The sequence below is a fragment of the Quercus suber genome, unplaced genomic scaffold, assembly GCF_002906115.3.
Source record: "Quercus suber isolate HL8 unplaced genomic scaffold, Cork oak 2.0 scaffold_18, whole genome shotgun sequence".
Classification (NCBI taxonomy): domain Eukaryota; kingdom Viridiplantae; phylum Streptophyta; class Magnoliopsida; order Fagales; family Fagaceae; genus Quercus; species Quercus suber.
In genome coordinates, this window is record NW_027069483.1 from 2336312 (window position 1) to 2407944 (window position 71633).

At 34.0% G+C, this 71633-nt stretch overlaps 7 protein-coding genes and 1 pseudogene across 7 annotated transcripts; 6 read left to right on the forward strand and 2 right to left on the reverse strand.

The window, feature by feature from the left end:
- The first annotated feature begins 1213 nt into the window (after positions 1 to 1213).
- On the forward strand, positions 1214 to 1651 carry LOC136062330 (F-box protein At3g07870-like). The gene has a single exon (XM_065761254.1). The coding sequence runs from the start codon at positions 1214 to 1216 to the stop codon at positions 1649 to 1651; it is 438 nt and encodes a 145-aa protein (XP_065617326.1).
- An 8346-nt stretch (positions 1652 to 9997) lies between these two features.
- LOC111997812 (putative F-box protein At5g62060) lies at positions 9998 to 11045 on the forward strand. The gene is made up of 2 exons (XM_065761257.1): positions 9998 to 10254; positions 10358 to 11045. The coding sequence occupies exons 1-2, from the start codon at positions 9998 to 10000 to the stop codon at positions 11043 to 11045; spliced, it is 945 nt and encodes a 314-aa protein (XP_065617329.1).
- Positions 11046 to 13075: 2030 nt separating this feature from the next.
- On the reverse strand, positions 13076 to 16798 carry LOC111997817 (protein TIC 62, chloroplastic). Its single transcript, XM_065761260.1, has 10 exons — positions 16773 to 16798; positions 16469 to 16590; positions 15762 to 15874; positions 15558 to 15611; positions 15331 to 15415; positions 14967 to 15072; positions 14434 to 14520; positions 14202 to 14299; positions 13908 to 14017; positions 13076 to 13286 (listed from the first exon to the last, which is right to left on the reverse strand). Exons 1-10 carry the CDS (start codon positions 16796 to 16798, stop codon positions 13221 to 13223), a joined length of 867 nt encoding a protein of 288 aa, XP_065617332.1. The 3' UTR covers positions 13076 to 13220.
- LOC112023402 (uncharacterized protein At2g37660, chloroplastic-like) lies at positions 16732 to 20304 on the reverse strand (annotated as a pseudogene).
- A 3253-nt stretch (positions 20305 to 23557) lies between these two features.
- On the forward strand, positions 23558 to 27383 carry LOC112023406 (small ribosomal subunit protein bS16m/bS16c). Its single transcript, XM_024056014.2, has 5 exons — positions 23558 to 23705; positions 23806 to 23943; positions 24847 to 24892; positions 26596 to 26795; positions 26895 to 27383. The coding sequence occupies exons 2-5, from the start codon at positions 23811 to 23813 to the stop codon at positions 26972 to 26974; spliced, it is 459 nt and encodes a 152-aa protein (XP_023911782.1). The 5' UTR covers positions 23558 to 23705; positions 23806 to 23810; the 3' UTR covers positions 26975 to 27383.
- Positions 27384 to 27783: 400 nt separating this feature from the next.
- LOC112023404 (vacuolar protein sorting-associated protein 24 homolog 1) lies at positions 27784 to 32102 on the forward strand. The gene is made up of 6 exons (XM_024056011.2): positions 27784 to 28167; positions 28291 to 28367; positions 29534 to 29636; positions 30736 to 30857; positions 31406 to 31600; positions 31742 to 32102. The coding sequence occupies exons 1-6, from the start codon at positions 28056 to 28058 to the stop codon at positions 31820 to 31822; spliced, it is 690 nt and encodes a 229-aa protein (XP_023911779.1). The 5' UTR covers positions 27784 to 28055; the 3' UTR covers positions 31823 to 32102.
- Positions 32103 to 37815: 5713 nt separating this feature from the next.
- Positions 37816 to 42151, forward strand: LOC112023425 (serine carboxypeptidase-like). Its single transcript, XM_024056033.2, has 9 exons — positions 37816 to 38351; positions 38494 to 38662; positions 40072 to 40191; positions 40335 to 40478; positions 40550 to 40700; positions 40918 to 41006; positions 41123 to 41381; positions 41484 to 41617; positions 41721 to 42151. Exons 1-9 carry the CDS (start codon positions 38026 to 38028, stop codon positions 41841 to 41843), a joined length of 1515 nt encoding a protein of 504 aa, XP_023911801.1. The 5' UTR covers positions 37816 to 38025; the 3' UTR covers positions 41844 to 42151.
- A 3616-nt stretch (positions 42152 to 45767) lies between these two features.
- LOC112023427 (serine carboxypeptidase-like) lies at positions 45768 to 58999 on the forward strand. The gene is made up of 8 exons (XM_065761267.1): positions 45768 to 45962; positions 57305 to 57421; positions 57567 to 57710; positions 57790 to 57940; positions 58124 to 58212; positions 58316 to 58574; positions 58683 to 58816; positions 58892 to 58999. The coding sequence occupies exons 1-8, from the start codon at positions 45768 to 45770 to the stop codon at positions 58997 to 58999; spliced, it is 1197 nt and encodes a 398-aa protein (XP_065617339.1).
- The last annotated feature ends 12634 nt before the right edge of the window (positions 59000 to 71633 follow it).

Consider the following 71633-nt stretch of genomic DNA (forward strand, 5'->3'; position numbering starts at 1 on the left):
GTTGTGTTTTTATTGCCGGAATTTGTTGTTGAATTGGTTGTGATGTTGAAATTTTTTGTAATAAAATTTGTTTGGATGCTGAGAAAATGTGAAAAAATTTCCGGAAAATAGCATTTTTAGAATACATCCAAACACATGAAAATATTTTCCACAACAATTTTCATAATTCAACCAAACACTTAAAAATATTTTCCTTTTCCGGAAAATAACATTTCCGGAAAATATGTATTTTCCGGAAAACGTTTTACACGAAACAAACACAGCCTCAATTTTCCTAAGTTGTAAGGCAAAGCCTGCTGTTTTTAATTTCCTAAGTTATAAGGCAGAGCCTACTTTTGCTAGAGATGATATATCTCTTTTTCATTGACCCTATGCTTATGTTAGAATTGAGATTATTCAATGAAATTTACATTCAGTTTTTTTTGTGCATTAGTTATATTTTGAGATTATTCAATAAAAAATTGTAGTTTCTAATTATTTTTTTTTTTAAATGTTGTTAATGCCAACCCGCCTAACCCGCCGAGTTGAAACCACCAATATTTGTAACCAATCCGCCGGATTTAAACTTTGGTGGGTTGGTAGCGGATTGGAATTTTCCCAACCCGTCAGTGGCGAATTGTATAGAAATATTGGCGTTTACCCGCCCAATCCGACCTGCGCACACCCGTAGATGCACTAAACCGAAATCAAGTCTAATATTATAATTATACATACATGTTATATCATTATATTGTTTAAAATTGATCTATCAATTTCCTTTCAAAAATTTTTTTTTCTGATCTATCAATTTTAATTAAGTTTATACTTAGTCAAGTTCAAAAACTATGATAAATATATATTTATAATATGTAGTGGACATAGAATAAATGATACCTCTTAATTTGTACTAGACTTCTCTAGTGATTTCTATAGTCGAATCCGAGTCGTACTCTCCAATTCCGAGTATTTTTTGTGGTATGTTACGTGTATATATATATATATATATATATTTACTTGGACCGATGCTCAATTAATAGTTTTGTATTACATATATTTATTTTTCTCTCTCTCCTAAAGATTTAGGTTAGCGGAGTTTGTTCTTCAATTATTTGGTATCAAATCCCAGCAAGCTAGCATGGTGCACTTCCCTTCAGATCTCCACTTTGACATCGTTTCACGACTACCCGTCAAGTCACTTTTATGATTCAAGTGTGTCTCTCAACTATGGTGCAATATGATTGATGATCCATCTCTTGCTTACATGCACTTAACTCGATCTGTTGAAGAACCCAAGATGTTAATTCTTGATCATCAAACTAAAAACCCCGATACATCAAGGTTTACAGAAGTTGCTGGGGGCTTCTTGAAGGCTGACATGAAATTAGTTACAAAGTTTGCAAAGTCAAAAGCATGTTTCTTAGAGAGTTGTTGCAATGGTTTGCTTTGCTTTGCAAAAAATTATGATGATAGAGTTTTGGTTTTGTTTAATCCTCTTAGACAAGAAGTTATAGCACTGCCACCACATAGAGCTTCATATACAAGCAAGAGCAAATATGGATTAGGTTTTGATTCTTCAACAAACACATACAAGGTTGTTAGGGTTTTCTCCCGTGGAGGCTCATTCAATATGCGTGCTGAAGTTCAAGGCCGGCTCAATGGTATAAGCCATTGATGCGGCCGCCTAAGGCCCCAAATGAAAAAAAAGCCCCTAAATTTTAACCAATAGTATTAATTAAGCCAAAATATTAACCATTAAATAAAATAATATTTTCTTATCAAATGAAAAACAAATAAAAAAGAGAAAGAAATGCTATGTCCACAACATTTTTCACAATATTTTTACAAAAAATCTTAAAAACAAATTGTTAAAGGTTGTTATTGACAACAAAAAAATAATTTTAGTCGTAGGTTCAACTAGAAAACAAGAAGCAACTTAACACCTAAGATTTGTCATGAAAAATATTCTGAATGTTGCATTTCTAAAAGAAAAAAGAACAGGAAGAAAGCAATTTATAAAAAAATTCACAACATTTTTCACAATAGTCAAGTTAGCAAACTTTTATTAGTTTTCAACTAGAAAAACGCAGCACGGCACTGACGGCAGCAAAAAAAAAAAAAAAAAAAAAGGGCAGTCAGCGGAGGAAAGGAAGCTTGAGCCAGGCAGCCAAGCCCAACAACATTGGAGAGAAAGAATGAGAGAGGCGGAGAGCAAGAGTTGAGAGAAAAAAATGAGAAAGAGACGGTAAAAATTTTAGGGATTTGAGGTTTTTTATTTGTTTTGATTATTGATTGTTTTTTGGTTAATTTCTTAGACCGGACTTGTAGTTTATCTGATTGGATTTTGGTTTGTCTAGAGGATAATGACATTATTTTCGGGACAATTAATTTTATTTAGACCAAAAAATTTTGTTGTGCTACCAATGTTTAACTGGGTATAAGTGTATAACAGAAATTTTGTTTTTTTGGTCAAAAGGATGTTCTAAATTTTTTTAGATTCATCTGAAACCATTTTTTTTTTTCCTCCTACCCTTTTTTTCTAAAATTTTGGGGTCTCCCTTCCACTTGGGGGCCTTAGGCAATTGCCTAACTCGCCTAGTGGAAGGGCCGGCCCTGAATGGAAGGAGTAGATATAGAACATAACAAAATACACCTAATATTCAACCAAATCAATGCAATGATTCCCTTGCACATGCGGAAAAAGATATATGTGTAAGGATATTTTTGTAATACCCCAATTTTGTTTTTATGATTATCACCGTATATTGTCATTATTATTATGGGTACTATATGTGTGTGCATAGTAAGATGAGATTAGACAATTTTGTGGTGCTACAAAATAGGTGAGAACATACAATTTAGTGCAGCAGTTAAAAAAATAAATAAATATATAAAAGAGAGAGATGTTTTATGGGTTTCTTGAAGACTAAAGAGATAAGTTCTAGTGGATTTTAAACTCCAGCCCATTACCCCACTAAGCCCACATCCCTGCATTAAATATAGGGTGAGGAAGAGATAAATTAGAGTTTCTTCACTAAGGAGGCTAGGAGGTGTATTTTTCCCTTGGAGTTTAGAACACATACAATTGAAGAGACAAACAATTTGTGCAAGGTATGATTTCTCACTGATAGAGACAAAAATTAAAAAGGTTTACATGATTATTCCATATGAACGCATGAATTGGTGATAAGCCCTTAGAAGTTTTGTGTCTTACAATTTTAGTAACGTCGTTTGGATAGGGCCAGTATATAGATTCAAAAATTCTTGTTTTTATGTTATTAAGTGATTTTTTTTCACGAAATCCCTGAACGCTCATAGCAGTGCAATGAATAGAGAATTTTTTATATAGAAATATATAAAAGGATTGTCTCAAAAGTTCCTGGAGTTAACACAACCTTGTAGTAGTGCTGAATTCTTGACTCTTATTGTAATCTATAATATTGTTTCAAGTTTCAAAAATTTTAGTCAATACACGCTATAGGTTGCTAAGTCCTACGGGTAGAGATTTTCTATGGATACTATAAATATACATTTGCATCTTATAGAGGATTTCAGGGTGGCCTAGAATATCAATTGTGGTTATAGAAATTTGTTTGAACTCTAGTGGTACAGATTAGCTCTGGGGAAACATTGTTGCGGTAGGACTTTGATAAGGAATATTAAATTTCTTAATTCAATGGTATATACGAAAGTAGTTTTCATACCTGATTTTTGTAGGACAGTAGGAAAGAAAGGGTTTGTAAGGATTAGATTCCATGCTTACTGATTAAAGCATTCTTTTGTTCAGTATTTAAAGTTAATCAATTCACTTAAATTTTTTTTACAACTAATCAATAATCAATTCCCTAAACAGAACTACCCTTCAAAAAACTCCTCAAACAAAATCTAAAAAGTCAACATTGAAACCCTAAACACCTCTTCCTATTGCCCATCCCATTTACTTCAGCCGTATGTATAGCATACACTTTGTGGCTCTAGGTCTCACTTTTTCTTCTCACCTTTCACTTTTGGCTTTCACCTTCAGCCACTGTCTTTCCCTTTCTCTTTCTTCTTTAACCTTTTTGTAGCCTATTTCTTATCATTTCAATTCTTCACCGACAATCACAAAGGTATGTAATTGCATTATTGTTTTCTATTGTTTAAATATTTTTTGTCTTTTTTATTTCGGTTTATGTCATTTGATCCGTTTATATATTATAAAATGTGATATAATATTACAAGTAAAGCCATTCTTGCAAGCAAGTTCATTTTATGTTCAAGTTAAATATGTTATATATTACATAAGAATACAATTCATCTAATTCTTTGTCTTTGTCTAATTTTTTTTTTTTTTAATCCTTGATGTGACTTTGGAGATGTTAAAATTTTGAGTTTGTTGATTTAATTTTCCTAAGTTGTAAGGCAGAGCCTATTGTTTTTAATTTCCTAAGTTGTAAGGCAGAGCCTACTTTTGCTAGAGATGATATATCTCTTTTTCATTGACCTGATGCTTATGTTAGAATTGAGATTATTCAATGAAATCTACCTTTAGTTTTTTTTGTGCATTAGTTATATTTTGAGATTATTCAATAAAAAATTGTAGTTTCTAATAATTTTTTTAAAAAAAAATGTTGTTAATGCCAACCCGCCTAACCCGCCGAGTTGAAACCACCAATATTTGTAACCAATCCGCTGGATTTAAACTTTAGTGGGTTGGTAGTGGATTGGAATTTTCCTAACCCGGTAGTGGCGGATTGTATAGAAATATTGGCATTTACCCGCCAAATCTGACCTGTGCACACCCCTAGATGCACTGAACCAAAATCAAGTCCAATATTATAATTATACATACATGTTATATCATTATATTGTTTAAAATTGATCTATCAATTTCCTTTCAATTTTTTTTTTTTTTTGATCTATCAATTTTAATTAAGTTTATACTTAGTCAAGTTCAAAAACTATGATAAATATATATTTAGAATAAGTAGTGGACAAATAATAAATGATACCTCTTAATTTGTACTAGACTTCTCTAATCTATATATCTATATATATATATTATATATATAAAACCGAAGCCTCTGAAGCTCTCACAATTTTCCACATCATCACTATTTTCTTTTTCTTTTTATTTTAGATTCTTTTTATTTTAGGTTTTATATCTTATATAGAATCCACCAGAAAAACAATAGACAAAAGTTTGAATTTTTATTATATCAATAATATTGAAAAACGTATAACAAACTTGGAGGCCTATTTAGGGCTCCATAAAACTTGATGGACAAGAAATATTATTCTAAAATAAGCCCTAATTAATACCTAACTATAATAGGAACCAAATTTGACCTAAAAAACATTAAAGAACCTAAAAACAAAATTTTATTAATATCAATAATATTGGAAAAACGTATACAAACTTGGAGGCCTATTTAAGGGCTCCATAAACTTGATGGACAAGAAAATATATTCTAAAATAAGCCCTAATTAATACCTAACCATAATAGGAACCAAATTTGACCTAAAAAACATTAAAAGAACCTAAAAACAGGAAATAAATCACTTAGACCTAAAATAACGTTTTTTTGCATAAAAAATACCAAATTTAAATAATTACAAAAAATTTTTCAATTTTTAAGAGTATCCCACGTTAGAATTAACCGAAGCCTCTGCTAGCTTCACAATTTTCCACGTCACCTTTTCTTTTTCTTTTTATTTTAATTCTTTTTAATTTAGAGACACACGGTACAGTATTTATTTCTTATTTTCTGCCCTGCTTATATTAGTGAAAGCTTTCTTCTCTCTAGCCTCACGATAAAACCCTAAGCCTCTTCTTCAAGAACTGACCACCACCGGCTCTAGACACCGTTACAATTTGCACACCCAATAATATGTGCAGAGTGCAAGAGACATTCTCTACCCAAAAGTAAGTATCGTTATACAGTTATAACGCTCCCAATCAAACTCACAAACGCACTCCATCTCCTTTTTCTTCTTCTTCATGCAGTCCTATCTCCCATCTTAGTACTTAAGCCATCATGCCGCCAGTTGCCTTGCCGTGAATCTGTGGTTGTCCATCGACTCTAGGCTTCATCGCAGTACCAGCAGTATCTCTCTCTCTCTATCTGTCGGTTTAACCTGTGAACACTTAAGAGTTACACTAAATACTAAACTATGAACTTTGTTTACTGCTTTTGTTAAACTGCATGTTATACAACTGTATTGCTGATTTTCTGTACTTTAGTAATTTAAACAAGGTTGAGTTTTATTTGTGGGTCTGCCGATTTTAAATAAAAGAGAGTAAATCTTGTGGCTGTAATTTCTTTACCGTGTAGTGTTGTGTTGTTGAGTAATGGGTGAATCATGGGCTGTTTGGTTTTATCTTAATCTATGTTTCGTGCAAAGTAAATATTATATAAGATTATCAAAAAAAGTAAATATTATATAATATAAAATCTATAATAGTGTTCTGTATTATATGTTAATATATTTATATTTGGTTTTGAAATTTGCTTAATTGTTTGGCTGTTCATACTTGACTGTTCATACTAAATTTTATATTATTATTTTAAAGTGTGAATAATTTATAGAAAAACCATTCACAATTTAGGCATATTTTAAAGGAAGAAATGTTCTAGATTCAAAAGATACACTTTAGCCCTCTATTTCAAAGGTTAGTTTTATTACTTTCATAGTTTTGCTTAAACTAAGTGATATTTGAATGCCAGTGGAATTTTCTTAGTAAGGTTGTGTTTGAAGTTGTAACTTTTAAATCAGGATGCTAGATTATGATACATTTTCAGTTATAATATTGTTTGGCTCCTTAGCATAATAGTTAGAACTTAGAAGCTATATGGGCATGGTTATAAGAATATGTTTGCTCTAATCTTTGCCACATACAACAATGCAATATATAAGGTTGGTTACACATTTTTGGATTGAAAATTCACTTTAGGATGTTGATTATAATGAGAAGAATTTTGTGTAACAAGTCGCCATCTTTGTACTCTACCATTGAGCCCAAATATTGGAAAAAATGTTTCTTATAGGACCTTTAATCCTTCCTTAACAATTGTACTTGCTCTTGCCTATACTAAAATTTCCGAATTTTTAAATCATATTATTTTCTTCTAAAGGCCCATGCTATTACCCAATCCATTAAATATCGTTATCTAAGTTTTCATACTAAAACTTTAATGAAAAGTTTAATGAAAAGTTTTTAAAATTTCATATTTGATAGCTTTCTCGTGCATCGCACGGGTTAACGACTAGTGATTTCTATAGCCGAATCCGAGTCGTACTCTCTAATTCCGAGTATTGTTTGTAGTATGTTACATATATATATATATATATTTTGAAAAGTAGTATGTTTCGTGTATATATATATATATTTACTTGGACCGATGCTCAATTAATAGTTTTGTATTACATATATTTATTTTTCTCTCTCTCCTGAAGATTTAGGTAAGCGGAGTTTGTTCTTCAATTATTTGGTATCAAATTCCAGCAAGCTAGCATGGTGCACTTCCCTTCAGATCTCCACTTTGACATCGTTTCACGACTACCCGTCAAGTCACTTTTACGATTCAAGTGTGTCTCTCAACTATGGTGCAATATGATTGATGATCCATCTCTTGCTTACATGCACTTAACTCGATCTGTTGAAGAACCCAAGATGTTAATTCTTGATCATCAAACTAAAAACCCAGATACATCAAGGTTTACAGAAGTTGCTGGGGGCTTCTTGAAGGCTGACATGAAATTAGTTACAAAGTTTGCAACGGGCAGCGCTTTCGCGAGGGCCTTGCCCCTCTTCGCGGTCAATATAGATGGGAAGGGGCCCTAGTACACACTGCCTCAATGAGTACATTAATTTCCAAAAAGTAAACATTTACAATTACAAAAATGATCACTAGTCACCACAATAACTATTATTATTTAAAAATACATGACACATGATGTCAGAATGAGAGCAAAAATAGACAATGACAAGGTCTTGGACAAATTTTCTGGTGGCACATTTGCACGAGCAGCCAACTAATAATTTTATTTCAAGAGAAGATGAGGTACGTAATGTGAGCATGTACATGGACCAACACACCAGTAGAGTAGCTGGTGGCAGCTTGGTGGCGACGACTGACGATGAGAGCCACTGAGCGTCTGAGCTAGCCAAGAGGCAAGAGATGGACCGAGAGAGTTAAGGCTACGGGTGAGAGAAAAGAAAGTATTTATACTTAGGGTAGGGGTGAGAAAACCTAGCACAAAACGATGCCATTTAAAAAAAGAAAAAAAAAGAAAAGAAGAAACTCTGTTAGGTTCTAAAGATTTAGGATTTTATGTATTTAGAACTCTAATGTGTAATGTTGGCAAACCATGATCAAAACAATATGTTTAGTCTTGTTTAGGCTTGCTCAAAGTATGTTTATTTGTAAAACTGGAGTGATTGCAGATTTATTGGACTAAATCTGTAAGGCTCGATTGATCAAAAATTAGACTCGATCGATCGAACCACGTACAGATTTATTTTTCTGCAGAGTTCCAGTTCAGCCCAAACTCTATTTAAACGTCTTGGGGTTCAAGTAAAACACTCCTATATATAAGGAAAACCCTAGAACGTTTTTGGGGCTTTTAGAGAGAGAGAGATTAGAGTGCCTCTTATGCCTCCTTTTATTTTTAGGGTTTTGTACCAAAACCTCTCTAAGTCTTTGTTGCTCATATTGCTGTTTTGTGTAAATCTCTTGTGAGATCTTTGAGGGGCTTTCCTTTACACAAAGCTTAGGGTTTTCAAGGTGGAGATATTATCAAAACCTTTGAATGATGATCATTCAGTTGCAGATTCAAGAACTTAAAGAATATCAAGCGTGGGTGCTTGTAGCTGATTGAAGAATTCAAGAAAGAAGGAGTCCGTGGATTCGGAGTGTCAGTAAGTTCTACTGGTGGATAGCATTAGGAAGTCGAGCGGGGAGCTTGTAGTCCTTTTGTATGAACTTCGATTCTTTCGCATAGTGGATTCAAGTTTACCTTGAGGATAGTTAGGTCAAATCCTCCCCAGGTTTTTACTGTGTGGTTTCCTGGGTGATCATATCATTGTGTCTTTTACTATTCCGCTACTTTATTATTTTGATATGATTATTTGATTGCTTTAACCTAGAATTGCATAATTTGACTAAGTAACAACTTGGCTAATTAATCTAGGCTAACCAATCTGATTGTTTTAAGGGGTCTAAAACCGTTCAAACTCTACCTAAATGATGTCGTATTAATCCATTTAAATCATATTATATATATAATGTTTATATCGGTCGGTTTGGCTCCTGTATCGGACTGCTGCTCTGGTGGTTGCACTGCATTGGAATTAGAATGGGCATCACCCTCCATTTGCTGGCCTTAGCTTAGTCGGTCGACCCCAATGACGATACGGTATTGTCGGTGCTGGTCGGTTGGGTCGGCTACGGTTTGGTTGTGCACAATTCAATTGAATGCACTGAACAAAAACCAAGTCTAATATTATAATTATACATGCATGTTATATCGTTATATTGTTTAAAATTGATCTATCAATTTCTTCTCAAAAAAAAAAAAAAAAGATCTATCAATTTTAATTAACTTTTTAGAATATTTTTGTAAAATATTTTCATTTTTATTAAAATATTAATTGAACTTGCAATTCAACTGATTGTTGAAAAGAGTGACCTAGTGAGTCGTGACCTGGAGTTTATACTTAGTCAAGTTCAAAAACTATGATAAATATATATTTATAATAAGTAGTGGCCGGACATAGAATAAATGATACCTCTTAATTTGTACCAGACTTCTCTAGCGATTTCTATAGTCGAATCCGAGTCATACCGGTACTCTCCAATTCCGAGTATTGTTTGTAGTATGTTACGTGTATATATATATATATATATATTTACTTGGACCGATGCTCAATTAATAGTTTTGTATTACATATATAATATATTTATTTTTCTCTCTCCTGAAGATTTAGGTTAGCGGAGTTTGTTCTTCAATATTTGGTATCAAATTCCAGCAAGCTAGCATGGTGCACTTCCCTTCAGATCTCCACTTTGACATCGTTTCACGACTACCCGTCAAGTCACTTTTACGATTCAAGTGTGTCTCTCAACTATGGTGCAATATGATTGATGATCCATCTCTTGCTTACATGCACTTAACTCGATCTGTTGAAGAACCCAAGATGTTAATTCTTGATCATCAAACTAAAAACCCAGATACATCAAGGTTTACAGAAGTTGCTGGGGGCTTCTTGAAGGCTGACATGAAATTAGTTACAAAGTTTGCAAGTCAAAAGCATGTTTCTTAGAGAGTTGTTGCAATGGTTTGCTTTGCTTTGCAAAAATTTTGATGATAGAGTCTTGGTTTTGTTTAATCCTCTTAGACAAGAAGTTATAGCACTGCCACCACATAGAGCTTCGTATACAAGCATGAGCAAATATGGATTAGGTTTTGATTCTTCAACAAACACATACAAGGTTGTTAGGGTTTTCTCCCGTGGAGGCTCATTCAATATGGGTGCTGATGTTTACACTCTTGGTACAAGTTCATGGAGACCTATTAGCAAAGGTCCTCTCTGCCGTCTTGCTGGAAGACCTATATTTGCATGTGGAGCACTTCATTGGTTTGTTCACCATTATGTTGATAGGGATGCTCTAAAAGGCAAGTATATTGTTTCATTTGATGTTGGGAAGGAGGAGTTTGGCTGGATTTCTCCTCCCAAATTTTATAGCTCAAGTCATTTGCTTGATCTTGGAGGAAACTTGGCTATGGTTGATCGCTCATTTGATAGCCACATTGAGATATGGGTAATGAAGGAATATAAAAAGAAAGAGTGGGTCAAAGAATACAAGATTGATATATACCCCCCACTTGGGATATCAGATTCTTCTTTGGTTGAAGTTATAGGGCTATGGGAATTTGGTGAAATACTATTGAGGAACCGTGAAAGTTTTATTTCCTATAATCTAAAGACTGGTGTGAAAAGGTACATTGAAATTTTAGGCCATGATGTGGAAGTCCTATATCACATGGGGAGCCTACTATCAATTTCTAAATTTCAGACAAAGTAATAGTGTTTGTTATTACTTTCTAGAGTAAATTTTTTGATCAATTAATTAGCATTATCTTGAATAAAATGTAAGATACTTGATTTCATATGCTTAGTCCACAGATGATTGGGATTTTGCTTCTTTGTTTGGTAACCAATTCCTTGGTCAATTTTGATTTATTTTCAATGTTCTAATCCATCATTAAATCTTCTTTTGTTATTCCATTTATCTATATTGTTAAGGGTTTATGAATTATTTATTCACATTATTTGGTGACAAGTATGTGAGGTAGCATATTTTAGCTTGAAGGAAATTTATCAAGTTTGCTTATGTTCTGTTTGAGCTTAAGTTATTTCATTTACAACTAATATGACACTGGCAAATATTGATATGCTCAATAGTGGATGTGTACTTAGCAAGAACATATGAAGCAAACCACCTTTCTATGTGTGTCAAAATCTTTAAATTAATAAGATCTTTGATGTGCTTGAGGTACAAATGCCATGCATATTGGTTAACTCTGGGTGCTAGCTAGGCTTTTCCTTAAGCTCCCTAAAATCCAAAACAGATAATATAACAACTGAAAATTTATTTCTTTCAACATAAAAAATAATATGAGTCATTACTCGCGCTGCAGATAAAGATTCTGCATATGACTTGCAATGCAAACCTCACAGTTACCATTATCACAACGCTTTTGTTAAACTGGCCTTGGTGGGTACAAATTTTGCCTCACATGTTGTTCAAGGAAATAGAAGCACTGCTATAGTTGGTGAGCTTAGTGCTAGATTGTGACATAGCTATGATACCAACTATCATGTCCACCTACCTCTTTTGCAGTTGAGGATGGACCCTGAAACACCCCCATTCCTCTGCCGGTAATTAACAAGATAATCATGATGCTTTTATAAGGCAACAATGCACCTATGCAAACAACCAAGTAGTAAGAAATTAAAGGCGACATTATATAAATGATATTATTTTAGTAAGCATATGTTTGTATACTGTAATTAGGCAAGGATGTGAAACCACACTCGCTTTCTCTTATACTAGTAAGCAATCCAGTGTTTTTTTCCACCAGCGAGGGTGGGCAGCACTTTCGCGAGGGCCTCGCCCCTCTTCCCGGTCAATATAGATGGGAAGGGGGCCTAGTACACCCTGCCTCAAAGAGTATATTAATTTCCAAAAAGTAAACATTTACAATTACAAAAATGATCACTAGTCACCACAATAACTATTATTATTTAAAAATGCATGACACATGATGTCACAATGAGAGCAAAAATAGACAATGACATGGTCTTGGACAAATTTTCTGGTGGCACATTTGCACGTGCTGCCAACTAAAAATTTTATTTCAAGAGAAGATGAGGTATGTGAGCATGTACATGGACCAACACTAACTGGGTCCAGAAATAACCAATTTTTCTAAATTTTCAGCCAGAACCTTTCTAAGAAATTAGATCATAACTTTCTTTGGTAGCATACTACCTGTTATGACCTTTTCCCCCCCATAACAGAGAACATGTACAGGCAATGATCACAAATTCACAAACTTTCAAAAGCTTAAGCCCTCAAACTACTTGACCCAACCATGCAAAAAGATCAGATCATCTATTTATAAAAAGAAAGCTATATTTGTGTGATAATGCTATAACATATTAGATTTAAGCATCTGTATGGACAATGGCCTGCAGATCCAATAGCATGTTCTGTCTCCCTTTATGGAAATGATCATAATTTTAACCTTAGAAGGGATGTTGCTTGTGAATTGTGCTGAGGACATCTGTATGGTTAAGGATATATAGGTTCAATGGCACGTTCTATGTTCCTTCATGGCAATAGGGCTCAAACCCCAAAAGGTGCATTATTTGTAATATAGAGGGAATTTAGGACTCCTAGCTTATGTGTTGGGACTTGGTATACCTAAGTTATAAAGCATGTCAATACCTTAGTTACCAAGCTAAAGCCAAAAAAAAAAAAAAAAAGGGTAAACTTGGGAAGGCAACTGTGGGGGAGAGAAGGGAAAAAGAAAAGGAAGATGCAATATCTGCCATAATTAACTATATTACTTACATAAAATAAAAAAAAACTATATTACATAATATAATTACTTACATCACACATTTCTCAATTTCAAACAATATCTCTAATGGTACACATAGATGACGAACCAAATTGAATGTAGGAGTTCAATTATTGGGCTTGGGCAGCTTTAAATAGCTCTTGCCACTTCTGCGGATCACTTCCTGGTCCTTCCCCCTACATATAAATTTCAGTTTGGCAAGTAATTTCATAAGCATAGTAGAATATGGTAAATTTAACTGAAAGTCATCCAAACAGTTGACACAGATTAAGTCCAATTGAATACTGAATGAAAATGCAAAGACTCTGATTAACAAGGACTAAGAAATCTGTACCACACAATATTGGATCTCACAAGCATTTGAAAGAAACATTGAATATTATACAAGTTACAAATATACATGATGTGGTCATGTATGTTTCTTTCTTATCATATATTCACATACCTGGTCAAAACCCGATATGGAAGATCAAGAAGATGATGCATTTGCTTAGATAAAATAATTGATGAATGTTGAATGTCAGAAAATAAGTGCATGTTGTTCCTCATCGACCAAATATTATAATTAAAACAAAACTTGTGTCAAAATTTGTCTTTAGCCTTTAAAATTTCTCTGATGTTTCAAAGTCCATATTGCTGTTTGTATGTATTCAGCCTGTTGTTTAACAATCAAAACCAATAAAAGATTTTCAATTTGTGATGCAAGTCAAAAACATTCCAGAAGGAAGTGGAATGATAACATTTGCATTTAATGTCCATATGCCCCACATTTACCATAATCATTACTTGAAGATTACCTCAACTGAGTTGATTTCATAAGCTTTGCCTTCAGTGAATTCCATGTCCAGTGCCTGTATACAAGCTTCTGCAACTACAATTCTGCTAGCTTCTCCAACAAGTTTATCTCCTGAGACCAATATACAAATCCATCAGACAAAAGACATACGAATAAAAGGAAAAAGAAGAGGTTTTCACAATACACGTATAGATTAGATGATCTGTTATTTGATTAGTAGCTATGGATCTGTAATTTATTTGACATGATGACGTATGTTGCAACTCGTCTGAGAAACAAATTATTTATGCCATACCTTGACCTATAAGAACTGCACGTCTTTGCCCAGCTGTAGCTTTGAGCAAAGTATTTAGATCATATGATGTGTAAGGTCCATCAGTCAATCTACCAGGTCTGGTATAAGAAAAAATTACAAAAAACAAATTAAAATATGACTGCAAGTTCTCTCTCTCACTCTCTCTAGTTACTAAGCATTCCTTTCTCAGCATTGAGTTAACAAAAAAAAGGGCAGTAATTATACCATATACCTGATTATGGTAAATGGAAGACCAGAATTGCGAAGAAAATCCTCCCCCATCCTTTTAAATTTGAGGACACCAAAGAGGTTCATAATGCTATAGAAATAATACAAAGTGATTATATTAGCCCATAGTACTAGTAATATTATGGAATGAATCTCTAATCAAAACTTAACACACCAAACACTTGAGAAAGCTGTAGCCACAACAAGAAGAGAATATAAAGATCCCCAATTTTATACCACTGACAAATATGCACAACTTCTGCAAAACATGAATTTACTACGCCAATTTCTAACACAAAGCCTGATAGAATCACTAAAGAAAATGTACATAGTGTACAGGATATGTAAATTCCTATAGAATCCTACAGAAACCTTTTAATGGGAGTGTCTATTTTAAAATCATTTGAATTGAGTATTAGGCATCATATTAACATGTAGGGTCCAAACACTCACACGTATATATTTATATCAGCGGATAGAAATTTCCTTATAATTGCTTATTTTCTAATTATCCATTCATTTAAGAAGTAGTCTTACCTCCACGGTAGTTCACTGAACTTTGTTACTCCGATTGACGAAACAAGAACAATTCTCTTCAGTGACGAAGGCAGTGCAGATACAAGATTTCTCACACCCTCCCAATCTTCAATTAATAACTTACAGTCAAAAGCACTGAAAGCATACGTACATGTGCACATGGTCTATTGGTCTGGTGTTTGTGTATGCATAAACAGAAATTTGAAGGTACAAGAATGATTAATTTTATTCACTATGTGGGGCTGCTCTTCAATGCACAGGCAATAGTACATAAAACACGTAGATTCTTCTCCATATTTTTACCTGCATAGTCTTGTTTACTCATAATGCTAAATTTTTAATTGATGAAAAACACAATACTGACCTACTCTTTCTGGTGTGTTATCCCCATCCCATCGTTTTGAAGGAAAGGCTGTTGTTCCCGTGCAGCAAATCACATGTGTTACTCCCTGAATACAAGGTTTCAAGAATAAAAATCACATTTTAGATAATTACCCAACATTCTAAATGGTCAAGAAAATTTTTTATCATTCATTAAGATAAATATAATAAAATAATATAATGTAGAATTGAATAGAGCAAAGGAGAAACCTCAAATATAGACGGGTCTAAATCCTCCGGATTCCGTGTATCCGCTTTAATCACCTATCAAGTTGAAAAGCTCTATGACTACAAAGTCTAACATCCGGAGGTAAGATAACACAGTAAAATAATGCACAAAGAATGAAGAAAATTTGTGCACATTTATTATTCATGGAGAAAAGTTTATGCATAATTCAGTCAGAATATTGCCACCTGCAATGTTTCCTCATCTTGTTTACCAAACAAGGATATTGCTTTCTCAGGATCCCGTACTAAAAGTCGTGACTTGATATTCCTGTTTAGCAATGATGCCACTACCAACTGCCCTGAAAAGTAGAGAAAAGTACTAAACTTGCAAAATTCCCAAACAATTTAACAAAAGGGTATGTTTTCAAACTGGTATTCTTGGTGAAAGCCTTATTAGTTACTCAGATCCCGAACCAATAACAAGAATTATAACTCAATAATCACTGAGATATGGACACGGTACTGCTAGCCACTGCTCTCTCTCTCTCCCCTTCCTTTTTCACCAGTTTATAGTTATTCTTATAAAATTTGAATAGAGATCATTGGTTATTCAATAAATCAAGAGGGCTTCAAGGAGTCAAATTTATACTAGATAACCTTTCAAAATTTAATCTTTCTTCTTATTTATTAACAACCACTAGCATTTCCACAATCACAATAACTGCATTTCATTGCAATATAAACTACCAGCATAAACGCGCGCACACACTAAAACCAATCAGATTGAATACAAAGAGGCACAGAGGTTACATATTCACCTTCAACTCAAACCAAACACGTTTCATACAGCATAAACACTCAGTCACTCAAATACATGCACTAAGTACACAAGTTCATAAACATGTAGATGTTACATCATAAGCAGCAGAGAAAAAGAGAAAGAAATAGCTTACCAACACCACCGGAGCCACCAGCGACGAGAACAAGCTTAGAAGAAGAAGAAGGAGAGGTTTTGGAATCATGGGTTGGCTCTGAACTCGGGGATTGGATGAGTTCCTCTTTGACAGCATTATACCTAAGTTATAAAGCATGTCAATACCTTAGTTACCACGCAAAAACCCAAAAAAAAAAAAAATGTAAACTTGGGAAGGCTGCAATCATGACTTCAACTATGGGGGAGAGAAGGGTAAAAGAAAAGGAAGATGCAATATCTGCCATAATTAACTATATTACTTACAAAAAAAAAAACTATATTACATAATATAATTACGTACATCACACATTTCTCAATTTCAAAAAATATCTCTAATGGTACACATAGATGACGAACCAAATTGAATGTAGGAGTTCAATTATTGGGCTTGGGCAGCTTTAAATAGCTCTTGCCACTTCTGTGGATCACTTCCTGGTCCTTCCCCCTACATATACATTTCAGTTTGGCAAGTAGTTTCATAAGCATAGTAGAATATGGTAAAGTTAACTGAAAGTCATCCAAACAGTTGACACAGATCAAGTCCAATTGAATATTGAATGAAAATGCAAAGACTGTGATTAACAAGGACTAAGAAATCTGTACTACACAATATTGGATCTCACAAGCATTTGAAAGAAACATTGAATATTATACAAGTTACAAATATACATGATGTGGTCATATATGTTTCTTTCTTATCATAGATTCACATACCTGGTCAAAACCCAATATGGAAGAACAAGAAGATGATGCATTTGCTTAGATAAAATAATTTATGAATGTTGAATGTCAGAAAATAAGTGCATGTTGCTCATCATCGACCAAATATTCTAATTAAAACAAAACTCGTGTCAAAATTTGTCTTTAGCCTTTAAAATGTGCTTCTCTGATGTTTCAAAGTCCATATTGCTGTTAGTACATATTCAGCCTGTTGTTTAACAATCAAAACCAATAAAAGTTTTTCAATTTGTGATGCATGTCAAAAACATTCCGGAAGCAATCGGAATGATAACATTTGCATTCTATGTCCATATGCTCCACATTTACCATAATCATTACTTGAAGATTACCTCAACTGAGTTGATTTCATAAGCTTTGCCTTCAGTGAATTCCATGTCCAGTGCCTCTATACAAGCTTCTGCAACTACAAGTTTGCTAGCTTCTCCAACAAGTTTATCTCCTGACACCAATATACATATCCATGAGACAAAAGACATATGAATAAAAAGAAAAATAAGAGATTTTCACAATACACGTATAGAATAGATGATCTGTTATTTGATTTGTAGCTATGGATCTGTAATTTATTTGGCATGATGATGATGTACGTTGCAACTCGTCTGAGAAACAAATTATTTATGCCATACCTTGACCTATAAGAACTGCACGTCTTTGCCCTCCTGTAGCTTTGAGCAAAGTATTTAGATCATATGATGTGTAAGGTCCATCAGTCAATCTACCAGGTCTGGTATAAGAAAAAATTACAAAAACCAAATTAAAATATGACTGCAAGTTCTCCCTCTCACTCTCTCTAGTTACTAAGCATTCCTTTCTCAGCATCAAGTTAACAAAAAAAAGGGCAGTAATTATACCATATACCTGATTATTGTAAATGGAAGACCAGAATTGCAAAGAAAATCCTCCCCCATCCTTTTAAATTTGAGGACACCAAAGAGGTTCATAATGCTATAGAAATAATACAAAGTGATTATATTAGCCCATAGTACTAGTAATATTATGGAATGAATCTCTAATCAAAACTTAACACAACAAACACTTTGAGAAAGCTGTAGCCACAACAAGAAGAGAATATAAAAATCCCCAATTTTATACCACTGACAAATATGCATAACTTCTGCAAAACATGAATTTACTACACCAATTTCTAACACAAAGCCTGATAGAATCACTAAAGAAAGTGTACATAGTGTACAGGATATGTAAATTCCTATAGAATCCTACAGAAACCTTTTAATGGGAATGTCTATTTTAAAATCATTTGAATTGAGTATTAGGCATCATATTAACATGTAGGGTCCAAACACTCACACGAATATATTTATATCAGTGGATAGAAATTTCCTTATAATTGCTTATTTTCTAATTATCCATTCATTTAAGAAGTGGTCCTACCTCCACAGTAGTTCACTGAACTTTGTTACTCCGATTGATGAAACAAGAACGATTCTCTTCAGTGACGAAGGCAGTGAAGATACAAGATTTCTCACACACTCCCAATCTTCAATTAATAACTTATAGTCAAAAGCACTGAAAGCATACAGACAAGTGTACATGGTCTGGTGTTTGTGTATGCATAAACAGAGATTTGAAGGTACAAGAAGAATGAATTTTATCCAGTATGTGGGGCTGCTCTTCAATGCACTGGCAGTAGTACATAAAACACATTGTAGATTCTTCTCCATATTTTTACTTGCACAGTCTTGTTTACTCATAATGCTAAATTTTTAATTGATGAAAAAAACAATACTGACCTACTCTTTCTGGTGTGTTATCCCCATCCCATCATTTCGAAGGAAAGGCTGTTGTTCCCGTGCAGCAAATCACACGTGTTACTCCCTGAATACAAGGTTTTAAGAATAAAAATCATATTTTAGATAATTACCCAACATTCTAAATGGTCAAAAAGACTTTTATCATTCATTAAGATAAATATAATCAAATAATATAATGTAGAATTGAATAGAGCAAAGGAGAGACCTCAAAGATAGATGGATCAAAATCCTCTGGGTTCCGAGTATCCCCTTTATCACCTATCAAGTTGAAAAGCTCTATGACTATAAAGCCTAACATCTGGAGGTAAGATAACACTGTAAAATAATGCACAAAGAATGATGAACATTTGTGCGCATTTATTATTCATGGAGGAAAGTTTATGCATAATTCAGTCAGAATATTGCTACCTGCAATGTTTCCTCATCTTGTTTACCAAAAAAGGATATTGCTTTCTCAGGATCTTGTACTAAAAGCCGTGACTTGATATTCCTGTTTAGCAATGATGCCACTACCAGATCAAACTGATATTCCTGTTTAGCAATGTTTCCTCATCTCTCTCTCTCCCCTTCCTTTTTCACCAGTTTATAGTTATTATTATAAGATTTGAAAAGAGATCATTGGTTATTCATAAAATCAAGAGGACTTCAAGGAGTCAAATTTATACTAGATAACCTTTCAAAATTTAATCTTTCTTCTTATTTATTAACAACCCCTAGCATTTCTACAATCACAATAACTGTATTCCATTGCAATATAAACAACCAGCATAAGCGCACACACACTAAAACCAATCAGATTGAATACAAAGAGGCATAGAAGTTACATATTCACCTTCAACTCAAACCAAACATGTTTCATACAGCATAAACACTCAGTCACTCACATACATGCACTAAGTACACAAGTTCTTAAACATGTAGATGTTACATCATAAGCAGCAGAGAACAAGAGAAAGAAATAGCCTACCAACACCACCGGAGCCACCAGCGACGAGAACAAGCTTAGAAGAAGAAGAAGAAGAACGAGAGATTTTGGAATCATGGGTTGGCTCAGCACTAGGGGATTGGATGAGTTCCTCTTTGACAGCATAAGTGGTGGTGGTGGTGGTGGTGGTGACCCTCTTCTAGAGCTAGAAATGGACTTAGAGGAATAAGAAGTTGGAGGTGCAAGAGTGAATGTAAAACATGGGACTCGTTGATGCGGTTTTGGGAATGTTTCAACTGGGACCGGGAAATCGGGAATCGGAGTCTGGAAGCCATGAACAGAGACAGAGAGCAACAAACTGAAACAAAGGAACAAGAGTCACAAGACAACGGTTGGGCTGTGTGGTGGGTGCTGGTTATGTTTTACTGGATTACCAAAATGACCCCATGAGGGCCACGGGCCACGGCCCACGACGATCTTCCTTTCCTTCTTTTCTTTTCCTTTTATTTATTTATTTTTTATGTCAATATAAATAAAAAATATTTTAATATAATTATATAATAAAAAAATACGTATTTTAATAATTTATAAATTATAATATTACTTGATGTTCCAAGTTTTAACTACCATTGTTATGTACGTTGTTTGAAAAATTATGTTCATTGAATATACAGGATTTTATACATTCTTTGAAAATTTGCTATTCAAGAATTTTATACAAATTTTTTCAAAAAATGTCTAAAATTGTGTAGGTTGAAACTTAAATGTATAGAATTTTGTATATTTTTTGAAAAAATATGTATATTGAATGTACAAAATTGTATATATTTTTTGAAAAATGTCCACATTGATTGTAATGAATAAAGAATTTTGTATATTGAATATGTAGAATTTCGTAATTTATTTTAAAAATTGTGCATGTTGAATGTACATAATACATTTTTTTTAGAAAAATGTGTACATTAAATGTACAAAATTGTGCACATTCTTTGAAAAATATGTATGCTCTTTGAAATTTGTATATGTTGAATTATAGAATTATGAACATTCTTTAAAAAAATGTGTGTTCGTTGAATATACAAAATTATGTACATTTTTTGAAAAATGGTGTATGTTGAATATATAGATTTGTGTTAGTCCTTTGAAAAATTTTGTATCTTAAATGTACAAAATTAGATATATTCTTTAAAAAATTGCGTATGTTTAATATACATAATTTTTATATTCTCTGAAAAATTGTGAAAGTTCAATGTAAAAAATTATGTACATTCTTAAAAAAAAAGAAAAAAAAGAAGAAGTATACATTGAATATATAGAATTTGATAGATTCTATGAAAATGTGTATCTTGAATATATAGAATTTGAGTATATCTTTTGAAATAATCAATAAGTTTTTTTGAGTAAAATAATCAGTAATTTGAACGTACATGTGGGTACTTAGGATGTATGGATCTTCGGGCCAAGGACTTTTTTGCCTTGTAGCCTTTTACACTGCATCCTTGGCATGTCCTTCAACGTCCTAGGACATCCTCGGACGGCTTCGCAACGTCCTAGGCATGCATGACAACGTCCTAGGCATGCTTGGCAACGTCCTCGGACGGTGTCCTAGGAGTCCAACATCGAAGGAAAACCCCCCCACTTGCTGCCTTATAAGCTGTGAAGCGAAGGAAGTAGTGTACCATCGGTTTATAGTTATTCGAATAACTATAAACCGATGGTACACTACTTCTTTCGCTTCACAGCTTATAAGGCAGCAAGTGGGGGGGTTTTCCTTCGATGTGGGACTCCTAGGACACCGTCCGAGGACGTTGCCAAGCATGCCTAGGACGTTGCCATGCATGCCTAGGACATTGCGAAGCCGTCCGAGGACGTCCTAGGACGTTGAAGGACATGCCAAGGTCGAATAACTATAAACCGATGGTACACTACTTCCTTCGCTTCACAGCTTATAAGGCAGCAAGTGGGGGGGTTTTCCTTCGATGTGGGACTCCTAGGGCACCGTCTGAGGACGTTGCCAAGCATGCCTAGGACGTTGCCATGCATGCCTAGGACGTTGCGAAGCCGTCCGAGGACATCCTAGGACGTTGAAGGACATGCCAAGGATGCGATGTAAAAGGCTACAAGGCAAAAAAGTCCTTGGCCCGAAGATCCGTTCATTCTAAGTACCCACAATGTCATCAATCAATGTTTAAATTTCAAGCTTTTGTAATATAAATTTATGCATACAAAATAAATTTATAAATCAAATAATAAATATAATTTGATTGATACGAAATTTTAAATGTGTGTTAAGAATTTAAAGAAAGTGCGATGTAACAGTTAAATTTTCAAAATATGTAGTCTTGTTAATTTTTTAAGTAAGAATTGTAGTTTTAGACTTCAACAAAATTTGTAGCCAAAATTTTGTCCGTTTACATTTGACCATTTAAAAAAAAAAAAAAAATTGTATGTAATGTAACATAATTCCCCCTTTTTATAATCATATTTAAATTTTTTTTTTTTAGTAATCAGATTGGTAAATAGAAATTAGAAAGTTACATAGTAGAAATTAGAAAGTTACATAGTGGATAATGAACATTAGGGGTGTCAATGTTTGATCCAACCCGTGAACACGACACGAACCCAACTCAGGTTTTTTCGGGTTAGGGTTGGGCCTTAATGGGTTTGGGTCATAAACGGGTCGACCCAAAAGCGACACGATAAGAAACGGGTCATAAATGGGTCAACCCGCGTAACCTGCACTAGACACGTTTGACACGCCAATTTATTTGTGTCAACTTGACATGACCCACTTAACACAACCCGTTTAACTCATATAACAAATAAATATTTATTTTATTTTAAATTTGTCAAATACCTTTTATATCCAACATATATTTTAAATTTAAAAAGAAAAATGAGTAATTACCAAAATTTACAAGGGATATAATTGAAAATTGAAACTTTACAAACCTTAGAACTACTAATATATTTTTTTTTTTGGTGGTATAGAACTTACACAAATGAAATTAGATGAGCTTGTGAAAGATGTTATAAATTTGGATATCAACAAAGAATCTATGGATGATAATCGTGGTCATAGTCAGGATTAGTCTACTGTTTACTCAAATTCTTTCAATATTGATACTTAGCATTTGGCAAGTTCCAAGAATATTATATTTTTGTTGAATTATGTTATTTTATTTTGTGAAACTTTGTTATTTTGAATTTGGATTGAAGTGTATGCACTTCTTTTGAAGTGTAAAGAACTTATTTCTAGATGAATGTTATATTTTTGTTGAATTATATTATTTTAAATATGTGTTGAAGACTTGAAGTGTATGCATAACTTTTTGGGATGTAAAAATAATTATTTCTAGATAGATGTTATATTTAATATTATGCAGGTTGAAATGGGTTGTATTACATTTGTGTCAACCCAACACGACTCGTTTATTAAGCGTGTCAAATGGGTTAGGTCAGGTCAACCCGCCTTATTAACAGGTCGGGTTAGGGTTGAAGGATCATGACACGATTATTAAATGGGTCGAGTTAAAGTTAAGCCATTTAGTCAAATACCCTTAGCTCGACACGACACGAACCCGATATACTAACCCAAATTGACAACCCTAACGAACATAAAAGGGTTCGTAGACTTCCCTCCTAGTACTAAGTAGTAACTATAGTGAAACATTATTATCCGTCTCTCCTTAAACCCTGTCTGGTCTCCTTAAACCCTAATCGTGGAACCTCGTCACCTCTCTCTCTCTCAGCGACCCCAATTTAGGAATTTACAAACGGTAAAGCTATCGTCTTCTACAAATTACAATCTTCGAACCCCACAACTTCAATCACTTTCCCCTGTTAATAATTTGGTGTATTATTATTGATTATTGACAGAGAAAATGCCGGTTCGGATCCGATTGGCTCGGTTCGGATGCAAAAACAAACCCTTTTACCGGGTCATGGCTGCCGATAGCAGATCTCCTCGTGATGGCAAGCACCTCGAAGTATTAGGCTACTACAATCCCTTGCCAGGTACATTTCTTTGAGTTACTTTCATTTTTAAGTGAATGTTAAATTTTTTTGGTATTTTTGTCATATGATTAACAACTAAACTAACTTATCACTATAATTTCTTTATGCCCATTAACAAAGATTAGATTTTTTTGGTTGCAAATCTTATTTCCATATGGAATGTCATGTGGGTTTTGATACAAATTATTGTTATTTATTTATGTGGGAACTGAAATGTTAGTGGCACAAAAAAAAAAAAAAAAAAAAAAAAAACCCTGTACTCAGCTGAGTATAGGGTGGCTGTTGGGCTTAGAAAGGTTGGATTTTTAGTGCTTTGAAACCAAGAATAAGACAAATTTTAAAATTTTAAGATTTGTAATTCTATTTTATGTGCGTAGGATTATTTCTAGAACTGTTTTGTTGCTTCCTCGGCCTTGCAAATGATGATGGCATCTAATCAGATGCGTGCTAAGTTGCTAACAGCTATGACAACAATGAAATGCCTGGAAACGTCATTGCCTGCTAAATTTTCATCCAAACAATTACATGACAGTTCATTATCCACGTGTACATATTGTTACACGACCTATTTAATAGTCATGTGACATGCTTAAATGGTTTAATGATATGTGTGATTTAATATATGAGGATGGTTATATGAAACGCCACATAATAAGCTGTTGTAGATTCCTCCAATCTAATTTGGAGGAAATCTTTGTTCTTTCCTTTCAATCCTTGTGGTAACCAATAGAGGCTCACTGTCTTGTTGCCGAGGAATTGTTGCAACCTAGAAAAGAAATATATTTAGAATTTTGAATCTTAAAACCTTGATATGTTTTAAGAATTGGATTGGTGGATTTTTATTTCATTAAGATATAAAAGCAACAAATAAGATTAACTTGAGTTTATGATTCTTTTGTGTAGGCCAAGATGGTGGCAAACGAATGGGTCTTAATTTTGAAAGGGTGAAGTAAGTAGTTTTCTTCAATTTGTTGTTCTTTCTTACTTTCAATTGATATGCTTTGAATTCTTAGTGAAAAGTAACATTTGAACATCTTAACTTGTTAGTCATAATTAGAAACTTTCTTTTTAAATTTTCAATCTTTTTTTTTTTTTTTTTTTTTTTTTCATCTATTCAAAATCAATTGTTTTTGGCTTTTTCGCCACCTTATTGGACATAGTTGCACATAAGAACTAGATAATTGCATCTCTCTCTCTCTCCCCACACCCACACAATGTGAGCATGTGTGCACTTGTATTATTGATCTTTTGCTTTAAAAATGGGTTATTTATATACTTTCTTGTTTCTCATCTATGTACAAACTATAGATTTTAAAGGGGGGAATAGTGTCAATGTTAATCTTTTAACTTTTATACTAATCTAAGAACTAGGATATAGTGTTAAAGTGGCCAGAGTTTGAAGCCTCACACAGAGGAACATGTGTGTATAAAATAAACCCTTAGCAAATGTGTGCCTGTTTTCTGTCTACTAATTTTTTCTGATGGTGCCATGGTGAGTTAGCAAAAGATTAAAGGGTGTGCCAAGAAGTTAGGAATAGACAGGAGGATGGCAGAAGTGGGTCAAGGTAGCAGAATGGTAAGGAGGCAGGGTTGGCTCATGCCGCCAAAGTAGGGAGAAATTGGCCAGAGATGTGTTGTTCAGGCCATGCCATAGGCATCAAAGGGTTGAGGAGAAAAGGCCTTTCAAGTGAAGCCCCAATCATTTGACAGGGAGCAGGGTATGTTGAGGGGAGGAGTGGTGGAGGAAGATTCCTGAATTTAGACTAGGGGGGTTGCAGTGTAGGATGGTCAAGGCACACAGAGGGTTCAAACATAGCATGTTTCTCAAGTAGCAATCAGCACAGAGCTTGAAGTGGAAATATTCTTCACCTGAATCATTTCTTGAAAACCACTTGAAAGATTCCAAAGTTGCCTCACACAGTTGATAGACCATCTTTATTGTATAGCCATCAACAATTTTTCTGCGTTTCAACTCGAGGGTTGGTTTTTCAAGGAATTGCAATTAGGGGCAATGTCTCTTCAACTGTTGATATTAAGATGGTTTCTGATGGATTCTCCTAAGACACACTCTGAATCCTACTTTTAGTAGAAAAGTATTTGAGCTACTTATGCAAATGCTATGGCTTCACGATTGAGTTGGTTAGGCCAAGGCCTGGTCTTTACATTGCCCATGGGAAAATTCTGGGGCTATCATGAGGATCACTTGTAAGACAGCTAGAACCTTGTATAGTTTTTATATTGCTCTATATCAGATGAGCTTCTGCTTAATGTGAAATTCCCTAGTCCTAGATTGAATAGTTACCTATTTTTGCTATGCCCTAGAAAAGGCTTAGATGTTATCCTTTTCTTTTTTCTGCCCTGTTTATATATATATATATATATAAAATACAACTTGGCTGCTTTCAAGTGGAATTAATACTTTAATTTATTTGAAGTTTAAAAGTTGGAACTTCTCTACTTTGGATATTTATCTGTTCTGTATTTCTGGATCAGCATTGAAGGATTTAAACATGCTGGATGTTTTGTCAACTATGAAAGCATTTCTATTTGCATAAAATTTCTAAGCGATTGCCCCTATCTGTGTTTTTTGGTTGAATGTGACAAAGGTCTTATTTATTTATTTTTTTTTCTAATTATACACACTGTCTGCAGATATTGGCTATCTGTCGGGGCTCAACCCTCAGAACCTGTGCAGCGCATTCTTTTCAGAGCAGGTGTACTTCCTCCTCCGCCAATGATGGCAATGGGACGTAAAGGTGGACCACGTGACACACGTCCTGTTGATCCTATGACTGGTTGCATCTTGACCCTAGAGAAGCCACTTAATGCTGACCAGGCAAAGGACTCTGAAGGTGATGTAGATGGTGAAGAAGGCGCAAGTACATCATGAAATTCTTCATTGCTGTTTTTAAGATTTTCTTCTTATACTTGTCTCTTTTATCTCTTTTTAGGGGGTGGGGGATATCCTGGGTCTCAAGAATCTTTGTTTCTACTCGGATATCCTCCGGAGAAGCAGCCTGGTCTTGCTTAACTTTCGAGTTTGGGCAATAAGTCTCATATTTTCTGGGAAGGCAGTAGCTTGTGTAGTGATATTGGTACTTTGCTGCATCACAGATAGGATTGAATCATGAATGTAGATGTACCTGATGTGTTTTTTTGTGTGTATGTGTTCCCAAATTGCCAGCCAAGTTTGCCCCTCCTTGGGCTACACACAAGTAGTTTCATTGAGAATGATTTGAGAGCAAAGTACTTTCCAAGAATAATTGACTTCCTTGCAGATATCCTCTTTGTGGGAAGCTGATTTGTGATTCTGTGAATGTAATGTATAGGAAACTGCTCTCCAATTTATGAGTTCTCTCTTTTGTTCAAACTTAAAAAGTTGTAAAACTTGTGTAAAGAAGTTTTTGAGGACAGACCTTTATGATTAAGGTTTTACCTTAGGTTGAGGCCCATTGGGCCATCCTTCTAGTGGATGGCCCACAACATTATTAACTTTTAATAATATTAAAAAAATTGTCTGGATAAAAAATTAGACATGTTTTATCCATTTCATATGATTACAAGCTAGTAATAAAAAAAAAAAAATTGTGTGGGTTTTTTTTAATATTTATTTTTAAATTCATAAAAATAAGTGGATTTTTTTTGAGAAATAAAAATAAGTGAATTTTAATTAACTTAATGAATAAATCATTTTATTCATAGACGTGGGATAGACTATAGAGTACAAATGTATTACTATATATTTATATTTAAAAAAAGTATTCTTTATAAAAAGCCACAAGTTACGGTCGCAGCTATATTTTTATTCTCAGTTTAGGGGAAAAAAAAAAAATTCTATTTATAGAACAAAATGAATTGAAAATTGAGATTAGTGTTTTAGGTATGACTAAAACACGTACCAATGGCGAAGCTTTGCGATTACGCGTACTCTAGAAAAGAACAAGAAGAAGGAACCAGCGAGTGTTGACACATCCATTTGTTTTTCTTCTTCTAAACTACGTAGTACTAATATTATTATATCATAGTATTTGTAAATCCGATACTTGAGGAAAATAAAAGTAACAGTGGAACTAGTTTGATAAGATTTCATTTGGATTGTCGGTGTTGGGAAAATGGAGAAGGTGATGAATATGCTGAAGCCAAAGCCAAACCCACAACAGCAACTCAGAGATTGGCAGCGTAGGCTTCGCCAAGAGTGCCGCAACATCGAGCGCCAAATCCGAGGCAATTTTGTCATCTGGGTCAATTTTATTTTACGTTTTTTATTTGGTTTTCATGGATTTTGGATTCTTGGGTGTGTGTTTAATTTTGAGGTTGTTTTCTCTAATCTGATGGGTTTGGTTTCAGACATACAGAGGGAGGAGAAAAGTGTACAGAAAGCTATAAGAGATGCTGCCAAGAGAAATGACATGGGCTCTGCCAAGGTATATACTTCCAACAACCTTGCATTCCTTTCCCTTTTTGAATTTTCAATTTCTGCTTTCATTAAGTATATGACATTTGTTGTTGAAAAAAAAGCTAATTTGTAGTTGATAGTGGTATTTTTGGATTTGGGGTAACATGTTGATGTGGGTGCTTGTTGAAATAAAGTGTAACTAATAAATGATGTAATGTAGTGTTGAACTTGAACACCCAGATCACATCATTCAGTGTTTAAGCTTCAATGAAGGTTCAACTACTTCTTTGAAGTTGAGACTTAAGGGAAAGAGAGTCGGTTGGTATTGTGTTTGATTGGTAGCCATCCTTGTATACTACTCGGCTAGCATTTGTATCGCCACCTTACATATGGTTCAATGAGTACTGAAGATTAGTCTAGTGCATTAGCGGCTCTGCATATTTAAATTATTTAGCTGATTTTTGTGTTGGTGATTTTACTTTTCTTTAATCATAAGGAGCCTGAACTTAAGAATGACCCCAACTCTGCCATACTATGACTCATGTTGAGATGAAGCTTGATTATTTAATTCCAATTCATATTCTCGATTTGATGAGGTAGATCTCTGATGAGTGAGGCCTTACTGATTAGAAAACAATTGAACCTGTAAAGCAAGTTGGGTAACTTTATCAAGTCTTATTCATTTCATAGTAGTGAGACATCATTATTTGTACACCAGTGGTTTTTTTTTTTTTTTTTTTTGGGTTAAATTATTATTTTTACATTAACTAAACTTGAACGGGGGATAAAAGGTGGTTTCATGATAATTGAATCTTTTACTCAAATATTGACCCCGTTATCAGCACATTTGGTTTATGTTCACAATCAAGGAAACTTATCCAAAAAAAAAAAGGTTCACAATCAAGGAAACACTCATTTTTATTTTATAGAGATATTATGCTCAGAAGTACATTATATGTGAAGAAGTGGTTCCAATTACTGCTTTTCATGTTGGGCATCTCATTGTATATGGATGTGGTTGATCTCATTAGTCACTGCTGCTTATCAGATTGACTATTGCATATAAGGATGCCAGTATAACCTTCTGAGCTTAGTTGTTTTCTCCATTGAGATTTAAGGTACAAAGATACACATGAACCAATTTGCAATTCTTCTTCACTTTTCTCCTTTTTTTTTGTGGTAATTTTATCACAGGCGCTTGCTAAGGAAATTGTGAGATCTAGAAGAGCAGTGAACCGTCTCTATGAAAATAAGGCACAAATGAATTCAATATCAATGCATCTTGGAGAAAGTGTTGGTATGATGCTTAACATATCTAAATTTACTGCTTTTTTTTTTTTTTGGTCCCTCAGAAATTAATTCATTTCAGTTGTTGTGGAATATGGTATGGACTTCTATCAAGTCAAATGCATAACAGAATCATCGTCACAGAACATCAGATATGCATAAAATCAATTATTGTCAAAATTAAGATCAAAATTCTTCATGGTTCAGTCACTAGTTTTGGTTCTGAAATGAATAGAAGGGTGAAGGCATCTGTTCATAATACCGAGAGAGAATTGTTTCAGAGTATTTACTCTATTTAAAATCTCATGATAGAGCACTTTCTTTTTTGATCTCATTATTGATCACTGATTCTTAGTGACTAGTGAAGGTTTGCTTCAAGAAAGGATCTTTAGTCTTTGAGACTACAGATTCAAACTTGACTAGGATTATCGTTTCTTATTAATTCTTGAATAGGAATAATTTCACAGAATGAAGGTTGGGAAAGGTGCTATATATATATATATATATACATACGTACATACAGAGCAAAACTTAGTGCAGTATCTAAGGTGCAGTACATCCAATCTTGCAATAAAACTGCCTCATGGATGTGGGACCATATCAGCTGTGGTAAGCATTTACCTAAAAGACTTGAAAACCAAATGCTGTAACACCCCTTTCTCTCTCTCTCTCTGAGTTTTAGGTTTAACAGAAGTTTCATCTTGTTGTTTTCCTAGCTCTTCCTTGATCCCTGAGATGATGATGGTGGGTTTTGCTTCATCGCCAATCCAGAGATCCTAGTGCCTTGTAGTCCATTGATGAGTACAACCTCATCATAGAAAAAAATTATTGGAAAAATGAAAGAACTTTGGACATCCAAGACTTTCTGTCTGTGTTGAACAAACTTATGATTTTATAGAATTTAATTCCAGCAAAAAAAGAAAAAGAAAGTTAAAAAATTCCATTGACATGTATATAGAAATTATTTAATCCTCTTTCAATATTTTCAGTCTTTAGTCTTTACTTGGATGTGGTTCCTTTGGATGGATATTTGAATTCACTTCAATGGTTTGAATTTCTGTAGTCTATTTTATTTCATTTTCATTTTCATTTTTTGGTTGATTTTGCAGCAATTGCCCGTACTGTTGGTCATCTATCTAAAAGTGCTGAGGTCATGAAGCTTGTTAATAACCTAATGAAGGCTCCACAAATGGCTGTTTCAATGCAAGAATTCAGCAAAGAGATGATCAAGGTATCCTCATTGTTGCTGTTCACTTTGCATCAAAAAAAAAAAAAAAAGAGGACGGCTTTAGTTTGGGTATAGATAATGGAATTAATGGATGGCATTGCAATCTATGGAATTTCAAATGCAAAAATATTCCCATTTCATCAGTTCTAAATAGGATTCAACTTTTTTAGTATTTGCTTTTTAAACCAAGATTTCCATGGTTTGTTTTTGATTATGTATAGCCCTTGTATCATATATAAAAGAAATATTCCCCTTTTGCTGTTTGGTTATATATCTCTTTGGTTAACTTTCAAAGAGTGGATGTAACAGTTGTTACTCATAAATTCTTAATGAAGGCTATATCTTATTATAAAATTCAATGCTTTGGGATTGGATCTGAATTTCATTTTTAATATTCTGATAAAGAACTTTAGGGTGAATATATGTGGCAAATTCTGAATATTGTATCTTATAAAGCTTATTGTCAAACGTAACTAATTTGGATTTATATCATGGATGTTTAACCATTAACTTCTCCATCGAGTAAGTATTTTTGTGTTTGTGATTTGTAGGCAGGGATCATAGAGGAGATGGTGAATGATGCTGTTGACTCAGCACTGGACTCTGAGGATATAGAAGATGAAATAGAAGAAGAAGTTGATAAGGTCTTAACTGCAATAGCTGGCGAGACTGCTGCACAGCTTCCAGAAGCAGTCAGAAAGGAAAGGGTGAAGCAACCTGCCCAGGTTGTAGCGGCTGCAGAGGAGGTATGTGTTACTTGATTCCCCTGTAATGGCCCTTCTTTAAGCTATTCTTTTCTGGCCTTGATTGAATGAAGAGGCTGTAACTATATTTACGCTGTAACCATATTTACCCTGTAACGTGGAATATGTATTTGGCTCATGTAGGAAGAGGCTATAGCTGAGGGTGCCGACGATGACGAGGAATTGGAAGAAATTAGGGCCCGACTTGCCAAAGTTAGATCTTAGTTTAAGCTTCTGAGCCTATACCCCCTAGCAATGCTAGCATAGTATATATGAGAAAAAGTTGAGTTTGTTTGCTTGCATCTAGCCTCTTGATCATATTAAAATGGGAGCAGATGAAGCCTAATTCAGTGCTGCTAATGAGAATGGAGAGGAACATCTTCTGTACATTATACTAGAAGCAGCTTTGCAAGAATTAAGAGTTTTTAGCTGTAATTTGTGTAATAATTGCAAATCGTTGTTTTTGATGCTGTGAATATCATTCCATCCTGCAGATTTGGAAGTCTTTCATGCTATGAAGCAAATGAGACATTTCATGAAACACTGGAAACTGAATGCTGCAATTACAACCCAACATAAAACGGAATGATAGTTTATAAATAAACAAGCTTATTCTTGTACAAACAAAAAACGCCATTATGTTGATTAATATGCATCTCAGGCAAGGATTAACTGGTGCCCAACAGGCAACAGTACAAACATGCAGCCTAAAAGCATTTCTTGTAAAGTTCATGACAAAAGCCACGCTCTAAAATGCAATTTCTTCGAGTACCAGCTTATTTTACCACTTGAATCTGCTTGAGATATTAGAGCTTCTCTCATTTTTCTGTTGTGAACCACTAACGAAAAGAAGATGAGTCATAAGGCAAAAGTTTTAGTGAATTTTTTCTCGTATCAATTTTGTGTTTCGGTTCACATAATTTGTTTGATACTCATCTATAGAACGTGACGAATGCTTCCAAACTATAGCCATCTGATTCTGATGCAGCTGCTTTTAGCCTGTAATATCAAACACACAAAAGCCACACAAATTTCTCTTGAACTGCCTAATTTGCTAGTCATGGTGTAGTGTACGTCCAATTCTTACCATTTTGCATGTGTATCAAATAGAGTCCAAAAAACAAAGAAACTGGATCCTTTCCAAATAAATCCCCTAATTCTCTCTTATTTTTACCATGAAGTATAAATCACCCAATTTTCTCTTATTTTTACCATGAAGTGCGATACGTGATACTTATTTGATTTTTAAATTTCACACATCTTACATCTAAATAAAAACTGGAGGGGACCTTCCTTTTCACATACTTTTCTGTTTTTATATTGTGATGACCCAATCAAGCACTATTTCAATTTTAAATACTAAGAGCATTCCCATCAAGGGTTTTAAAAATTTTAGCATTTACCATTTCAAAAACCAACTTTATAGCATTTGACACATCACTTTACAATTCACCATACATCAAAACTTCTATTTTTTTTTTTACCATTTTATTTAATTATTCTTTATTTATTATTTTTTTACTCATTTTTTTAGTCGGTTTCTCTCTCTGTCTCTCTCTTCCTCTGTCAAAACCCAATAGTTGTAGAAGACTAGAGCCTTCTCCCTCTCTCTGATCTGCTCTCAAACTCGTGCTTTGTGTCTTTGATCTACTCTCAAACCCGTGCTCCATGGCTGACCACCAAGCTCCATCGGCCTAAAACACTTCTCACCCCTTTGAGCTCTCTCTCTAAAATTGAGCTCTCCTTCTAAACCTCCATGGCCGGAGCTTTTCAAGCTCATCACCTCCAACCACAGCACTCAACAACCTCATTTTTTGCTCTATCTCTGAATTTAAACCCGATCCGAGCCTATCTAGACTTCGATCCCTTCGATCCAAATGAGGCAAAGCCTCCCCGTTCCACCACTGAACCTAGCCAACGCCAATGCCAACCACTGCACACGATCTTAGCAGTGGATTTGCAATGAGATTTTGAGGGTTTTTTAGTGGTTTGTTGCTAGGTTTTGGGGCTATTTTTGGTGGTGTGTATATAGGGAGTTTTAGGATTGATTTTCTGGGTTTTGGAAGTTGTTTTTTTTGTGTTTGTGTTTTTTTTTTTTTTTGGTACTTTCTAGGTATTTTCAGTGAGGTTTTGGGTATTTTTTTGTGTGTTGATTTTCTGGTTTTTTGGTTGGGTTTTTTGTGTGATTGCAATGGGGTTCCTTTTGGGTTTTTGTGTGATTACAGCGGGGTTCTTTCTGGTATTTTCTAGGTAATTTTTGGATTGCAGTGGTGACAGAGTTGGTTGAGATGGTGAGAGGGAGAGGAAGAAGCTTGGGTGAGATGGTGTGATAGAGGAGAGAGAAGAGACTTGGAAAGGAGACAAGCGCGGGAGAGAGAGAGAGAAAGAAATTAATAAAAAATGATAGCATGTTGCTACAGTGCGGTCTCAAAAATGAGAGCGCACTATAGCAAGATGGCATATTTTTTAGCATATGGCATCTTGTGATGGAGTAGGTTTTTGGGGTTATAACTGCTAAAAGTAGCATTTTAGCATTTATAACACCCTTGATGAGAATGCTCGAGAGTGAGAGAGGTGTGACAGAGGAAGAAGCTTGGGTGAGATGGTGTGACAGAGGAGAAGTGAGAGAGGAGAGAGAAGAGACTTGGGAAGGAGACAAGCACGGGAGAGAGAGAGAGAGAAAGAAATTAAAAAAAAGTGATAGCATGTTGCTATAGTGTGGCCTCAAAAATGAGAGTGCATTGTAGCAAGATGGCAAATTTTTTAGCATATGGCATCTTTGATGGAGTAGGATTTTGGGGTTATAAATGCTAAAAATAGCATTTTAGCATTTATAACACCCTTGATGAGAATGCTCGAGAGTAAGATATTAAAAATTTATGTATTTAATTTACACTTATTGACCCCACTATGATCTGGGGTGAAAAGGCATTGGGGTCATTTAGTAAAAGGAAATTTAATGGACCTAAGATTTTTTTTTAATTAAAAATTGCTAAAATTACTATAAATTTTACAAAATAACATTTATATGTTTATGTGGCAATTTTTTTTTTTGGAGGAAAATGTGGCAATGAATTTGATTAATGAGTTTCAACCACCTAATAAGTGTGTGTTTGCCTAGCACTGAAGATGCATTTAAGTTGTGTTTGTGTTTTCTTGGCTGGTCCCATGGCACTATTCATGGACCAGCCAAAGCACAAAAACGCATGAATAGTATTTGTGAATAATTTTTTGCCTTTAAAAAATATTTTGTTGCAGTGTTTTCAGTTTTCAGCAAATAAGTGGTATTCAAACAGACTCTAAATAAAAATTTGGATTTTTTTTTTCTTTAATGATTGGTAACACATCAATGTAGTAGTTCTATGTTGTAATTTGTATTGTCCCTTACATCATTCTTAATTTAGGTGGAGCCATCCAACCATTGTCATTTATTTGTAGCAAATGATCCTCCTCTTTTTCAACATTCACTCCCAATACTCTTTCTTATCAATAGCTTCACCATTACTGTTCAAGCACCTTACTCCTTACATGCCACCAGAAGAATCTACCTATGTCACACATTCAGGTAGTTCTTAATGGGGATAGTTACACTATTTTTGGCAAAATCTAGGAAAAATTTCTTCAATGTATGTCATATGTTGCCCATGAGAATTGTGAGATGAGAGGAAGCAAGAGAAAAGAGAGGGAGAGTTGAATGCAAGTTGATGCCATTGTAACAATGTTTGAAAGTTTGAGTGTCTGCAATTGCTGTAGATTTATAGTGTTTGATATGAACAAACTTGGCTTATAAGGCTAAAAGAAAGGGGGAGTGGAAAATGTCTAAAGTTGAGAGATTGAGAGATAACGGTCCTTAGTTTATTGCAATGACAAATATGAAACAATTATTAATTACAATGAATATATTGTTGCAATAAATTGTTTATTGCAACAACATATATATCATTGCATCAAAGTTGTCATTAAAATATCTAGTGATTATTGCAATGAAATTTTTTGTTGCACAAACTTGTTACCTAATAATTTATTGCAACAACTCGCATCAACTATTGCAATGACTTTGATGTTATTGCAATGATTTTTTGTTGTTGTAATAAATATTTTTTCTTGTAGTGTAAGTACCAAGAGTAAATTTGGCTTTATCAATTTATAATGGGTCTCTATGATGACTTTGAGTCTGTTCATAGCTCATTATTTTGGCACTTCTCCCCTGTTCACATTTGATCAAGCTCTTAACGAGCTTATTTGAGAGGAGACTCACTTTTAGTTATAGACCCGTTATATCTCAATGCTTGACCGCTCAATTGGGCCTCCTAAAAAAATTGGATATTCCAATTGATCCAAGCCTAAGCTCGAAAGTGTGATAATAGGAGTGCAATCTAGATTGTGCACAATGGCATCTTCAATGAACAAGCCAAGTATATTATTTATTCCATTTTTTATTATTATTTCTTTCTGCCTTTTGTCTCTCTTTTGTTTTTCAAATAATCTAACTTAATTTTTAATATTATGGAAGACTAACTTTTAACTTTTTTTTGTCTCACATTTAATATAAAAGTTACCAAAAATTATACACTTTAATAAAAACTACCTAAATAAGATATTTAAAATAAGCAAAATCCAAACGAACTCTGTAATAGCCTCATCTTTTTTTTTTTTTTTTTTTTTTTTTTTTTTTTTTTTTGAGAATATGCAATAGCCTCATCTTGATGTTTTTAGACTCACACTACTTTTTATAAAGTTAGATTATCATAAACCATTGATAATCTCTCATCTTAGTCTTCACGTTATAGAGTTAGATTCATGAACCATTGATAACCTCTCATCTTAATCTACACGTTACAGTGAACAAATCTATGCTTACAAAAAAAAAAAAAAAATACTGATTTTATAACTTATCTGCTAATCTAGATTTAGAAAATAAAATTAAAGAAAAGCATCACCTTCACCCAATAATTCTTTTGTGGTATATTTGCTATACTGGGTGGTAAAGTAGATTTCATAGTTATCACTTGGAATTGGAAGATCATGAATGTTCGTCTGTCAATTCTCTTTCGGATCTCGAGTGAGAGCAATGTTTTCAAACTATAGTCCAATTTGGGTCCATGAAACTTTCTTTCTTGTACACAAAAGTTGCATGTTTTCTTTTTAAGACACTGATGACTTACTTACACGCAAAGACTATTGCCTCCATCCCTTGGCTTGTTTTACTATACTAGAGTGCTCCAACCTGGCCTTCACTCTCTTTATACGCGTTTTCATAATTGTGAACCTTTTAATCCGGCTGATTACTTGCACAGCAAAACAATGTTTCTAATTTTATTTTTCTCCTTGGAAGGGAGGAAGATTTGGATCTATATTAAAAAAAAAAAGCAAGACTTAAGTAGTGCTTAGGTGTTGTTCTTTAAGTTTCATTTTTAAGATTCTGTTATGTGAATTTTTTCTCATGAGACGGAAGTGTATTTTTTAGTTAAGTAGCCACATGGTTGAATCTTAAGAGGAGAACTTAAAGAACAACACTTAACGTACTGTATCTAAGTTTTGTCCTAATAAAAATAAAAAGGTACTCATAAAACAATATGATTTTTATAAACATATGGAGCAATCTTAAGATTCTTAACCAACCTTAGAAGGCAAAATTGTTGTCCATTGTTCGATTAAAACAGTGGTACAAGGATGGGCTATTTGTCTCTCTTAACAATCTAACTTTTATACTCCATTATCACATTTTGGACATGAGAGTTTGAAGGGTATACGATATGCATATTCTCTATTAATTTGGATTCTGACTTTGCTATGAGATTGAAACTAACAATGCCATCCTCTGTTAATTAGAATCTAAATTCTAGTAGAAGGAACTAATCCAATGCGTTTGGATTAGTTTTTTTTTTTGTTTGTTAACTTATTTACTTATGTGCAATATTTTAAAGCAGGGCTTTATCTAAAAATAACAATACTTTTATTAACTTTCAAAAAATAAGCAAATAAAGTTTTTAACAAAAAGCTATAAAAAAAAAAAAAAAAAGAGAGAGCTTGCAAGTCCATAACTTTATCACCCTAAATTCCAACAGAAAAGACAATCTTTCATTGTTATACAGCTTATTTATTAGAACTAGACAACAAAAATAAAGATTAAAAAAAAAAAAAAAACAGAGGAAAAGAAAGGGGGGAGAAATAACTCCTTTTTAATTGGAGACGGAGAAGTAACATGGGATTGACTTACCTTCCAAAAGAAGTGATTGAAAATTTGCCAGAAGAGAAAATTTGAATAAGAAAACAATAAACTATTGACCGTTATCTCTCTCTCTCTCTCTCAGCTTTAGACATTTCCCACTCCAACTTTCTTTTAGCCTTATAAGCCAAGTTTGTTCATATCAAACACTATAAATCTACAGCAATTGCAGACCCTCAACCTTTCATACATTGTTACTATGGCATCAACTTGCATTCAACTCTCCCTCTCTTTTCTCTTGCTTCTTCTCATCTCACAATTCTCATGGGCAACATATGCAAACAACCACCTTCACTTATCTTCAGCTGCTTACTTCCCAAAGCAGCAAGCAGAAAAGCTCATAAAAAGCCTCAACTTGTTCCCTAAAGACTCCATCAACATTGCCCCCCATGACCCTTCATTTGCAGCCCCCATGATTGTAGAGAAATCGTTTAGTTTCCCTTCTCTGGGTTACTCTGGCCCTTCAGTTGCAGATCTTGGTCACCATGCTGGTTACTATGGGCTTCCACATTCCAAAGCAGCAAGGTAGGCCATAAAATGTTGACCATATAACAAACTAAATTAGTTTCTTGGCTTTTAATTGGTTTGGTTGTGATTATACTGGGAATATATACAGCTCTAATACTTTTATTTTTCAATGATTTCGTGGGCTGTTTATTATTTGCAGGATGTTTTATTTGTTCTTTGAATCAAGAAACAACAAGAACGACCCTGTTGTCATATGGTTGACTGGAGGGCCAGGGTGTAGCAGTGAACTGGCATTGTTCTATGAAAATGGTCCTTTCCACATTGCAAACAACTTGTCTCTAGTGTGGAATGACTATGGCTGGGACAAGGTATTGAAAATATAGTTCATTAATAAAGCTAGAAAGTAGAAACTAGAGAATGAGCTGGTATATTCCATTGCAGCGTAAATAGAATATACAATTTAGTCTTCTTACAAGTAACAAGAATCTCATATCATGAAATGTTTCGTTGATAAATTTCTCGAAGTAGGAACTACATAAGAAATATATATATACACACACACACACACACACACTCATTTTGCTAGGTAAAAGGGTTGGATAATTTGTCCCTAAACATTCCTCATACAAGGGAAAGAGGATTGGCCAATAGGCATAGAGGTAGGGCTATAAATAAGTCAAATCAAGTCTCGAAAGTTCAAAATTGTTGATTAATTTTCTTTCAAATACAAGCTGAGCCAGAGCTCATCATACAACTAGAATACATATTTGAGCTTGATTACTTTTCTTGTAAAACAAGCTTGAGCTTGTTTACGAATTACGACTACTTGGTTAACTTGCTCTTTTTTCCATATATAATAAACACTATGACAAAAATACTTTACCCCTTCATAAATCTATACTAATAATAAAGTATCTTTAAAATTATTTTGACTTAATAAGATAAAATAATTTTGATGGCGAACTTATAAAAATTGGAGTCACCAACATTACATTATTAAAGACTATTTATAATTTTTACTTCAAAATGAACTATTTATTAATTTATATAACCAATCAATTACAAATAATAAAAACATATTTATAAACTTGGATAATCCAATATCAAGTCTATATAAGTATATTTTTATATATGTCTACATATAAATGTATAGTATTATATTTATTTCAATTGAGCCTCATGTTCATGACATAATATTATTGTTGAGATCAACGTATTTAATAATCAAGCCTACAAGCCTAACCTTAGACTTAAGTTTTGGCTCACTTGCGAAATAAACGAATATAAACAAACTTCTCTCAAATTGAACCTAAGCTATTTATAAACAATTTGATAGTTGATAGGCTTAAAGTGTTGGCTCATTTGTTAAATAAATTAGCATGAACATGATTTTTCTCAAGTTGAGTCCAAGCTATTCATAAGAAAACTTGATTTATTTACTGCCCTACCTAAAGACCATTGGCAATTGCTACTATATGTTGATAATAAAGCTTTCATCAGAATCATGAATATGCTGCAAATGTTCAGTCCCATTTTTCGACAGAGTTGATTGACAAACTTCTTTACGATCTTTTATGTGGGCTGACAAGAACAACATCAATTGCTTCTTTAAGTATTAAAACTGTAAATTGATGTCAGTATAGTATCTATACGGTCAGCTTTGTACTTAGTAAGCTCAATTTTTTGTTAAAATCCTTTCCTGATGTACATATTTGTCAAACTACTCGATTTCATTTTTCCATCTACTAGTCATACAGTTTCTATTGTCATTCGGCAGGCATCAAACCTTCTGTTTGTGGACCAGCCTGTTGGAACCGGTTTCAGTTACACTGCCGATGATCATGACATTCGCCATGATGAAGGTGGCGTTAGCGATGACTTGTATGACTTTTTGCAGGTTTGTTTGTTTTCCATGTGTGTTGTATGTGCGCTTTTCAATGAAAAAAGAAACAAGAATCATGGATTCATGCTTGATTACATGTGATTAAAATTTGTCAGGATCTGATTCTGAGATTCACCAACTTTTCTACATTGTCTCAGGCATTTTTCAAGGAGCATCCTCAATTTGCTAAAAATGACTTCTACATAACTGGAGAATCATATGCTGGGCACTACATTCCAGCGTTTGCTGCTCGGGTTCACCAAGGAAACAAAGCAAAAGAAGGAATTAATATAAACCTGAAGGTAGCTCTTAAATCTACCATTGGTTGCCTAGTCTCACTTCATCAGATATTTAACTCTAAATGCTTTAACAGGGATTTGCTATTGGTAATGGGTTAACCAATCCTGAAATCCAGTACAAAGCATACCCTGATTATGCACTGGATATGGGGTTAATTAAAAGTTCTGATTACAATAGTATTAACAAGATGCTTCCAGCATGTGAACAGGCAGCAAAAAACTGTGGTAATTCTTATTCTTATTTTCAAATTCCTTCTCATTCTTATTTCCTTATACATACAACATCATAAACTCTCAAAGATTTTTAATGGGGAAGATATATATATATATATATATCATTCAAGAAGGAACTGATTTCTCTAACGTTTATGACCTATAAGCAGTTTTAATTAGTTTGCAATTACTCTATCCTTGATCAATCATATGGGGCTGCATTTGCCAGGCACTGATGGTGGAGATGATTGTGTAAATTCATATGTGGTTTGCAATGACATATTCAATCAGATCATGAACATTGCTGGTGGTATAAATGTAAGATGGCATATAATAACTACGATTTTGTAATTGTTGTGAAAGCGTTCAGATGTGAAGAAACAAAATTGCATGTTCAACTTCGATGAGAAATTTGTTTTATCTTTGATCTGCAGTACTATGATGTTAGAAAGAAATGTGAGGGGGATCTGTGTTATGATTTCTCGAGCATGGAGACATTCCTGAACCAGAAGTCAGTTAGGGATGCTCTAGGGGTTGGGAACAGAGAATTTGTTTCATGCAGTAGTGATGTATATGATGCCATGCTGACTGACTGGATGAGGAATCTTGAAGTAGGTATTCCTACTCTTCTAGAGGATGGAATCAAGGTGCTTGTGTATGCTGGGGAGTATGATCTCATATGCAACTGGCTGGGTAAGCCTCTATGGCTCAAAAGGAGGAACTTGAAATAAACATCTCAAAGAATATACTCGTCTTTCTTAGTCTATCCTATTAATTTCTTTTTTCTTTGGGCAGGGAATTCAAGGTGGGTTCATGCCATGGAATGGTCAGGACAAAAAACGTTTGGGGCATCCCCAACTGTTGCATTTGTAGTTGATGGTGCAGAAGCAGGATTGCTAAAGAGCCATGGGCCTCTCACTTTCCTCAAGGTTTCTCTCTCTCTCTCTCTCTCTCTCTCTCTCTCTCTCTCTCAGTGTGTGTGTCACTTTGTATTCTGACTTAATCAAATTGGTTCCATGTCACAACACATAGGTCCATGATGCTGGTCATATGGTTCCAATGGATCAGCCTAAAGCTTCACTACAGATGCTGATGAGCTGGATGCAAGGGAAACTAACCATGACTGAGACAGAAGATAGGGTTGCTCCCAAGTGATGGCCTCAACAAACCCGGCATCCTCTTTCTAGCATGTGCCTACATTTATGGATTTCAGGAATGGCATCCGGGTAGGACTGGTTGTGATATATTTGTCCACCAGTGATCTCAAGGTCTTGTTTTCAACAACTCCTTAAAAATTTTATTGCTAGAATGGAGTTTTCTGAGGAACAGTTCATAAAGATTATTTTGGACATATGAATGTTCAGTGAATACACGTTTACCATCATATGCCATACATTAATTTGGCCTATAGATACTTTCATATATTATTATTATGTTATGACATATGCACAGTTGGCACAAAAGTGATCATGATTCTTTGATTTGTGAGATCATTGACTGGTTATTAACTAAGAGCTTGGAAATTCTGGCATCATGGGAAGACACACAGAATCTGTAAAATCAACTTATAGCAGGACCTATTATAGAAACGACCTATAGCAGATGTTCAGCTCCAATTTATCTAAATTATAAGAAAAATAACATATGATCCCAAGAGAAAGCCATTGTGTAACACCCCAAACCCATACTAAGGATTTAGATGCATAACCTGTCTTATAAATAATCAGCACTAATATAATGGAACAAAGCGTAATTAAATATCCACAAACAAACTCACTATCCTAAGAAAATATACTAAAACAGTCCATCAATTAACATAGCTCCAAAAGAAGTCTTCAATCTATTGCTCCAATGATCTATCACCAAAAGATATTCCATTGTTCTAATCTGAAATGGAGAAAGAGGGGGGGGGGGGGGGGGGGGGGATGAGCTAGAAGCTCAATAAGAGACTGCATAACATGAGAATGTCTTTCAAATCAAAATAATAGTATCATTGACAAAATATAATCTTTACAAAACATTTACAAATAGTTTTAACAATAATATAATATATTCTATAAAACTGTCAAGAATAAAACATTTGACTATAACACTGTAATCATTAAATAAAATAATAACCACTTTAATTGGCCAAAATACACTAGATAGGTAGAAACAATTTAATATAGTAATAAACAATTTTTCCACTTGTAATGGTCAATAACAATAAAACAATAGTTTGATATGGAAAACATTAAACATTAGCCATACAAAGACATAAGCTGCTAAACACTCGATGGGTGATTCCCATGTGGAATAATAACACTAACCTCAAAGAGGCATCACTGGCTCCAAAGAGCAAACAATAACACTGACTTCGAAGAGCAAACGATATCACTGCACCACACTACAATAACACTACATCGGCCGAAGACCAACACTTAACCATGTGTTGGCAAAGGTTGCAGACTGTTTTGCTGACCGTTTGAAAACATTCTTACTTTATTACAATATTGTTAATACCAATCATATATCATATAACAAATACTTTCTCAAAAATATAGTTTTGAGTCATTCTTAACATATACAGTTTCAAAGTAATGTACAATAAATAATAAAATTCAAGTATGTATAAAGCATTGACAATGTTATAAGTTTTTGAAACTTCACTTTTACAATTATGTATATATAAATATATTTTTATCAAAAAAATATATAAATATACACGTCTTGAGAGACGTCATGTTCTGAAGTCCACTTACCTCTAGTTGCTAAACCAAGCTTCACTTTAGTTGACTGAATCAATGTCAACTATAACCTAAATAAGGACAAGACAACTCGATAAGAATGGTTACACTAAGGCAGCAATAAAAAAAATATAAATTTCACTCTTAAAATTTGTATATCACTACTTATTCTGAAACTATAACTAATTTAGTACTCAATTGCTTTATCAAGTACTCCAAAACTCAGTACCTAGTAAACAATTCTAATGAGCTGATTATGTAGATCTCTATGTTATTTGATTCTCCCCGTACAAGTTGGCTTCCAAATAATCATATGCTTGTAGATCATATCAACCCAAAATAAATATATAGCATCCATAAAATCTCTAACCGTAGGACTTAGTATTCTATAGCATGTATTGACAAAAATTTTGGAACTCGAAACCATGTTATAGATTACAGGTTTCATAAAGTCAGCACCACTAGTAATTAAGCTACGTAAATCCCAAATAATAAATCATCTAAAAGCTTAAGTCATGAGTTCGCATGGAAAAGTTCATGCAAGACTAATATACTACACTAGCTTAATAGATTATCCCATAGATCTTTGTGAGAGAGGCATACCTGAACACACGGATGCAGTATTTTTTTTTTCTTTTGTAATCTCACAGTTTCTCTCTCTGTCTTTCAGCAGGAAGCCCTAACTTACTTACACGTTAAAACTGATTCCACTTGGGCTGAAATTTAAAACCCACTAAAACTTATTAAGGTTGTTTAGATGGGCTAGGACTCTAAGAATTCCAATAACACTTAAACTCCTAACCCAAAAAGGGTTTTAATCTCTTATCTTTTCCTTAACTGAATAAGGAGGCTAAAAGTTAAATATGAATAATTCACAAAATAACTATTCACGTTACCTTTTTTTTTTTTTAATATCATAATATAAAATAATATCTCTTCCAAAATAAATTAAATAATTCATCAACTCCACTTTAGAAGCAATTAAGTTAAATTTAAGTGAGACGGGTGTTACACATTGATTGAAAGGCACCATTATAAATTTGTATGATTTTAAAATATTCAAGTTCCTAACTTCCACGAATTAGGAAGAGGGGGCAGTGGTTATTGTCATTGATTCACTCTAGCATGCATATACGATAACTAAAACTCAGTTAAATATGAAATATGGTTTGTGATTGTTATTAAATGATTGCAAGTTGTACAAAGACTGTACTTCTTCAGAGGGGCTAAAACTGAAGCTTATCATATATGTTTGTATCTCATCATAATTTATGATGATGTTGAAAAAATCACCAATGAATTACACGTCGCTCACATGCTCCAAAAATCACCTCCATAATAAGGAAGAGAAAAAGAACCTTCTGAGAGCACCGGTGTGGTGCCGGCCAAATGCCCTCCGAAGGTTAAGTTAGAACCTTTTACAACTCTAGAGTGCTAGAGAGGGTTAATTATGCGTACCTTAATTTGTAAGGGTATTGGGGCTTTTATAGTAGTCAAAAGTTGCACTCTTTTACTTGGAGTCGAAGTCCTTTCCTTGTAGAAATTATCTTTTAGAGTCCAAAACGTGGTGGACAAGTCTTTTCCTTATAGGGAAGATCTTCACCAATATACGTAATCTCTAGAATCCCTTTTGCACTAGGATTCTGTTTAAGGCTTTCTGAGAATGGGCCACAAGTATTCCCATCAAGAGGTCTAGCAGGCCCATGGCCGATCAATCCGTTCCTCTCTCATCCGTCCACTCCGAATTTGTCCTTAACAGGCCTTGCACATAACATGCTTGTCTACCTTTCAGCCCACAAACCATAATCAGCCCGTTCCGTCACACTAAGTATCGTAGCCATACATTTTTCCCCTTTCAGTTGCCCCCTCACCCGATGGATCCGTCATAACTAAGCAGACGGACCCGTGGGGTGACGGTTTTAAAACCTCAATCAATTGACTATGATACCTGGCACTGTGAACTTATCTCCATACACTGACAGGTTAGAAGTAACACATTTATGACCCATGCCAAGTGTCACCCCTTCAATGGTCGTTGTTTTAGAACAAGGTGTCGTTTCGTCTTCCGTGCACATCTCCTATAAATATCAACCCCTCCACCTCTCATTTTTCCACATTTTACTAGAAAATATTGTCAGAGCGAGTCCGTCATACCTGTCAGAAAGTACTCCGTTCACTCTTATACTCGTCGCCTGCGACCTCTTGCTCATTCCGTAATTTTGGTAAGCAATCCTCTATCCGTCCTCTTTTTAATTTTTATTTACTTTTTAATACTATATATTTTTAGACTTTATGCCCCCGTCCCTCTTTCCAACCCCGTCAGAGTCTTAGGTTTTGTCCTTACATGTAGGCCATGTCTAGTGTGTCAAGTAACCAATTGGCTGTCCGTGACGGGGCAGACTACGAAGAGGTATACCCGTCAAGTCCCAAAGACCAAGACGCTCTGAGCGAGGAGAGTAGTCCGTCTTCATCCTCCCTGTCCTTAATAAATGAGGATATAGAGATGATTGAAATAGAGGAGGGTTCAGCCGACGACGAAGAGCCAATAGTTAGATCCGTCGTGGGAGCTGATGGACTTAGGGAGTTCATCATGCTTCCAGAGTGGACGATGCACGCCTTTACATCCACCATTAAAGAACCTCACTTTAATACCCTTAGGGCCCGTTACCAAATCCCAGATCACATCCTACTCCGTCTGTCCTACATGTCAAAAAAATGCTATTATGAAGGAGTGGATGGTGTAGGGGTGTATAAACAGATGCTCAAGGCGGGCCTAAGGTTCCCTCTAAATTCTCTTTATCGTGAACTCCTTAAATACTTAGGTTTATCTGTCAGCCCTATCTCCTAACGCCTGGAGGGTCTTTATAGCAATGGAGGTCCTGTACGGAGCTATGTCGGATGTTAGAAGAAGGCTTATGATAAGGGAGTTCCTTCACTACTACCGTCCAGACGAGATAGATAAATCAAGGGGAATGTATAGCTTCGTCCCTAGGAGCCCCGTCCTAAAAGTGATATATGAAACCCCAGACTTAAACAGAGACTGGAAGAGCCGTTATTTCTTCATCGAGGGAGACGGTTGGATGTGTCATCCAGGAGAAACGGATTACATGCCCGTCGACATAATTTGGGGCATTTTAAACCCATTTGGTATGGCCAGTCGTGTAGAAACCACTAAGTTTTAGTTTAATATTTATTACATTTTTTAACGTCCGTCTTCTTTGGCACAATTCGACGATGTCCCCAAATTACTCTCGAGGAGTTCAGCTTCCTTGAGAAAATTTTTGCAAAGACAAAACCTGAGGAAAGGAAATGACTCGCAGATGTTGTGCATTACCATTCTTTGGTCTGGACAGTGTCATTTTAAACATCTCTCCCTCAAGAATTCTACAAGCAGATATAGTTGCATAAAACATTAAAAAAAAAAAAAAAATCAGGACATTGGGCATGTTTGGTGTCCCAACTACCAAAAAGTTCTTCCAAGATGGGCAGGCATATGAGAAAGAGGTTAAATCTCATGGAGGCTTTCATGGAAGACTAAAGTTCTAAAGTGCACAATGCATTCCAGGTGATGATCACTGATCAATTTGCTTGAATACAACAACAGCGCCTTAGTCCCTAACTTTTGGGGATGATTATCGATCCTTAATAGACTAATTGGGGTCGAACACATGTATTTTTTTTTTTTGCAACTCTACCCTATCTATAGTCAAACTCTTTATCAACAATTTACTTAAGTATGACAATTAAATATGATCCAGGAGAAAACTAAAAACCAGTTGTCCAATACACCCAAAAACTTATGATTCAATGTTGAGATTTTCAAAATATGAATTCTACAACATTGCTTAGAGTTATATCAAGTGTAATGTTACACTTGAAGTAACTCTAAGTAATGTTACACTACCTAATAACTTGTTATAAAATTCATATTTTGAAAATTTCAATATTGCATTATATGTTTTACATGTTCTTATCATATATTTTGAAAATTTCAACATTGAATTACATGTTCTTAACATTCATGCCAATTTTCATGTCAATTGGATGTTATTTACTATTCGATCTATAAATTCATCTTTTATGCATTATTTTAAACTATAAAAATTTGAATTTAAATAATATATGAATATAATGTAATCTAGTGGTGAATTTGTCAAAATTTGCATCTAATTGAAAAATATTGAACGGTGTAACATTGCTTAAAGTTATGCCTTTGTAACTTTAAGCAATATTATACCATTAAATATTTTTTTAATTAGATGTGAATTTTGATAAATCCAACAGGTGTAAATTGAATATATATATATATATATATGAGTTGAGTTCAAGTTACATGCACTTGGTGTAACTTTAAAGTAAATGAGTTGGAAAGCAATAAATAGTCAACTATATTTTTTTTAACTATTATATCTTTTAGAGATCTATGGTGTAAAAATGGTATAACTTCTATAAAGCTACACTACCAAATATTTTTTAATTCGATGTGAATTTTGATAAATACACTACTATATTACATTATCTTTGTATATTATCTATGCTTACAAAATTGAAAGATGACCAAAGATCAATAGCCATGTCATTAATCAATTGTTTAAATTCAAGTTTTTGTAGTTTAAAATAATTCATAAAAGATGAGTTTGTGAATCAAATGGTAAATTACATCTGATTGGCATGCATGTTAAGAACACATAGAACATGGAATTCAATGGTTGGATTTTAAAAATATGAATTCAATAGCAAGTTATATAGGTTGGGTTCAAGTTACACTTGGTGAATTTATCAAAATTCACATCTAATTAAAAAATATTGGGTGTTGTAACATTACTTAAAGTTATATCAAGTGTAACTTTAAGTAATGTTATATATATATATATATACATATATAGGGCTAGGTTCAAGTTATACCTAATGTAATTTTAAGCAATGTTACGCAATACTTACAAAATTTAAAGACGATCAAAGATCAATAGTCATGTCATTAATCAGTTCTTTAAATTCAAGTTTTTATAGTTTAAAATAATGTATAAAAGATAAGATTATTGATCGAATGGTAAATTACATTTGATTGACATTAAACTTGGCATGCATATTAAAAACATATAAAAGATGAAATTCAACGGTTGGATTTTCAAAATATGAATTCAATAACAAGTTATTAGGTAGTGTAACATTTCTTAATTAATTAGATGTGAATTTTAATAAATCTACAAGTGTAAATTGAACCCAACCCATATATATATATATATATATGGGTTGGGTTCAATATAATCCCCAGCCATTGCAGATTAAACTTCTATACATTACAAATTACAATGACATCAACTTTCATTCAACTCTCTCTCTCTTTCTCTTGCTTCTTTTCACGTCACCATTCTCATGTGCAATACATGCAGACCACCCTCTTCACAAGATTTACTTCTCTCAAAAACAGCAAGCTGAAAAGCTCGTAAGAAGCCTCAACTTGTTCCCTAAAGACTCCATTAACATTGCTACCCATGACCCTTCATTTGTTGCCCCAAAGATGGTAGAGAAATCGTTTAGAATTCCTTCTCTGAGTTATTTTGGCCATTCAGTTGAAGATCTTGGTCACCATTTATTTAGACTTATGCATTCTCTTTGAAGGATATATATATATATATATATATATTTTTTTTTTCTTTTTGGTAAACAAAAAAGCATAAGAGGGAAGGGTGTTAATCTCTAAGCGTCCAAGACAACACAGAGACGTGCACCAATGCATCATTAATGGGGATCAAGGGACTTAAACCCAAAAATAAAGTCTTGTTGGCCCAATGCCTGGCGACTAAATCCCTTGCTGTGTTCGTATATACTATGAATTTCCTAGTTAGCTAAATGCTTTAATAGAAAATTAAGCTCAGACCACTTCTTCAGATTCCCCTAAGAGGCCTACAAGCAATAATCTCACATGGTGTTGGAGAGCCAGTTTTGCTAGCAAGAAAGTGTGCACTTTTTAACAAAATTGATTGAAATTGGTAATTTTTTGAATATATGAGGACAATACATGGATACAATCCAAGTTTTCTCCAACATAGTAATCTGTTGTGAGCTATAGCTGTAATTAGTTAATAAAATTTTTGATACACAGTAATGTGTAGTGGCTTGGACAATGAAATTTCTAGTTGGTGCTCTGTTTTGTACACTTTAAATTTTTTAAAAATCTAGTAGGTAAAGTGTTTATGGGTACATTTTAATTAATAAAGCAATTAAACTATTAAAGAATCAAAATCATATTAACTTGTGCACTAGATGTGCGCCCCCAACCTGTTTGATAACTTTGATTAAGGATAAAGAACACTAAACAACTTTTTCTTATTACCATATGGAGGAAGAAAATGGGCTTTTGTCCTTTTCTTTTTTTTTTTTTAAATATCCAGCAAAATGCCCAGTGTCTGAAACTAATTAGGAAAATACCCTTATTTTGAAACTCGATTTTCTAAAAATCGAGTTTCAAATGTATAACTCGATTTTTGGAATATCGAGTTATAGCGAATGTGGACTTAGAATTTTTTTTTTTTTTTTGGAACTCGAGTTCCATGTAAAGTACTCGAGTTCCAAAATTTTTATTTTTAAAATTTTTTTATTTTTCAGTTCGCTATAACTCGAACAAGGGTATTTCCTTAAATAGTTTCAGATATGGGGCATTTTGCTGGATATTTTTAAAAAAAGGGCAAAAGCCTATTCTCACCCCATATGGAGTAATTAATTTGATTACCAATAACTTTGTGCCACAAAGTGTGAGTCTACCATCAATTTCTTTAATTTTTATTAACTCAAACATGAGGGCACATCACTCCAATATCCCTTTTATTATTTGAGATTGTGCTATTTTATTTTATTTCACTGAGAACACGCATTCAACATTGATATGAGTAATGATTTTAGTAAGAATTAGCATTAATCATATGATGTTGAAAGGGGATACTTTTACTAAAATATGTTTGTGTTTTTATTTATTTATTTATTTAGTTTTGGATAAGAAAATATGTTTTTGTTGAAGCATGCATAATGAGATTATTCCATGTTGATTTTTTTTTTAATTGTTTGGTCAGGTACTACCAACCTTCGTGTTGTATCACTATTCGATTTTAACTTCTTGATAGAGATGTACATGTGTTCCTATTTTGTTTTTCTTGTATAATTTCGTGGAATAATGAGATTATTCCACGTTGATTTTATTTATTTATTTTTAAATTTTTTGGTCAGGTACTGCCAAGCTTCGTGTTGTATCACCATTCGATTTTAACTTCTTGATAGAGATGTACATGTGTTCCTATTTTGTTTTTCTCGTATACCTAAGATTTGGAGCTATGTTAGCATCATACAACTACCAGTCAACATTTCATATTTTTTAAGTAAGAAATATCAGTAATATCTTTGTATACCATTTTTTTATTATAAAGAAACTACATCATTGTAGACTTTTGGTATAGGAGTGTAACCATCACCAAATTGCCACTTGGTAGGATTAGACTTTTTTTTAAAATTTTTTTTAATAATAATCTTAATTAACTTAATTGATAAAGTCACTTATTGTTAGGACGACGCCAACATGGTACAAGGGGGGCAATTGCCCTCTCTAACTTTGTAAAAAATGCCCTCATTAATCACGGTGATATATTCCTATGGAGCTTGACACTTTGACCCCCTTAATATGAAGAAAAAATTAAAAATAAAAGCGGGCCCACTCCCCCCTTAAAGAAACTTGCAATTTTTCTATAAGGTCTATATGAAATTTGCTTACTAATAGGTTGTCCATAAGTTATGTCTCCGCAGTAGTAATCTCTATTATTTCCATGCTCCAACGACGACATCCTAGTAAATATATTTGTGAGTGTTAGTTGTATGTCACATAATATTTGCTAAGTTTTCCGTCACTGGAATTGCTACCATCTCATATGTTAGCCACCAGACCATGATAAGTCAACACTCTGATACCAACTAATGCGGGATGTAGAAGCGTCAAGAAGTAAAACATGTATACTTTTAGAAAATAAGAAACAAAACACGTTTGCTTCTGAAAATAACCTTGAATCCACAAGGGTCATTTGTTAGGACATATGTGAATCAAGTTAGGAACATATGTCATTTAGAATTGGCTAATTCAATGACAAAACACATTTTACTTGTAGTTGGGTAGATCTAGGATGTGTTTAATATTTCAAGGAATAAGAATTCAAGTTCAAGTGTTAAAGCCATTCAAATCTGTCCAAGAAATAAGAGAAGAAATGCTGGATTTTAAAGCTTGACAGCTAGCTCAACAGATAGCATTTATTGAGGTTTAAAAGGCTTGTTTAGCCTGATGCTCGACAACTGTTTGATAAATAACCTATTTATCGAGATTTATGAAAATCAGTTTTTCAAATCTGATTTCACACCAATCCGTGTATATTTGTTTAGGCTTTCTTTTCTCACAACCTTAACATATATAAGGATTATTTTAAGGGCAGTAACAGCTGATGCAACTTAATGCAAAAGTTTTTCATAAGCATATTGTGACCGAAGACATATGCTCTAGTTCATCTTTCTCTTGGAGAAGCTACTGCGTTTGTACGTCATAGGGTTTTGTAACCAAAGAGTTTTGTGATCTTCATCGTGTTGATGAACTAAAGAACTTTGCAGCCAACATCCTTCTCAAATTAGTGGTTAGTCATGTATTTGGGTTCGTACGTCGATTGGTTAGTCACGTATTGGGAGCCGTGCATTGAAAATGAGAGATTGTTACTACAGAACAAGTCCAATTGGGTATTAGGGTAAGGGTTCAACTGTAGGTTGGTATAAGATACTGGGATTCCTTTACTTGTAACTGCTTGTTGTGATAATAGCGGATTCTCAAGAGTGATGACCTTAAAATCACCCGATGGGGTTTTGCCTTGGAGGTTTTCCCCATTCGTAAACAAATCACCGTGTCAACTTTATTTTTTGCTGCATATTAACTTAGTTGGTGAGTTGTTTGTACTACCACGCGTATTACATGTTAATTGAATTAATTAATTAACTTGACTAATTAATTGGTTAATTTATTACAAGGGGTCAATACATTCTTGGTCTATCATCATTGAATCCACAAGGAAAAAGAGTTTGGAATTCATTAGAAAATAGAAAAACAAAAGTCTAAATTTTATTGATTGAATAATTATTAAAAAAAAATGTTTACAGACTTAGGGGCTTATTTGAGGGCTTTATAAAACTTGACAGATTAAAAAATATATTCTAAAATAACTCCTAATTAATATTTAACCATAATAGGAACCAAATTTGACGTAAAAAGCATTAAAAGCACATAAAAACAAGGAAATAATAACCCTAACCCTAAAATAACGAAAATTAAAAATTAAATACCAAAATTAATAAATTACAATAATTAAATAGTAAATTGTGTCGTATATTACTATGAGTATAAAGCAAACAATGTTATCATTTATCAATTGGAATCTTTTTTTTACAATGAGTAATTTATTGTATTTGCTAGCTTATGGAGATAGAAAGTGACTTTAATCAAACAAGTTGATTTATTATTATTTTTTAAAATTAGATTATTTGGTTAAAGTCACTTTTTTGATCTCACCTTTTACGTAAGCTAGTGGTTAACCTTGAAAAAGTTAACAAAATATGATTTTTTTTTTTAATTTTGGTTTTCTACATATGAAATTTGATAATTATGATAGTTATAAATATTTTTTTTTTCTATATGAAATTTAATATGATAATTTTTAATTGGTAATTATGGTACTTTTTAATGGTCTTTTATATTAACCATTGCGGATTTCAAATTTAATAGAGGGGAACAGTACCATAAACTCAGGGAACCACTTGGACCTTTGATTTGGTAGGTCCCACACACGTGTAGAAGATTCCGTTATGATGAAGGACCCACTAACAAGAGAGTATAAAAGAAAAAGGAGGGAGTAGAGTTGGAGGTTGGAAAAATTGGGTAGTGAAAACATGAGAGGAATGGGAGGTATACTGTAGGGAATTAAGAGGGCAACTCGGTCAAAGGGTCATGTCCTTGGCCAAGGTTTTAAATCAAATTTCGTGAACCATCATGGAGGCCCAACCCAGCATAGCCAACAACTACTCTTGGGACCTTCCATCATGGGCTAAAAGCATCCCCAAGCCCAATTTGTAAAGTTTTTTGGGGCTTGGCCACTATAATATAATAATAATAATAATGAAATAAGAGTTTAAATTCAATAAGGATATGATATAAAACTTATGTTTTACACCTTCTAATTCAAACATGTCATATTAGCATTTTCACAATTTAATGAATGAGGAGTGCTACACACAATTAATCCTCAGCAATCCACTGTGCTCTCTCTAATCAGACTAGTTGGTACCCATTGTGGCTCTCTCTCTAGTTATCCTAAACCCTCTCTTGGCAAAAATCTTGGCCAAAATCTTATTTTCTATGATCTCATTTTCTTTAGAACCTATATTCTCTAAAAAACAATTGAAACCCTAGAAAGCTAAGTCTTTCGGCTAAATATTATTAAAATTAGAGTTTATAGACTTTATGTGTACTATGTAAAGTTTTTTAGCTAAATGATGAGAGATGCAAAATTCGGTATTGGTGTTGGCGAAATACAAGAAAAAGAAGAGAGAGAAACTGACAAGTTTGACATCATTTTTGGTATTTCGTTATTGATGTTGCTGAAATTCAAGAAAAAGGAGGAAAGAGAAATTGATAAATTTTTTTATCAATTTCGTTAATTGGATTGCTGAAATTCTTTTCCCCTAGCCCGCAAATTCCATTCCATTTGTACTTAGTTTCTTCATTAGTAATTTACTGTTAGCTTCTTTTTCTTTTTCTTTTTCTTTTTTTTTTTTTTAAATAAAAAGTAAGTTAGTTTCTTCAATAGTAATTCTTTTTATTTTATAAAAAGAAGGTAACCAGGGATCGCACCCTTAATGGAGAGCTATTCACCTTAAGAAACAAACAGTAAACCGCTGCATAAGGGAATGGAGTGATCTTATCCTAGCACTTCCAAAAGCGTTGGGATAGGTCTTTCCTATAAGGGAAATCAGTAACCCTATTCCAATGCAATAGGGCTTCCTATACTAGCGTTTTTGAAAATTGCCGCTATAGGCCTCCTATTGCAGTGATTTGTAAAGTGCTGGTTTTGAGCTATCATAATAGGGTTTCCTATATCAGCGGTTTTAAAAAGCGCTGGTACAAGCTTATCTATTACGGCGGTTTTTAAAAGCACTGAGAAAAAAACGCCGGGACAGAACGATTTTTTTGTAGTGATATTTCAAGTTTTCAACCAAAAAAAAAACATTTTTTTTCTACACTTTCCAAAAATTGATAGTTATGAACTTATGACAAACATTGATCTTTAGAGATGTCAAAAGTGTCAATTGACATAACTTGATAAAATTTAAAAAAAAAATACTTATTTTTTAATTGTTATTATAATTATAATAATATGTTAATAAGTTTTTTGTAATTAGTCTACTCTAAAAATAAAATATTATTTTCAAAATCTTAAACTATATTAACAATTTTAATCTGCTTATAATGAGTCGTATGAATTTTCAAAAAAAAAAAAAAGTCATGGAAAAATTATGTTGTACAAGTCAAGACACATCATGCAAGCATAACTTGTGCTGCCCAACTTTGATTACTAATAGTTGCACTCGAAGTGTCCATGTCCGTTGCACTCGAAGCACACAATGTCCGAAGGAGATTGAGACTCCTTCCCTTCTTTCCTCGTAAACTCTTTCTTATCACCTCTTGAAGATGAGAATTTTCCTCTATTAAATGGTTTACCACTGCCCGTCATCTTCAGAAATTTTCGGAAGTTCTTCACAAGATATGCCACTTCCTTTTCCACTCCATCTTCTTCGGAGGGATCATCCATTCTTTCGGTGATGGTTTTGAGAGCAAATGATTTACTCGTCTTGTGTGAAGGCAGTCCCAGTTCATATGTTTGGAGAGACCCAATCAGCTCTTGAATTTTGATCTCATCTAAGTCTTTACTCTCCTCTATGGCTGTGACTTTTGCTCTAAAACTTTCAGGCAAGGACCTCAAAATTTTTCTCACCACCTTGGTATCTTCAATCTTCTCATCAAGATTGAGTTTAGCAATGACAATTTCGTTGAGCTTCCCATAAAATGAATCAAACGATTCATCTTCACCCATCTTGAGCTCTTCAAATTTGGTGGTAAGCATTTGGAGCTTTGTGTCCTTCACCTTCTTAGTCCCCTCATAAGTTGTCTCCAAAATTTTCCAAGCTTCCTTGGCCACAGTCATGTGAGATATCCTATGGAATTCATCAGGAGACATAGCACAGAAAATAGCATTTAAAGTTTTACTATTAGCATTGGCTGCTGTAAGAGCTGCCTTATCCCAATTGGCCTTAAGAGCTTCTAGTTTAGTCCAACCTATCTCAACCGCATCCCAAACGGTATCTTCTATAGAGCATAAAAATGCTCTCATTCGGACTTTCCAAAAAGCATAATTATTACCATAAAAAAATGGTAGAGCAGTGAGAGATTGAGACCTATCCATCTCAACAAGGGGTCAAGGATCACACTCAGGTATTAAAACCACACAAATGTACCCGCTCTAATACCAATTGAAAGTTCAATATGGGTATGAAACACCCTTGAACGTTTAGACCCTCAGATACAAAAATATCAATTCAAGCTTTATATCAAACAATTAATGTGCGGAATATGATACCAAACTTATAACAGAATTGATAAAACAATCTAAGTCAAATATAAACACATCCACAGCAGTAAACATAAGGCAAAGATAAAGGAAAGAGATATGCAAACACACGGACAACACACGATGTGTTATCGAAGAGGAAACCGAAGTTCTCAGCGTAAAACCTCTCCGCCGCCCTCCAAGCGGTGATAAAATCTACTAAAGAATATAGTTGGGATACATGAATAGCAGAAGACCCTCCAAGCCTAATCTACCCAAGTACCTAAGCCCTTCAAGCTTCTTGCTCCAACGAGGTTACGCCGAACCTATTTCTTCTTTAACTTCCCGGATTCCGTTACTTGACCATAGCATCAACCAATGTATATTGGTTCCTTCCCAAACTACTTCCCTAAGCACCAAATGGACCTTCTCACAGACGTGGGTGTGGTGAGATAAGAATTTGGTAAATAACTTCTCAAGGGTATGACAATGGAGAGGAAGAGAGTAGAGGAATTTGTAGAGTCTCTTTAGATGAAGATTGAGGATGAGGCAATCTTGTTTTTCTTTAGGGTTTTCTCTCACAAAATTCTCTCTGGGAGCTCTCACAATATGATGGGTATAAGGGTATATATATAGTAGGGTGAGAAAGGAATGCAAAACGTCAGTTTTTGCCAAATAGGGCAAGTTGGCGACTTGGTCTCGCGGCTTGTCCAAGTTGCGAGTTCAAGTCACGACGTAACGGCCTGGCCAGCCTAGGACTTTTGTCTTGTAGCGTGACAGTTGGTGCGACCCTTCAGCTTCCCTGTGTGCCTCTCATGTGCTAGCTTTTGGCGGCTTGCCAGTCGCGATCCACCCGCAAGCCCTAGCCGCGAACCTCTGTTTTTCTTACACATTCTTGAACTTTTCTTCACAACTTCTCACACACTACCCTTACAATTTTCCCACCTAAATACAGGGTTACTAAGTGCTAAATTACAAGCAAATTGGTCACGGAATAAAGCCAATTAAATGGTTGATTAAATTCAACCTTACAGTAACTATCAAAATATCAAGAAAAAAAACTTAAAATTTCATGGTAGTATAACACCTATACACTCAGCTTTGTACATGGCAGAACGTTGTGTTAAACCTTTCCTGATTTACAAACTTTTCAAGCTACACGATATCTTTTTACCACCTACTAATCAATAAAACTTTTACTGTCTTTTGTCAGGCATCAAACCTTTTGTACGTTGACCAACCTGTTGGAACGGGATTCAGTTACACTACTGAGAGTGATATTTGCCATGATGAAGAAGGTGTTAGCAATGACTTGTATGACTTTTTGCAGGTATGTTTTTATTCCCATGTGTATTTGTGTGTTTCCATGAAAAAAGAAATAGGAATCATGCATTCTTGCTTGGTTACATGTGATTGGAATTTGTCAGGATAGGATTCTGAGGTTAAGATTCACAAACTTTTCTAAATTATTTCAGACATTTTTCAAGGAGCATCCTCAATTTGCTAAAAATGACTTCTACATAACTGGAGAATCATATGCTGGGCACTACATTCCAGCATTTGCTACTCGGATTCACCAAGGAAACAAAGCAAAGGAAGAAATTCATATAAAGTTGAAGGTAGCCCTCAGATTTAACCAGAGTTAGTTGCTTTAGTCCCACTTTATCAGATATTTAATTAACTCATATGCTACAACAGGGATTTGCTATTGGAAATGGGCTAACCAATCCTGAAATCCAGTGCAAAGCATACACTGACTATGCACTGGAAATGAATTTAATTAACTATACTGATTACAAAATTATTAACTTGAACATTCCACAATGTGAAAAGGAAGCAAAAAAGTGTGGTAATTTTTCTAATTCTTAATTTCAAATTACTTCTCATTCTTATTAATTGCCTTATCAATACAACATCATATGACTCTCAAAGATTATTGATTTCTGTAACTTTCAAGACCTAAGAGCAGATTGAATTAGTTCAACTACGTTATCATTGTCCATTGATCAATCATATGGAACTGCATTGTCAGGCACTGATGGTGGAAATGCTTGCAATACTTCATATTACACTTGCAATGCAATATTCGATCAGATTGTAACACTGAACCCTGGTATAAATGTAAGAAATTAGAACAACTTTTGTAGTTATGAAAGCATTACATTGTGAAGAAAAAAGGCATTTTCAACTTTGATGAAAAACTTGTTATAAATTTGATTTGCAGTACTATGACATTAGAAAGAAATGCAATGGAGACCTGTGTTATGATTTATCGAACATTGAGACATTCCTGAACAAGGAGTCAGTTAGGGATGCGCTAGGGCTTGGGGACAGAGAATTCGTTTCATGTAGTAGTGATGTATATGATGCCATGCAGACTGACTGGATGAGGAATCTTGAAGTAGGTATTCCTGCTCTTCTAGAGGATGGAATTAAGGTGCTTGTGTACGCTGGGGAGTATGACCTCATATGCAATTGGCTGGGTAAACCTCTTTGGCTCAACAGAAGTTGGAACTTGAAATAAACACCTCAAAGAATGTAGAGTGTTTTTTTTCCTAGTATATCTTATTGATTTCTTTCTCTCTCGGCAGGGAATTCAAGGTGGGTTCAAGCCATGGAATGGTCAGGACAGAGACAGTATGGGGCATCCCCAACTGTTCCATTTGTAGTTGATGGTGCAGTAGCAGGATTGCTAAAGAGCCATGGGCCTCTCAATTTCCTCAAGGTCTCTCTCTCTCTCTCTCTCTCTGTGACTTTGTGTCCTGATTTGCCAAGCTTGGTTACATGTCACAACACATAGGTCCATGATGCTGGTCATTTGGTTCCAGCGGATCAGCCTAACGTTTCACTACAGATGCTGAGAAGGTGGATGAAAGGGAAATTAACCAAGTCCTCCCTACTAACGTGAGAAAAGGCGGGAAAAAATACAGTTTTAAAAGGTTATATATAAAAGCTAAAAGTTTATGCCAAACTCACCCTAAGTCTTTCTTTTTCCGTTCTCTCCTTGATTGGAGTTTAGTTATGCCCTCTTGTTCTTGGTTATCTCTACCCGATCTTATTGATCGTTGTAATTTGGATTCTTGATTTTTGCTGCTGTAACACATTTCCAATGTACTTGGTTGGCTTTTTCTTAATATAACTTCTTACACTGCATATAAAATTTATAAAATAAAATAAAATAAAAAATGAACCTAGCATTCTCTTTCTGAGCATGTACCTATATTTATGGATTTCAGGAACGGTGTCTGGGTAGGACTAGTTATGATATGTTCGTCCTACCGTGACTTCAAGGTTTTTTGTTTTCAACTGCTCAAAATATTTTATTGCTAGAATGGAGCATAAAGAATATTTTACACGTATGAATGTTCAGTGAATGCACATTTACCATAATATGCTATAAATAATACATTAATTCGTGCTACAGATACTGTCATATTCCTAGTTATGAGTTATGATAGTAACGATTGTTTGATTTGTGAGATCATTACGTGGCTATAAAATAAGAGCTTGGAAATTCTGGTGTTATTGGAAGACACAGAGAGTCTGTAACATTATAGCAGAAGTTCAGTCACAATTGATCAAAATTATAAGAAAAATAATAGATAATGCCAAGAGAAAGCCCTTGATTCCAGATCGGTATTTTGAACAAAAAACTTTGCAACCGAAATAACAAGCACCCAAAATTTTCAAAACCCAAAGAATACAAAACCAGAAATTTAACACAATTAAAACAAACCCAGAAAATTAACACAAAACATTGGTCACAATAACAAGATCGGTGGAACAAAAACCACCACTCCCAATTCATCCAAACCCACACTTCTTCAATCGCCAAACCCACTTTGAAACCCAAAACCCAACCACCATATTTCTTAAATCACTCCCCATTTGGGTTTTGAATTTTCAATGACTGAGACTTCGAAGTTCTAAAGATGAAAATACCCGGTCTTCTGGAATTAAAGACAACGTTTTGCGATGGCCAAAAAACCTAGAAAGTCCTTGATATTCATGAATTTCTCAGCCGCAAACATATGCTGCTGAGCTGTGAGCATAAACTGCTGAATTGGGTGCAACCTCGTTAAGAGCATTCACATCAGCATGTGTATTTTACACATCTATTTTTATACTAAAAACCTCATTTTTCTATTTTACACATTCACTTTTACAAAACACCTACATCAATTCATTTATTTTACAAGTTATTCTAATAAAATATACATTATACTCTATTTTTTTTATTATTTCTCACCAACCAACTCTTACCAACTCTCTTAAATACGCGCCTCTCTCTTTCTCAATACCCATTTTCTAATTTCTCACTCTCTCACTCTCTCCATCTCTCTGGCCTTCCTCTTCCAGATCACAAAACACCGCTCCACCTTCCTCTTCCAGATCACCAGATCACAAAACACCGCTCCACTCCGCCTTCCTCTTCTAGATCACAAAACACCATATCTCCACTCCACTCCGCTCTGCTCCGCTCCGCTCCGATCCGCTCCGATCCACCAAACTCTCCCTCTCTCCATCTCTCTGGCCTTCCTCTTCCAGATCACAAAACACCGCTCCGCCTTCCTCGTCCAGATCACAAAACACCATATCTCCGCTCCGATCCGCTCCGATCCACCAAACTCTCCCTCTCTCCATCTCTTTGGCCTTCCTCCTCCAGATCACAAAACACCATATCTCCGCTCCGCTCCGCTCCGATCCGATCCACCAAACGCCACATCTCCGATCTCCGCTCCGATCCACCCTCCGCTCCGATCCACCAAACGCCACATCTTCGATCTACGCTCCACTCCATCAACGAGCTCCGATCGTTCCAGTCAAGCTCCGATCAGTATCTTTGTTGTTTATTTGTGTGGGTTTGCTTGTGTGTGGGTGTGTTTGTGTACCTCGTGTTTTTTTTTTTTTTTAGCAAGTGAATCTGTGTTGATCGGAGCTGTGTGTGGATGTGTTTGTGTGTGATCGTGTTTGTGTGTATTTGAGGAAGAAGAAGAAGATGAGAAGTGGTGAAGTTCCTGAGGTTGTTGAGCCCGGAGAAGAGAGAGAAAAAAAAAGGAGCGAAAGAAATTAATAAACTAATCTATACACGGGCTACAGTAACCGTGTAAATTTACACGGTTACTGTAGCTCGTGTATAGATATACACGATTTTAGACATGTTTAGAAGAACTGATGTAGTGTAGTTTTGAGGCAAAATGTGTAAAAACAACTTCTTTTTCTATTTTACATTAACTGGTGCGAATGCTCTAACAATGAGAACTTTGCATGATTTATACCCGAACATAGCAAAGTAATCATCGGAAAGAAAGATCCTAAATATTCCAAATAATCAAATGACATTATATTTGGAGCCTCGATCTCGGCCTTCACAAGTGTGTCACAATCAAGTAACTGAAAGCTCTTAAGCTTTTGGTTTCAAATTTCCTAGGTTTGTTAATTTGTCTGATCTTTTTCAAAGATAATGCTAGATCTCAATTTATATGATTTTTGGTTTTTACTTATGTTTTTTTTCTTTTCTTTTTTATTTAGTTAAATTTGATAAATTAATTTTTTATATTTAAAGGATGACTTGGCAAACGTTATACACTGTTTGCCACATAGACTATTTCATCAGTAAGATGGCGGTAATAACTAAAACAAGATTTTTTTAGATTTTAAAGACTAAATGCAATAAAATTAAAAAGTATAGACTAAAATGGAAATAGGGTCAAAACGTAGAGGCCAAAAAAGTATTTTTCCCTTATAAAAAATCAAGTTCTCAATTTCTACAAATTCCAGGCCATGGTTCTGGTTATTGATTTACTCTGGCATCTACATTAACTAAAACTCAGTTGAATATGAAATATGGTCCTTGATTTTAATTTGTACAAAGACTGGATTTCATTACAGTGGAGAAAATTGTAGTTTTATCATATATATTTGTATCTCGTCATGATTTACATACCAAAGATGATCTCTTATACATTAGAAACAAATTTGATCACAAACTCATCAACAATCCCAGTCTAGACTCCTGTGAGAAACACCCACTAAGTAAATTTTTCTTGAACAAAGTTTCTCTCCAAACTAGTTGGAGAGAACCTTTCAAACTTTTCATATATCTTTATATTAAGTGTAAATTTTGAAAATCTAACCATTAAATTATATGTTTTTATTATATCATTTATGTTCACAAAGTTTCAAGAAGATTAAAGATCAATTGCTCATCAAACAAATGTTAAAATTTTAAAATTTTGTTATCTAAAATTATGTATAAAAATAAGTTTATTAATTGAACAATAAATAACACCCGATTTGAGTGAAATTTGATATACATGTTAAGTATATAAGAAACATGAAATTCAATGATTAAAGTTTCAAATTTCATACCCAAAAGTAAGATATATGAGAAGTTTAAATAGTTTTTCTCTAAAAAAAGTTTGGAGAGAAACTTTGTTCATCTTGCTTCTTCTTCTTTCTTTTTTTTCGGCTTTTGTTTTTCTTAATTCCCTCTAACACTGAGACAAGGTATCTAAACCAATCCTCCCAAGTATAAGAAGTAATGACAGAATCCTTCAAACTTAGATAACATAGAAGTCCTAGTGAGAGGGAAAACGTTTCTCTCCATGCTAATTTAATTTGGAGAGAAACCCTTCAAGCTCTTCTTATATCATTTTATTGGATATAAATTTTGAAAATCTAACAATTGCATTTTTTACTATATCTTTCATGCTTGCAATATTCCAAGAATATCAAATATAAATAGTTATATCATCAATCAAATGTTTAAATTTCAAGTTTTTATAGTACTAAATTATTTATAAAATAAAAATTTATTGATTGTATAGTAAATAACATGTTTAAATTTCAAGTTTTTATAGTATTAAATTATGCATAAAATAAAAATTTATTGATTGTATAGTAAATAACATCATATTCAAACGATATTTAATTGTGTGTTAAGAACATAAAGAACATGTAATTTAACAGTTAAATTTTAAAAATTCACATCCAATATAGAGATATAGGAAAAGTTTGAATGACATCCGATTTAAACGATACTTGACTGCATGTTCAGAACATAAAGAATATTCAATCCAACAGTTAAATTTTTATAATTCACATCTAATATAAAGATATAGGAAAAGTTTGAAGGATTCTCTCCAAACTAGTTTAGAGAGAAACCTTATCCCAATGATAGATATAATAAAGAACATGCAATCCAACAGATAAATTTTTAAAATTCATATGTAATATAAAGATATAGGAAAATTTTGAAGGATTTCTCTCGAAACTAGTTTAGAGAGAAACCTTATCCAAGTGATAGGTATAATAAGCGAAAACAATTAATTAATTACCAACTTGTTTTCCATATAATTCTCTTAATTTCTCAATAGCAGGCTCTGTTCTCAATGGAATAACGGAAACAACTCGCAAATGTTGTGCATTACCATTCTTTGGTTTGGATAGTGTCATTTTAAACCTCTCCCTCAAGAATTCTACTCGCAGATACAGACGCATAAAACATTCAATAAAAACGAGGACATTGGTCATGTCTGGAGCCCCAACTACCAAAAATATTTTCCAAGATGGGCAGGCATATGCGAAGGAGGTTAAATCTGATGGAGACTTTCATGGAAGACTAAACTTCTAAGGTGCACAATGCATTCCAGGTGATGACCACAGATCAATTTTTTTGAATAGAACAATAGCACCTTAGTCCCCAACTTTTGGGGACAACTATAGATCCTCAATATACCAATTGGGTTCAACCACATGTATTTTTCTTTGCCACTCTACCCTATCCATAATCAAACTCTTTATCACAATTTTGCTTGAATATGACGATTAAATATGTTCCATAAGAAAACTAAAAACCAGTTGTCCATGTCACCTCAACTAAGTAAAATTTTATTGCTAGAATGGAGTTTTCTGGGGAACAGTTCATAAAGATTATTTTAGACATGAATGTTCAGTGAATACACGTTTACCATCAGATGCAATACATTAATTTGGCCTATAGATACTGTCATATATTATTATTCTGTTATGACATATGCACGGTTGGCACAAAAGTTATCATGATTCTTTGATTTGTGAGATCATTGACTGGCTATTAACTAAAAGCTTGGAAATTCTTGCATCATGGGAAGACGCACAGAATCTGTAAAATCAACTTAGAGCAGGACCTATTATAGAAACAACCTATAGCAGATGTTCAGCTCCATTTTATCTAAAATTATAAGAAAAATAATATATAATACCAAGAGAAAGCCATTGATTGAAAGGCACCATTATAAATTTGTATGCTTTAAAATATTCAAGTTCCCAACTTCAACGAATCAGGAAGAGCGGGCTGTGGTTATTGTCATTGATTCACTCTGGCATGCATATACAATAACTAAAACTCAGTTAAATATGAAATATGGTTTCTAATTGTTATTAAATGATTGCAAGTTGTACAAAGACTATTTCTTTAGAGGGGCTAAAACTGAGGCTTATCATATATGTTTGTATCTCATCATAATTTACATCCCAAAGATGAATTCTCATACATTAGAAACAAAATTGGTACTCACAAAACTCATCAACAATCTCAGTCTAGATACCTGTGAAAACAATCTGCTGGGTAAAAGCTTGCTTTTCTTTTTCTTAAATCCCTCTAACACTTAGACAACGCAATCAAAACCAGACCTCCCAACTATAAGAAGAAATGACAGAAGCCTTCTACCTTATATTAGTACATATAAAAGTCCAAGTGATAGCACAATATGTGAAAACAGTTAAAAACCAACTCGTTTTCCATATAATTCTCTTATTGACTCAATTGCTGGCTGAAAACCTGTACTCAAAGAAACAACGGAAACAACTTGCAGATGTTGTGCATTACCATTCTTTGGTTTGAACAGAGTCAATTTAAACATCTTTCCCTCAAGAATTCTACTAGCAGATACAGCCGCATAAAACATAAAAAATTAAAAAATTAAAAAAATCAGGAAATTGGTCATGTTTGGTGTCCCAACTACCAAAAAGTTCTTCCAAGATGGGCAAGCATACACAAAAGAGGTTAAATCTCATGGAGACTTTCATGGAAGACTAAAGTTCTAAAGTGGACAAGGCATTCCAGGTGATGATCACAGATCAATTTGCTTGAAAACAACCACAGCACCTTAGTCCCTAACTTTTGGGGATGACTATAGATCCTCAATAGACTAATTGGGTTTGAACACGTGTATTTTTCTTTGCCACTCTACCCTGTCCATAATCAAACTCTTTATCACCAATTTACTTAAATATGACAATTAAATATGATCCATGAGAAAAAGAAAAAACGTCCAATACACCTCAACTAAATAAAATAGTTATAAATCTAAGCGCTCACTAAGCCTGCATCTCCTCACAAGTCAAAGGGAACGTTAAACCTACCATAAGATTGCCACAGAAAAACAAGGAGAAGTAATTGGAATATGAACACCTTAAAAAAGACGAGGCTTTGTGGCAGCTTTAGGATCCTAACTTCCCTTCCGTTTCAACAAGCTATCTGCTGACACACAAGGCACTTACGGCAAAAAAGACCAAAATAGAGAAAATGAAAAATATATAATATGGACTTACACGTTTCACCATGATTTCATAACCATGTACCAGACAAAACTATTCACGCGGCTAGTTGCTGGAAGACATTATTTCACCTTAAAAATACTTCCTAACTCACAAATAAATCACAGTTTGAATTGAAATGAAATGAATATTAAGATTAATGATCAAAGGTATAGTGAGGAAAGGAGGTTACCAGTAAAAAGATGAAGCTTGGCAAAGTTAAAGAAATCATCAGCAGAACACCCAAAGAGAACTCTAGCCACCCTATCAAGGCATATCACCGTGAGCACCTTTGTATATGATGCTATTGACATCTACCAAACCAACCAATCAAAAGATTCAAAACCCAACATTTTGTTTTTCCAAAAAAAAGGCGCACACACACACTCACAGAATAGAAGCCTAATGCTGACACCCCCCCCCACCCCCCCCTTCTCTCTCTCAAAAAAAGGAAATTCTTGAAATCCCATTTCAAAAAATTGAATTTTTTTCAAAAAAAGCAATACATCGAGAGATATTTTATTCTCTGAAAACAAATATAATTCTATTGAAACCACATTTCCAAAAAAATGGGAAATTTTTCTAGGAAAGCATCATATTGATGAGGTATATTCTATCGAAACAGAAAAAACAGGAATTGGTTTGTGGGGTGGAGGTGACTTACAAGGACTAGGAAGAGGCGTTTGGTAGCAGAGGAGACGGAGATGAAGGCATTGAAGTTGCAAAATTTGCAGAGAGAAGTGGGATCGTTGTCAGGGAGAGTCCTCTCACAAACAGAGCAGATCCTGTAGCATAAGTTTGTGTGGTTTATGGCCAACATTGTGCACGCTACCGTTATTGGTTTCTCACCTTCCACTGCTTCTTTTTGAATCGTCCCCTCAACTCTTGAATGCTTGTTGAAACTTGAAATTCTCACTTCTCAGCGTGCAGTCCATCTCGATAAAATCAAAATGTGGCATGGAGACATAAGAAAAAAAGGTTAGATATGGAGTTAGGATCTGGACTGGTACTAGGTTTGAGCCTCTTGTCTTGGCCATAAAGTGACTCATTTCCCAGCGTTCATGCCGAACCAAACCATAATTTGAATTCATTTTTGGTATTTAAAGTTTAAAGTTGTTAAAATTTTCATTTTCTGATTTTCCTCTTACCAAGTTTTATTTTATTTTCAAATCGGTGTTTGATAAATGTGGTTTGCTTTTGCAAAGTGTTTGGGTGGAAAAGTATTTTGTATAAAAGGATATTACATCTTCTGTATCATATGATATTATTAGTTAGGTATTTATTTTTTATTGACATATTTCACGCTTATTAAATTTTGATGTCGTTAATATTGTATTATTTGATGACAAATACTTTCTTCCTTGGGTGACTGTAACTTTGAGCCAAAATAAATGCGGAACCACGTCTTTTGTGATGGGCCTGAAACAAGTCATGAAGGACACGTGAGCATCCAATTCGTTTCATTTGGAGGGTTCAGTTCTTACAAAAATTCTGTAAAACCTATATTTTAGTAGCTATAATATATTTTCGAACATTTTTGGAGGGGCCATAATAAAACACAGCTCTCTCTCTCTCTCTCCAAATTAGAGAAAAGTGAGGATCACATTTAAAATCTCTCTAAAAAAAGGGTTATTAATCAATATTTCATTATATTTTTAACACAAAAATAATTACATTATATTTAATGGGCAATTATCACATGGTGGAATCATCACTTATGAGAATTTGAAGTGGATATCATGTGCATATTTTGGATTTGGATTTCCCTATAAGTTTGAAGTAAAAAATGTTAGCCTTTATCAATTGGAACTTTCTTTAACAATGAGTAATTTATTGTATTTGCTCATTTATTTTCTTAAGTGAAATAGAAAGTGACTTTAATCAAACAAGTTGAATTTACCTTCTTTTTTTTCTTTTTTTAAATAGCTTACTTGATTAAAGTCACTTATTATCTCACATTTTAAGTTTAATCATTAACTTCGACAAGAATCTTTTAATATGATAATGATGGTAGTTATAAATATATTTTTCTCTATATGAAATTTAATTTGATAATTTTTAATAGGAAATTATGGTAGTTATTAATGGTTTTTTTTTTTTTTAACTTGAAATTCTCACTTCTCAGCGTGCAGTCCATCTCGATAAAATCAAAATGTGGCATGGAGACATAAGAAAAAAAGGTTAGATATGGAGTTAGGATCTGGACTGGTACTAGGTTTGAGCCTCTTGTCTTGGCCATAAAGTGACTCATTTCCCAGCGTTCATGCCGAACCAAACCATAATTTGAATTCATTTTTGGTATTTAAAGTTTAAAGTTGTTAAAATTTTCATTTTCTGATTTTCCTCTTACCAAGTTTTATTTTATTTTCAAATCGGTGTTTGATAAATGTGGTTTTGCATAGGGGTGTCAATTCGGGTTAGCGTGTCAGGTTCGTGTCGTGTCAAGGTAAGAGTATTCGACTAAATGGCTCAACCCTAACCCGACCCATTTAATAATCGTGTCATGATCCTTCAACCCTAACCCGACCTATTAATAAGGCGGGTTGACCTGACCCAACCCATTTGACATGCTTAATAAACGAGTCGTGTTGGGTTGACATGAATGTAACACAATCCATTTCAACTTGCATAATATTAAATATAACATCCATCTAGAAATAATTTTTTTACATCAAAAAAAGCAGTGCATACACTTCAAGTTTTCAACCCATATTCAAAATAATATAGTTCAAAAAAAATAGAACATTCATCTAGAAAATAAGTTCTTTACAGTCCAAAAAAAGTGCATACACTTCAACCCAAATTCAAAATAACAAAGTCTAACAAAAATAAAATAACATAGTTCAACAAAAATATAATATCCTTGGAACTCGCCAGATGTTAAGTATCAATATTGAAAGAATTTGAGCAAGCAGTAGACTAATCCTGAATATGACCATGATTATCATCGATAGATTCTTTGTTGATGTCCAAATTCATAACATCTTTCACAAGCTCATCCAATTTCATTTGTGCAAGTTCTATGCCAAAAAAAAAAAGTATTAGTAGTTCTAGGGTTTGTAAAGTTTCAATTTCGAATTATATCCCTTGTAAATTTTTGTAATTACTCACTTTTCTTTTTAAATTTAAAATATATGTTGGATATAAAAGGTATTTGACAAATGTAAAATAAAATAAATATTTATTTGTTATACGAGTTAAACGGATTGTTTTAAGTGGATTATTTTGGGTTGACACAAATAAATTGGTGTGTCAAACGTGTCTATTACGGGTTACGCGGGTTGACCCACTTATGACACGTTTCTTATCGTGTCGCTTTCGGGTCGACCCGTTTATGACCCAAACCAATTAAGGCCCAACCCTAACCCGAAAAAACTCGTGTTGGGTTCGTGTCGTGTTCGTGGGTTGGGTCGAACATTGACACCCTTAGTTTTGCAAAGTGTTTGGGTGGAAAAGTATTTTGTATAAAAGGATATTACATCTTCTGTATCATATGATATTATTAGTTAGGTATTTATTTTTTATTGACATATTTCACGCTTATTAAATTTTGATGTCGTTAATATTGTATTATTTGATGACAAATACTTTCTTCCTTGGGTGACTGTAACTTTGAGCCAAAATAAATGCGGAACCACGTCTTTTGTGATGGGCCTGAAACAAGTCATGAAGGACACGTGAGCATCCAATTCGTTTCATTTGGAGGGTTCAGTTCTTACAAAAATTCTGTAAAACCTATATTTTAGTAGCTATAATATATTTTCGAACATTTTTGGAGGGGCCATAATAAAACACAGCTCTCTCTCTCTCTCTCCAAATTAGAGAAAAGTGAGGATCACATTTAAAATCTCTCTAAAAAAAGGGTTATTAATCAATATTTCATTATATTTTTAACACAAAAATAATTACATTATATTTAATGGGCAATTATCACATGGTGGAATCATCACTTATGAGAATTTGAAGTGGATATCATGTGCATATTTTGGATTTGGATTTCCCTATAAGTTTGAAGTAAAAAATGTTAGCCTTTATCAATTGGAACTTTCTTTAACAATGAGTAATTTATTGTATTTGCTCATTTATTTTCTTAAGTGAAATAGAAAGTGACTTTAATCAAACAAGTTGAATTTACCTTCTTTTTTTTCTTTTCCTTTTTCTTTTTTTAAATAGCTTACTTGATTAAAGTCACTTATTATCTCACATTTTAAATTTAATCATTAACTTCGACAAGAATCTTTTAATATGATAATGATGGTAGTTATAAATATATTTTTCTCTATATGAAATTTAATTTGATAATTTTTAATAGGAAATTATGGTAGTTATTAATGGTTTTTTTTTTTTTTGGCGAAGGAGCAAGCCTTAGGCGAGCTGTCACTTTTGCATTGAATGCCCTCAACTAACGTCCTGGCCGCATTAATGAGGACAGGACTCCTGAACAGTGTCGCCTTGGGTGCTGCAACTCACTGGAGGAATAGGGATGCGGCTGATAGGACAGGCTCTCAAGTGGTGGCCTGACTGATCGACAAATAGAGGGTTAGGATCAGTTTAGAGAGGTATATAACATAGGGAGTCTCTCTTGAAAGAGGGACGGGAAAGGGGCATTAAAAAGTTCTGTAATGACCTGTGCCCTCTGGACCTTTGTAATCAATCTTGAAAGAAATAATAAGAACATTAAGCTTCGAAAGACCAGTTCGAGGAGCATCATTGTGCATCCCAATCCATGTTTAAGTTGATAAATCCACATGCAACCATGCAGGGCAGTTGTACCGCTTATTAGGGCCTAGTTCTTGAGCCCACACTCTATAAATTCATTGAAGGGCAAGTTGGGCTTGGGTCCACCCTCTCAACCTGAAGAAGTGTCCCAAATCCGGTCCCTACAATATATATATATATATATATATCAAATTCAAATTATATTCTATGTTTAAACTCTCTATATGATTTGTTTCTTATATATATATATATATATATCTATGTCTATGTGCTAAGCTAAAATGATATCATGTAAGAGAAAGCTTGAGAAATGAGAAATTCATTGTACATTGCTCAGACTGGACTTATTTCTTGGTTGATCCATGATTGAACTTTTCTTTTATGATATTTTAAATTATAGAAACGCGACAACTCTTAAATGACAACTCTTAAATGACAGGTTGTTACTAGCTGTAGTGGGCAAAATAGTAATTTTAGTGGCAGATTTAAATTAGAAGCAGTAATATCTTACCGTCTAGGATTTGTTGAGAAAGTGTTGTGAAAATATTGTGGGCGTGTCACTAATCTCATGGCAATGAGTCAATTTTGTGATGTTTTCTGTAATTGGCCAACTCTTTTATTTTTTAAATAGAAAATAATAAAGTATAATTCATTTTGTGTATCTATTTCTTTTTTTCAGCTCAATGCAGAGAAGAGCCCGTTCCAGAGGACATATGCCGCTCAGGTATACTTCCTAAGCCTAGGTTTCTTATTGTGTGTTGTTTTATCATAAGATGAGGTTCCTCGTATTTGTGTCAAGAGTCTTGCAATTTGGTGGCATTGTCTGATCTTCTTTAAAGATTACGGATTTGAATACCCCTCTCTCACTTGTTGTAAACAAAAAAGTTACAAGTATGTATGCTATCAAAATATAATGTATATGAAAAAATTGGTCTCATATATAGGGTTTTGAATGAACTGAGCTATTTATGAATAGCTTGGTCTTAGTTTGGGAAATGAGTCTGGAAAAATGTTGCTTATATTCGTTTAATTTAACAAATAAGCTAAAGCTTAAGCTTAAACTTTGGCTTGACCATTAAACGAGTCAAGTTTAAACATAATAACATGTTTGCGAACAAGATTATTGTAAGAATAAGTCTCAATTTAAGTATACTATACATATATATATTTCTATATAAACTCAAGATTATTGAGATTAGATTGTGTAAATTTGTATTATTTGTAATTTATTGATGATATAT

Bases quoted from the DNA above. Each gene is read 5' to 3' on its own strand.
- LOC136062330 (XM_065761254.1), top strand. From the start codon at position 1,214: ATGATTGATGATCCATCTCTTGCTTACATGCACTTAACTCGATCTGTT.
- LOC111997812 (XM_065761257.1), top strand. From the start codon at position 9,998: ATGGTGCACTTCCCTTCAGATCTCCACTTTGACATCGTTTCACGACTA. The intron at 10,255-10,357 runs GTTTGCAAGTCA...TAATCCTCTTAG, and splicing joins GACATGAAATTAGTTACAAA to ACAAGAAGTTATAGCACTGC.
- LOC111997817 (XM_065761260.1), bottom strand. From the start codon at position 16,798: ATGTGTGATGTACGTAATTATATTAT. The intron at 16,591-16,772 runs GTAATATAGTTT...TTTATAACTTAG, and splicing joins GATGTACGTAATTATATTAT to GTATAATGCTGTCAAAGAGG. The intron at 14,521-14,966 runs GTAAGACTACTT...TTATTTCTATAG, and splicing joins TTCAGTGAACTACCGTGGAG to CATTATGAACCTCTTTGGTG.
- LOC112023406 (XM_024056014.2), top strand. From the start codon at position 23,811: ATGCCGGTTCGGATCCGATTGGCTCGGTTCGGATGCAAAAACAAACCC. The intron at 24,893-26,595 runs GTAAGTAGTTTT...CACTGTCTGCAG, and splicing joins CTTAATTTTGAAAGGGTGAA to ATATTGGCTATCTGTCGGGG. The intron at 26,796-26,894 runs GTGATGTAGATG...ATCTCTTTTTAG, and splicing joins CCAGGCAAAGGACTCTGAAG to GGGGTGGGGGATATCCTGGG.
- LOC112023404 (XM_024056011.2), top strand. From the start codon at position 28,056: ATGGAGAAGGTGATGAATATGCTGAAGCCAAAGCCAAACCCACAACAG. The intron at 28,168-28,290 runs GCAATTTTGTCA...GTTTGGTTTCAG, and splicing joins CATCGAGCGCCAAATCCGAG to ACATACAGAGGGAGGAGAAA. The intron at 28,368-29,533 runs GTATATACTTCC...ATTTTATCACAG, and splicing joins ATGACATGGGCTCTGCCAAG to GCGCTTGCTAAGGAAATTGT.
- LOC112023425 (XM_024056033.2), top strand. From the start codon at position 38,026: ATGGCATCAACTTGCATTCAACTCTCCCTCTCTTTTCTCTTGCTTCTT. The intron at 40,192-40,334 runs GTTTGTTTGTTT...ACATTGTCTCAG, and splicing joins ACTTGTATGACTTTTTGCAG to GCATTTTTCAAGGAGCATCC. The intron at 40,701-40,917 runs GTAATTCTTATT...TGCATTTGCCAG, and splicing joins ACAGGCAGCAAAAAACTGTG to GCACTGATGGTGGAGATGAT.
- LOC112023427 (XM_065761267.1), top strand. From the start codon at position 45,768: ATGTCTAGTGTGTCAAGTAACCAATTGGCTGTCCGTGACGGGGCAGAC. The intron at 57,422-57,566 runs GTATGTTTTTAT...AAATTATTTCAG, and splicing joins ACTTGTATGACTTTTTGCAG to ACATTTTTCAAGGAGCATCC. The intron at 58,575-58,682 runs GTAAACCTCTTT...CTCTCTCGGCAG, and splicing joins CCTCATATGCAATTGGCTGG to GGAATTCAAGGTGGGTTCAA.